Source organism: Pinus tabuliformis, chromosome 6 (genome assembly GCF_031772625.1).
Source record: "Pinus tabuliformis cultivar Carrire ecotype Pingquan chromosome 6, CPIR1, whole genome shotgun sequence".
Lineage (NCBI taxonomy): Eukaryota > Viridiplantae > Streptophyta > Pinopsida > Pinales > Pinaceae > Pinus > Pinus tabuliformis.
Window position 1 is genome coordinate 1379310229 of NC_142292.1, and position 72089 is coordinate 1379382317.

At 32.5% G+C, this 72089-nt stretch overlaps 1 protein-coding gene across 1 annotated transcript; it reads left to right on the forward strand.

Annotated features, from left to right (window-relative positions):
• Positions 1-27908: 27908 nt before the first annotated feature.
• Positions 27909-56214, forward strand: NAC007 (NAC family transcription factor). Its single transcript, XM_089388364.1, has 4 exons — positions 27909-28624; positions 51927-52105; positions 52232-52503; positions 54994-56214. Exons 2-4 carry the CDS (start codon positions 51946-51948, stop codon positions 55621-55623), a joined length of 1062 nt encoding a protein of 353 aa, XP_089244490.1. The 5' UTR covers positions 27909-28624; positions 51927-51945; the 3' UTR covers positions 55624-56214.
• Positions 56215-72089: the final 15875 nt, after the last annotated feature.

A 72089-nucleotide genomic window follows, 5' to 3' on the forward strand; every position in this document is an offset into this window, starting at 1 on the left:
TATTTTATTTTGGAGACAGTTGGTCCATGCTCATGTACATGTGTTGAATGTTCACATTTTGATATTTAAGTTATTTTAAATATATTAGTGTGTGAAAAGAGAAGCACCACCTCTATAAAAACACAAAGGGATCTTGAAAACAAGCCTTAGGAGGTTGACTGTTTTCCCTAATACGACAATACATTAATAATATTGTAGCTCCACTTGAAAAACATGCACATGTTACTACATATTCTTATAAACTATATTTTATCCATATCTTTAATACAATGAAATAAAGAACCCTATCTCTACCATATAAAATAATAAAACAATGCCACTTTGTATGGAAATCTAACGGGTCCATGGAAAGAAAGTACCTTGCTTTCCCTAGTATGTTGGAATCTTCGTTGAGATAAAAGAGTTGAATTATGTAATATGAGAGAGCATAAAAAGTCAATGGAAGGTCCCTTGAACAAGGAAACAAGCCTTCAAAGAAGAAGAAGAAGAAAAAAAAGGAAAAGATATACCTATAAAGGTGATAAACTTGATGGTAGAAAGCATCCCAACAACATTAGATGGTATAGAAAAGCTAGATTATGGTTTGGTGATTAACTGGTAGTGTTCCTATGAGAAAAATAAAGCACAAGAAATCAATAAAAGATACTTACAAAAAGGATAGGAGAAACATAAATAGGTAAAGAAATAAACTCAAGGTGCAAGTTATTGTTGAACTAGTCATTGGGTGAAGCATTCCATATAGAGAACGCAACAACCCTAGTGAAAATTCTATGTAAATAAAGTTAATAAAGGAAAAATAATAACCAGGGTTATGGGATAGTTATTCGAAGCTTAATGTTGGGCAAAACATCCTAGTGTGGGTGTTCATTTGGTTTATTATGGCTAAGGAAATTAGCAAAGGCAATGGAAAAGGATTTGGAAAGGCATGAGGCATTTATTGGCATTTTATTTATGAAAATAATGGAAATTAGGAGAAAAGGAAGGTGAAAGGTCATAGGTTTCATATGAGGAGGAAAATGAAGGAAAATAATGGAAAATTGAAGAAAATAGAGGCCTCATTAATGAAAAGTCTTATGAGGATCAGTTGGTACCTTTTGTTAGTTTAACCTTTTGTCGCTCTCTCTCTATTTTCTCTCTCTCTCACTCTTGGACACTTAGATTTTTCTTGGAGCACTTCAACATTGGATCAAGAAGAGAAAATAAGGCAAAGGGAAGAAAATATGAAGCAAGGAAGAGCAAGATCAAGCAGCTACAGCAGGATTATTTGCATGTATGATTTCCTTGCTAGTTTTTGCATGCATGTTTATGCATGTGTGTTCTTGGTTCTCTTGTTGTCATGGCATGGGTTTTTCCAAGTGTGAGAGTGTTCTTCATCCTTGCCTTGCAATGTTTGGATAGCCATGGTGTGATGGGTTCTCATGGTTTTGGTTGAGCTAGATTTCCGAATGGATTCAAATTTGAGTGAGGTGGATATCTAAAAGAAATAACACATGGCATAGTGATCCCTAAACCGCATAGTGGATTGTAGTAAATCAATGGCCTAGTGACCCTTGAAATGGATTGTGGGTTGTAGTAAAGATGGATTTTGTGTTGCCTCGATGGACCTAGGAATCCTCAGTAGGTGAATGGTGGGATATACGGTAAAACCTAGAGGTGGGTGCTCTCCATCAGGCCTATGAATCTTATGATGGGATATAAGCTAAAGTTTGGAGGGTGGAGTCTCAATTAGGGCATAGTGATCTGGTGTGGATTGTGGTAAAGCCCAGAGACTAGTTTCTCGATTAGGCCTAGGAATCCTCGATTGGTGATTGGAGAGATATATGGTAATTCCTAGAGACTAGGAGACAGGAAAATTCCTCACGGTGTAAGTGGAGAAATCTGGTGGCATCCATGCTTGTTTCGACCTAGTAATCCGATAAGGATTGCAGTAAAGTCTAGTTCTATTGATGAGGGTAAGGTGGTGAAGCCTCGGGAAGCCCTAGTTTATTTTTGTCTATGAGTCCCACATTCATGCTTAGAATATGGGATGGGGGTGATTGGTTGAAAGAAATATTTGTCTCATCCAATCTATGGTCGGGTGCTTCATGGAAGTCCCACACCCAGTTGGCTTTTGCATTCATTAATAAGAATTTATTTCTTTGGTATTCTATGAGGAAATGTATTGGTTCATATGTGGAATTTATGGTTGATGTATCCTGACTATTTTTTTGTTTATATGCTGGTTATGAGTATGTTTGATGACAGTAATGATATATGGATTCCACCACATTTTGATTTCTAAATGAATTAAAAATGAATATATGACCTAATAGATGATAATGCAACTAATTTGATAAGGCATAAATGCTTCTTGGCGATTCTTAGAATAGTATGAGACCCCTATGCTCAAATATGTTGTTATAACTTGTAGAATGCCTATTTGTGGCATGTTTGACAAAATTCCTGTCATGGCTAGTAGGGGTCCACTATAGTAATTGTTCAATTATTTTCATTCATATCATTATCTTGAAGTTACTTCTCATTCTTGAAGGTTTCATGGAGTTCTGGGAAATGGCCTGAGTCCCGGCCCTAAAACACAGAATCTGGGGTTGTAGGCTCAGAACTAGATGAAAAATACCCTAATCACTTGCATGTCCATGTTGTGAGAGTGACTAGAGGGTTCCCAGTTGCATGCACAGCCATGTCATGGGAGAGACTGAGGCTCTAGGGCAGTGAAGTGTCAATTTGTCTCGGGAGACTGATCACCTGGAAGGGTTGGTTGGCTCCTGTAGGTTTTGTGACATGTTTAGAAGGTCAAATTAGTTGTGTTGTGTTGGTCCCACTTCCTTCATTGTACATGGGGAGTTGAATAAGATTGTAGTAGCCTCTCATTACATGTTTACCCAAGCGGACCAATTAACTTGGGTAAATGTGGGAGGAGGGTGTTACAAAGTGGTATTAGAGTATGGTTCACCCCTTTGGACTGGATGGGAAGTGTGTTGGTCATGCATTCATGTCGGTTGTAGATGTGTTCCCTATACTTGTTGTCTATGTCCTTGTTGTGTATGCATGGTGTTGGTCATGGTTGTGTTTGCATCTCAATGTGAAAGTTGATGGTGTGTTTTTGGATGTGTCTATCATGAGTATAGGTCGGTTATGCATGCCCACGGTACGTATGTTGATTATGCATACATTGAAATTGTTGTAGTTTTCATCCATGATGTCATGATGTGTGGTTGATAGGCTCATGCATTAATGACTAGAATTTGGTTAGGCTGATATCTATATATTGTTAAGATTATGTATGTATTTTTCTAATCTGGTTGATCTTGCAAACAAGATATCTTCCTCAAGCTACACTGAGGTGTGTTGATTATGTTTATATTTTGGTTTAGCTGACATGGTATGTTTGGCAGGAAAGAGATCAAAGATTACTAGAAATATGGTAGACTAATGTTCACGAGACTCTCCCTATGCATCAAATGAGTAGCATGGTGTTGGGCACTCTTCTGACTTAGCAGACACATTGAAAAGATTGAAGGAAGAATTAAGAAGTTGAAAGTTAATAATGATGGAATCATGCAAGCATAGGAGAAGCAAGCAGAAGTCAATGCAGTAATCCTTCAGAGTTTGTCAAAATTGTAGAGACAAGGACCACTTTGGATCAGCCATGGACATGATGACAGAACTAATGGGGCATATGGAAGTAGATCTCATGGTGGGCATAGGTCAGATAGGGATGAAATAGTTAGAAATGGAAGGTTCTTGGACGCTCCAGATAGGAGAGGTGATGGACACAAGTACTATTTTAGTTCCAGTTTTGACGTGCACTATGATCGTCACCATTATCATCCTTATAGGAGGAGTGACAAGGGATATTTGCCGGATGATTTTAAGAAAGCTAAGCCACCTACATTTGATGGAGAGTTGAAGAAGTCAAAGGATGAAGAGGCTTGGTTACTTGGGATGAAGAAATTATTTGAGTTGCATGAGTACACAGAGAATATGAAGCCCATAATAGTTATCTTCAGCCTCAAAGGGAAAGTAGACATCTGGTGGCAAGATATGAAACAAGTTAGAGACATCAGGATGAAGGAGTTGAATTGGAATGAATTTTAAAGACTTTTTAGGAAGAAGTACTTGTCAGAAAGGTATCACGATAGTAAGGCCAAGGAATTTTACAAGCTAAAGATGGGATCGATGACAGATGAGGAATATATGACTAAGTTCCTGGAGCTATTAAGGTATGTACCATATATTAAAGATGAGAAGACTAAAGCTTAGAGATTTGTTAGTGGATTTCCATTAGCTTTTAAATATCGGATTGAATATGGAGAGCCTCAATCACTTAAGGAAGTTATTGGGAAATTAAATAATTGTTATGAGCAGTCAAAGTGTAAGAATGAATCTTAGCAAGGATGAAAATGGAAAGATAAAGGTAAAGGTAAATGGTAGTTGAAAAGAACAAGGCCGCAGAACGCAAAAGAGAAATAAAATGTTGCACCATACATGAAGTTCAACATACCTAGATAGGGACATGGATCACAACAACATAATATAGGTGATGGTACAGGATGGTTGGAGTGTTCAGTGTGTGGTAAGGAACATATTAAGAGAGATTATCTGCAAAATCAAGGTCATAGGACTCAAATCTATAGTGCACAAGAGGCACATGCTATTGGGTATGTTGGGAAGATAGTTCCTCAAATCTATGTAGTGCTAGATAAAAAGTAGGCAGAGCACTAGGCAACCATTATCAAGATAGACGATAAGCTTTGTGAGCAAGTTGTTTCCATTTTGATTGACCCTGGATCTAATTATAGTTATGTTAGTCTTGACCTAGCGAATAAGTGTGGTTTGAATAAAGAAGTGCATGCAGAATCCTGGTTAGTGCAGTTGGATACAAGTACGAAGAAGAGAGTATATCACTAGGTAAGAGCTTGTGAATTTGAGTTGAATGGTATATCTACATCAACACACTTCAATATATTTCCTTTGGGATCATACAATATTCTTTTGGGTATGGATTGGTTGTATCTTCACAGGACTAAGGTGGATTGTTATGACAAGGCTATTGAGTGCTTGGATGAAAATGGAGAATAGAGAACCTTGCAAGGTAAGAATAAGGAAACATCAGTTAGAATAGTTACACCTATGTAGGAAAATCGCAGTCGCAGAAAAGGGTGTATGTTATTTGCAATGCATATTTCTAGTGAAAAAGGTAAGGATGTTGAAGATGCAGAGGTGTTGAGCAAGTACTCGTTCTTGCAACAGTTTTAGGATGTGTTTCTAGCAGAGATTTTAGAGTTACCACCTCACAAGGAAGTATACTTTTCTATTGAGTTGGTACCAAGGGCAGCACCAACTGTGAAGGAACCATACAGGATGAGCACTCTAGAGTTGGTAGAGTTAAAGTTGCAATTCAAGGAAATTCTTGACAAGGGATACATTAGGCCAAGTGTATCACCTTGGGGTACACCAGTATTGTTCAGAAAGAAGAAGGATGGTACTCTTGGGTTATGCATTGATTACAATTAGTTGAACAAGGTGACAATCAAGAATAGGTATCTATTGCTGAGGATTGATGACTTGTTCGATCACCTAAAGGGAGGGGCAATGTTCCCAAAGATTGATTTGAGATCTGGATATCATCAGGTATGCATTGAGGAAGAGTACATATCCAAGACAACTTTATGGACCATGTATGAGCATTATGAGTTTATTTTCGTTCCATTTGGTTTGACTAATGCTCCATCCACCTTTATGTGCTTTATGAATAATGTGTTGCATCCTTATCTAGACAAGTTTTATATTGTGTTCATTGATGAAATATTCATATATTCTAATAATGAGGAAGAACATGTTGAGCATTTAGTAGCAGTGTTGAGATTGCTACGATAGCATCATTTGTATGCCAAGCTTAGAAAATGTAGTTTCTTTCAGATAGAGGTACATTAATTGGGTTATGTGGTCTCCAAGGAAGGTATACCAGTGGATCCAGAGAAGATAAGGGCTATCATGGAGTGGGAAGCTCCTAGAATTGTGGAAGAGGTAAGATCATTTATGAGGTTAGCAGGTTACTATAGGAGGTTCATCAGGAACTTCTCTCAGATTGCATATCCTATTATGTTATTACAGAGGCAAGGTAATAAATTTGAATGGACAGAGGAATGTGCAACAAGTTTTGAGAAGTTAACGAAGTTGTTGACAAATTCTCCGGATTTAAAGATTGTAGATCCAGACAAGGAGTTTATGGCATGCATGAATGCTTTCAAGAGAGGACTTGGTGGAGTTCTCATGCAGGAAGGATAGGTAGTGTGATATGAGTCATGGAAATTGAATGAGCACAAGGATAATTATTCAACACATGATCTTGAGCTGGCAGCGATAATCCACGTGTTGAAGCTGTGGAGGCATTATCTTCTTGGAAGGAGGTTTGTATTGATCAGTGACCACAGTGGGTTGAGATACTTGTTTGATCAGCAAAACTTGAATGTTAGGAAAGCTAGATGGTTGGCCATTATTAGTGAGTTTGACTTTGCTATCAGGTTCATCAAGGGTAAGGAGAACAAAGTTGCAGATGCTCTTAGCAGGCAAATACAGGTGAATCATATAGCAGCTATGAGTTCTTATGGGACGAACTTATAAGATCGGCTATTAAAGGAAGATCAGTGGGATGACATGTACATGGAACTTATGCACATGTTACAGCAGGGTACAGGTGATCAAGATGTGGACTATCATCTTATAGTACATGGCTTGATCAGATTTAGGGATAGGATATATGTGCCAGATAACAGTAAACTCAAGAAGCTCATCTTGAGGGGATTTCATGCAAAACCATATTTAGGTCACCCAGGGTATCAAAAGACATTGACAACAATGAATAAGTTTTATTATTGGAAAAATATTAAGAAGGAAATGGTATAGTTTGTGGCTAGATGTTTGGACTGCCAACAGGTAAAGTCAAAGTGTAAGCATCGAAGTGGACTACTATAGCCGATTGTGATTCCAAAGTGGAAATGGGAGGTCAATTCTATGGATTTCATCATAGGTTTCACGAGGACATATAGAAAACATGATTCCATCATGGTTGTGGTAGACATGTTGACAAAGGTAATGCACTTAATTCTAGTGAAGTCTACTTATTCAACTAGTGATGTAGCACAAGTATTCATAAGAGATGTGGTCAAATTACATGGTTTTCTGAAGAAGATTGTGTCAGACAGAGATGCTAAGTTCACTTCCAATTTTTGGAAGGAGTTGTTTGTAGGTTTAGGGACAAAGTTGGCCTTCAATACAACTTATCATCCGCAAACATATGGACACATAGAGAGGGTCAGTAGGATATTAGAGCATATGTTGAGGATGTATGTGATGCATCAACAACGAAAGTGGGAAGAGTATCTTCCACTGGTTGAGTTTGCTTACAACAATGGGTATCAAGAATCTCTGAGGATGAGTTTGTTTGAGTCCTTGTATGTGTGGAGTTGTAATACTCCCATCAGTTGGAGTGATCCAGTTAATAGGTTGTTGATTGGACTAGAAATTTTGGCAACTATGGAACAGGAAATGAAGGTAATAAAGAAGAATCTAAAGGCAACATAGCATAGGCAAAAAATTTATGCAGATCAGAACAGGTTGTTTAAGGAGTTTCGGGATGGGGAACATGTGTACTTGCGCATCAAGCCTAAGCAGAGCTCCCTATGGATTGGATCATGTGCCAAGATGGCACCTTGGTTTTGTGGACCTTTCAAGATTCTTGAAAGGATTGGGCCAGTAGCCTATCAAATTTCACTGCCTCCAACAATAAAAGTCCATGATGTTTTTCATGTGTCATTGCTTAAGAACTATGTTAAATATGTTGATCATGTGATTGACTGGTCTGTATTGCAGATGGAGCCAGATGGAGAATTCCAGCCGGAACCTTAGTGTCTATTGTAGAGAAGAATTCTCATGCTATGAAACTGAGGAATCAAGCTGGTTAAAGTGTAGTGGAAGCACTTTGGGCCTGATGAAGCTACATGGGAGATGGAAGATCAAATGCAAACTATGTATCCTTCTCTATTCGTTGGTTGAGAAAATGTTTTTGGTATATGTTTTGGTGTGATATTTTGGTATATATGCATATGTATGTAAATACCACCATGATTTTTTTTCTAAATCTCCAATAAGTGGTATGGGTGTCATGTCATTATGGTTGTCATGTTGCTATGCAATCATTTTGTTTTCTTTTCAGCAGGCTGATCATTGTAAATACTACAATAAGATAAGTTATAAATCTCCATGTGTAGTATGTTTTTCTTTCAGTAGTTTTGTTGGTTGTAGGTGTTGTTGAACACCAATGACGATGTTCCTCCAAGGGGGAGGGTTCTGTAACAGCCCTAGTGAAAATTCCTTGTAAATAAAGTTAATAAAGGAAAAATAATAACCACAGTTATGGGACACTTATTCCAAGTTGAATGTTGGGCAAAGCATCCTAGTGTGGGTGTTTGTTTAGTTTATGATGGCTAAGGAAATTGGAAAAGGAAATGGAAAAGGATTTGGAAATGCATGAGGCATTAACTGCCATTTTATTTATGAAAATAATGGAAATTAGGAGAAAAGGAAGGTGAAAGGTTGCATGCGAGATGGAAAATGAAGGAAAATAATGGAAAATTGAAGAAAATAGAGGCCTAATTAATGAAAAGGCTTCTGAAGATCAGTTGGTACCTTTTTTTAGTTTAACCTTTTGTCAATTTAGTTTTGGCGCTCTCTCTCTATTCTCTCACTCTTAGACACTTAGAGTTTTCTTGGAGAACTTCAGCATTGGATCAAGAAGAGAAAAGAAGGCAAAGGGAAGAAAATATCAAGCAAGGACGAGTAGGATCAAGAAACTACAAAAAAAATTGTTTTTAGGTATCGATTTGCATGTATGATTTCCTTGCTATTTTGGCATGCATTGTAATGCATGTGTGTTCTTGGTTCTCTTGCTGTCATGGGCATGTGTTTTTTCAAGTGTGAGAATGTTCTTCATCCTTGCCTTGTCATTTCCGGATAGCCATGGTGTGATGGGTTTTCATGTTTTTTGTTGAGATGGATTGTCGGATGGATTTGAAGTTGAGTGAACACATGGCCTAGTTATCCCTGAACCAGATTGTGGATTGTGGTAAAGTCGCGGCCTAATGACCCCTGAACCGAACTGTGTGTTGCAATAAAAATGGATTTTTTGTTGCCTCGGTGGGCCTAGGAGTCCTCAACAGGTGAATGGTGGGATATACCGTAAATCCTAGAGGTGGGTTCTCTCCATCAGGCCTAGGAATCCTGGGATGGGATATACGGTAAAGTCTGGAGGGTGGGGTATCAATTAGGGCCTAGTGATCCAATGTGGATTGCAGTAAATCCCAAATATTGGTGTCTCGATTAGGCCTAGGAATCCTCGACTAGTGATTGGTAAGATATATGGTAAATCCTAGAGACTAGGAGATAGGAAAATTCATCACGGTGTAAGTGGAGAAATATGGTGGTATCCATGCTTGTTTCGGCCTAGTAATCCGATGAGAATTGCAGTAAAGTCTGGTTCTATTGATGGGGGTGAGGTGGTTAAGCCTCGGGAACCCCTGGTTTATTTTTTTTATGAGTCCCACATTCATGCTTGGAATATGGCATGGGGGTGATTGGATGAAAGAAATATTTGGCTCATCCAATCTATGGTCAGGTGCTTCATGGAAGTCCCACACCCAGTTGGATTTTGCATTCATTAATAAGAATTTATTTCCTTGGTATTCTATGACCAAATGTATTGGTCCATATCTGGAATTTATGGCTAATGTATCCCAAGTATTTATGTTGTTTATATGTTGGTTATGAGTATGTTTTATGACCGTAATGATGTATGGCTTCCATCACTTTTTGATTTGTAAATGAGTGAACAATGAATATATGACCTAATAAATGATAATGCGACTAATGTGATAAGGCATCAATGCTTCTTGGTGATTCTTAGATAAGTATGAGACCCTTGTGCTTAGATCTGTTGTTATGACTTATAGAATGCCTATTTGTGACATGTTTGACGAAATGTTTGCATGGCTAGTAGAGATCCAATCAAGTATTTGTTCAAGTATTTGCATTTGTATCATTATATCGATGTTACTTCTCATTCCTAAAGGTTTCATGGAGATCTAGGTAGTGGCTTAAGTCACGGACTTGAAAAAGTGGCACAAAATCCAGGGTCGCAAGCTCAGAACTAGCTGAAAAATACCCTAGTCACTTGCATTTCCATGTTGTGAGAGTGACTGGAGGGCCCTAGTCGCATGCATGCCCATGCCATGGGAGCAACTAAGGCTCTATGGAAGTGAAGTGTCAAGTTGTCTCAGGGATTGATCATTTGGAAGGGTTGATTGGCTCATGTAGGTTCTGTGACTTGTGTAGGAAATCATATTGGTTGTGTCGTGTTGGTTCCACTTCCATAAACTGTACATGGGATTTGAATCAGATTGTAGTAGGATCTCGTCACATGTTTACCCCAGCGGACCGATTAACTTAGGTAAATGTGGGAGGAGGGTGTTACAGAGAAAGTGTATCACCAATGCAAAGGCTGATGCCATCACTTTCTCCTCAAGAAATGTACTATGTTCCATAGAAAGAAACATAGAAATGTGGTATAGCTAAGGAAAGTCATGGTATACTTGGCACCAAAAATTAGGAAGAATAAAGGGATGCTATAATTAGTGAACCCCCAATTATGCATTTCAAAATGGATTTGGGCCATTGAAAACCCATAAATGAAGAATCCTAGTCATCTATGAGCAGGATTGAGGACTTGAAGCTCAATTCAAAGCCTAAAAAGTAGGTGAGTTCCCTAACTAATCATCCCAAAGGCTCTAATAGGGTCAAACTAGTGGCCAAAGGCCAAAAACAAGAGGAAAGGTGGTAGTTAACCGTAATCAAGCATTAGAAATCGAAAGGAAATTACACATTTATGGTAGGGTGAGGTGAATCAACAGGGATAATCAATCACATAAAATGCTTCATAATAAAAGATGAGAGGTAACCAAGTCATCATTTGGTGGGTCATGTATGGAGACAAGATAAAAGTAGACCACATGATGATACCTCTAAGCAAGTAGGCATATGTGAATAGTCATAGTGTCAAGTGTGAAATTCATATTCTATAAGAAAAGCTATATTAACAATATAAATTGAATCAAACCCCCTAAATAAATAATACATTGATAACCAACAAGCAATAAAACTCATAATAATAATAGTCTTTGTATAACAACATTCCTAATAAAAATGAACAACTAAATTTAATAAAGAAAATATTAAATAAATATACTAATAATTAAAACTTATAAACCCTCTAACATAAAAATAAAAAATAGCAATAATAATTATTATTTTAATCATACTAAAACATACTTAAAAAAATCATGAAAATAAAATGAATCTTTTACATGAATACACTAAGAGAACACCATGCTCAACTTTGAAATTAATTTTGATTTCTTATCCGGGGTAATGTTGAAAGCCACTCTAATGACATAAATACGAACAAATTAATTTATTAAACTGCCTTTATTTAACTAGTTAATTTATTAAACTATCTTTATTTAAGGACTTAATTTATTAAACTATTTTTATTTTTTAAAAATAACAATAATAAATATTTTTGTTATATAATTTAATATCTATATTCATTATAAAAAAGATAATAACACTGGATTATACTAAAAGTTAATGATAAATATTTTGATGAGCATTTTATAATAATGATAATTAATATTTCACTGAAATCAAATTTAATTTTTTAAATTTTTAAATAATAATATTTATAACACTGGATTATACTAAAAGTTAATGATAAATATTTTGATGAGCATTTTATAATAATGGTAATTAATATTTCACTGAAATTAAATTTAATTTGTTAAATTTTTAAATAATAATACTTCTTTCATTTTATTTTAACTTTTTATACTGAAAAATAAAAATTTATTTTATAATAATAATAATTAATATTTCACTGCAATCAAATTTAATTTGTTAAATTTTTAAATAATAATACTTATTTCATTTTATTTTAATTTTTTATATTTAAAAATAAAAATTTAATATTTTACTGGGATGATAATTAAAAATATTTACACAATTAATATTTTGATAAATATTTTAGGAAAAAATATATTAGGAAAGATATTTCATATAAATTAACCTACCATATCTCTTGAATTGAAAAAAGAAAAAAACCAAAAAAACAAACATTCATTTATAAAGTAAACATTAATCATAATTTCATAATTTATTTAAGAATTGAACACCTCTCTTTCATGAGCATGTTTATCTACTCATATTATTAGTTCACTGAATTTATACAATGTTTTAGGAGTAGAAAATTTATGAAAGCTTGCCTTTTCAAACATTAAAAAATAAAAATAAACTTCCACTCATAATTTACTTCATGGTGACACAAGCTCGTTGAAGCGTGAAATTCAATGTTGTGTGTTTCTTAACGGTCGTAATATAAAACAAAAGTTCATAACATGTTTAATGTAGGTATTGGTTGTACCCTTTATGAACTTAAATAGTGAAAGGACAATCAACTCATGAATGGTAATTGAGTAATATTATTATTTCAGATCAAACTTATGGATGGTAATTGAGTATTATTCATATTATCTTTATTCATGAAAGATATTTTATATTTCGTTAAATATTATAATTTTTATTTTTATATTTATTTTTTTAATAATTAATTTTGATTTTTAATTCGATAATTATAAATATTTTATAGTGATTATATAATTTTAAATTTTAATTTAAAAATATGATTTAATAAATTATTATTTAAATATGGTATAAAATATATTAAATTTAGCTTAATTTAAATATTGTATTTTATTAATAATAATTAATTTAAAAATTAAAATTTATGAAAGTATTATTTTCTCGATTTTAGTAATTTAAGTTTTAATTATTTTATTTGAAAATCATATTTTTAAGAAGTTATGTCTTTTTAAATTTACGAACATATATATCAAACCACATTTTATTTTTCCTGCCATATTTTAATTAGTTGTATATGTATTTTTAATAATTCTTTTTAGTCCGAGTATCATGCTTTATGCGTGTATGGCTCTAGCCATAATGGCTAGGAATTCTCTAGCCATAATTACTATGAATTTTTTCCTAGTTGCACACCCTCAACTATAATCTAAGCCCATATGGACTCTCTCTCTTTTCTAGGCTTGGTTCTCTCTCCTTTCCCATGTTGGTTGTCATTCAATGTGAATCTAGTGGTTGTATTCTTTGCATGGAGGTGGTCATTTCCATTTCCTCAACACCCCCTTCTTTGGGTCACCCAATTTTCACTCAGAAGCACATCTTAGTGACTATGGGTAGTCCGAGGGAGCTTCTTCAAACATGTCTATTTTTTGGGGATCTAATATATTCAATGGTTGCAAATATAGTTCTCTTCCTAAGAATGGTAGCCCGAATAATGTTTATTTTAGCTAGATCATAAATAATATCCCTCATTCTTCCCACCTTCTCATTCAAAAAAGATCCAACAATTAGTATTCCCATAGTAAAAGGTGCTTCCATTCATGAGGCCTTCTATCATTCAAATGGGATTTTCTTTCATTTCAATGGCCTCTAGCCTCGTTTAGTGGATTTGCATGAATGGGTTTATGTCTCCTAGAAACTTCAGTTAAAAGATGAGGTCTTTATTTACCTTTATGCTAAGGGTCTTTAATTACCCTTATGCTAAGATGAGGTCTTTATTTGCCTAGTGGGTTGGAGCCAAGAAAGAACATTTGTTGATTTCCAAGGAAGATTCACCTAAACTAGACACCCCTATAAAGAGGTAAACTGGATTTGGAAAAAATTGGGGTACTTTAATGGAGTTTGAGCAATCAAGGGATACCGCCTCAAATCAAAAGTATCCATCTAAAAAAGAATCAACACAATAAGGCTCAATAAAATCTTAGAATGTAGAGTCTCTTACATTGAGTTGGTCATACCAAGATAAACTCCCATATCCAAACAAACTAGATAAAGAAGGAATAACAAGGTCTTCGTCAAAGGAAAAGGAAGTTTCAACAACAATAATGCATCTTTTCTTTCCTCTAGTGTGTGAATAATTTGATAGTATTTATTCATGTAGGAAATATCAAGAAAAACTTTTTGTGTACTTCAATATTTTATATTTTTTGCACATAAGGAAGTGGAAATCTTGGTTGAAATTAAAGTCGCGTACCTTTTCTAATGTGTTTTTGTTGTATATTTTTACCTAATAGACATATATCCCTTTTTCTATTCATATGTATGTTCAATACCTTTTAGATATTGATATTTTCTACATTCTAATATATCTCCAAAGTATTTTCAATTACTTTGAGTCATAATAAAATCATATAAAAATTTGAAATTTTTGATATATACAAATCACATAAAGGTGAAATAATATACATTATAGAAAAGATATAATCTAGAAATTATGGTTTAGCTAAAGGCATGGTCTAACTATTAGAAATTTTGGTTTTTTCATTAGATTTTAGTGATATAGTTTTTGGTGGGATTGTGATTTTTCATTATTTAAAAGGGCACTCATATTATGCAAATTACACAGATCAAATTTACTATTCCAAAGAATCCCTCCCAAATTTCTAGCAAAATTTAACAAAAAAACTATGTCCAAAAGAGGCCAAAATGTCTTTTAGTAAGTCCACACTTTAATGAAAAGACTAACTCAACTTATAAACAATAAAATCTCTTTCAAAGGGAAATTATTGAAATTTTTAATTATGAAAGTTATTTAATATTAATAAAAAACAATAATATACATGCATATTGTCTCACTCAAATAGCAATAAAGTTCACAATCACAAGTCTTTGAAGCTACAAATCAGGTTTCAATGTCAATACTAAAAAATGATGGTGGAATGAGAGAAATATTGAGAAAAATGTAAAATAATATTACATTTTCCCTAATATTCTCCCCTATTTAGTCCTCACCCCTACTTTCATGTATGGGAAAATATTGGGAAATGTAATGTTGATCTAATTCCCTTGTTGCTTTAAGAGTGTGTATATGAGTGTGGAAGTGGAGGGAAGTATTGGCAAAATATAATATTGATGGCATGTGATTGTTACTTTAAGGTTGAGAATCATTTGACTTCTCCATAATAAATGCCTCCTCTTTATAGTATATGCTTCCTAAAAAATACCAAAGAAAAGGAAAGAAATAAAATTTAAAAAATATTTAAGAAATTTAAAATAAAGGTAATTATGTATCAAAATCCATAAACAAGTCTTTTTAAACTTGATTCCTTTAAGAAAAAAAAATATTAATGGAGAATGAGAGTAGAGATGGAAGAAAATATTAGGAAAAATGTAATCTTCATCTGTATATTTTGACTTCTCCATAACAAATACTCTTTTTCTATAATATGTACTTGGTTAAATGGAAAATATTATTTTTTGAAAAAAATACTAAGAAATTAAAAAAATATATTGTGAAACAAAATCCATAAAATAGGTCTTTCAAACTTCATTCTATTGAGAAAAAGAAAAATATTAATGGGAAATAATGCTATGTTTTATGGGTATTTTCATTTTATTTTATATGGGTGAGAGAAATCCTTCATATATATATATATTTCAAATTTATTAAGAAATCATTGAAATTGTGTATTTAAATTATTGATTATATATAATTTTAGCGTTTCAAATCTTTTTTAGATGGTTGAATTTCTTTATATATTTAAAAATATAATTTAAATAATAAAAAGGTGGATCTAGGCAATAATTATATCTGATTTTGGTGTGAAAAATTAAAACTCTACCATCACATATATATAGATGTTTTCTAAATATTTGATGAATTAGATCCCTATACAACTAAAATGTATTTTAATTTTTTAAATGATATTTAGTCTTTAATAGATTTTTGGGTCCAAATTTTTTATGAAAAAAATAAAAATAAAAATGAATTATAATAATTATATTGTCAAAAAAATAAAAATAAAAATTAAATAATAACTCAAAAAAAAATTAATTGAAATTTTCAAATATCCAGATAATATCATCCCACACACATTTTTAATATTAATAAAAATAAAACAAAATTTAATATAAAAATAAATTATTATAAATTTATTTTAATCTATAATATAATAAAAAATTACATAACCATTTTAAATACTTACCTCATTTTATGATAACATATATTTAAAAAATCAACCATACATAAAACCTTTATATGTAATTATATTTAAAATAATAATTATATTTTGTAAAATAAATATAAACTATAAAAATATCTTTTTATTCATTAACAAAATAAATATTCAATTCATTTTGTTTTATTTTTTTTTTATAATATTATATAATATAATATCATTATTTGTGTTACTTTATGATATTGTACTTTATTCACATAATATTATTGTTTATCGGTGAAATTCATGGTTTTATGTTATATATGTAACTAATTCATTGGTTAATCAATTTCACTTTAATTAGGTTATATAATTCATATTTAATATATAATATTTTATTATTAAGTTTAGTTTTATATGATATGATGATAATGTATATTTCTATAGATATTTTAATAAATAAAATAATAAATTATATGATATTTTATTTTTTCCTCAAAATTAATTTATAATATAATTATTTATTATTAATTATAATGAATACTTGATTTCTACCCGCTACGTGGGTGGGCTTGTGATTGTTGATATATCGTTTTTATTACTATAAATACCATCACTTTATATGTTCCATACTTAACACCCTTCGTGTATTTCACCCTATTACTACTGTTATTATGCTTATAATTTCGCCAAATATACTATATAAGTTAGTGGATATTATTATGCTTATAATTTCACCAAATATACTATATAAGTTAGTGGAATGATAGTGATTGATCATCATAAAGTTGACTATGGAGAGACAACAAAAGGGGAAATACATGAGATATTAATAGCCATATTTAGAGAAAGGTTCGCTGGATTTGGATAAAGTCTCCCCACCTCTATCACTATAAAGCACAGCACACCGCTAATTTCTAGTTGACTTTTGCTCTAAACGAAAGTCAAATAATAAATGGGGTCAAATATAATATTAAGGCCTAATTTTATTTTTTTTTTGGGTAAAGTGTGATTTTGTATGTATATGTTATTTAATATTAAAATGCCAAAAGAGAATAGCATACCATCATTAATAAATTTGAAAGGGAAGTTTAACCACATTGGGCTACACATCACTTTGTCCATACATTACATTTTATTTTTTAAGTTGATGTAACACATTGCATGTGGTACCCAAGTGCATTCATGGTCTAATATGATGACCAACACACAGTTGACTACTTCCTACCTAATATATTGATGTCATAATGGTAAGAATAATAAAAATAATAATGCCCCCTCCACTTCCACTTCCTTGGACTGATTATTATTATTTGGAATAGGACTTGTAAACAGAAGGCAATCATTTAATATGGTTTGCCCTAATAAATCCAAATGATTAGATTTTGTTAAGTAAATAATCACTTGGGATAATGTGTAACATTTCTTTAATGAATTGAATGCAATTTATTGCGTGATGTGTGTGAAGCATATTTATATCATCTCTTTCAAATTATGTAATTAAATGCAATTTGTTGAGTTAGCCCATGTGTCTTTTTCATCCTTCATCCTTCCACGTATGCATATGCCTACCGTTAACCTTAGATTCATTGACATGTAATTCCTCCACTTCTTTTTATAATCACTATATTTATTTCCATAAATGGAAGTGATTTTGGGATCTAAAAGCTGGGCTCCTCTTTGGTTTAGTGCCAACTATACCAAAAAAATATATATAATTAGGCAGTGCTTATAGATACCCTGTCCCACTAAAAAAAATTCTTAGTACTTTAGATGGGATGTCAAATTAATTGTACGGATTCTCTATATTAAAATATAGAATTGTTGTCATAGCTTTTGAGAACATGGTCTTAAAAATTAGATGGAATGTGTATTTCTTCCCCTAGTTAGATGTGTGTCCTCCACTAGTAAGCATATACAACAGTGACATTGTTTCCTCACTATTTTAGTTTAGTGGAAGATTAGAATGGCTGATGTAATTAAAATTTAAATTAAATGATGGTAAGCATGGCTATCCAAAAAGAATAGACAACGAGCGATATACTAGTTGTCCCCTCTATAAAGCCACCCTCTTTTCGCATAAGGGTTAACATTTTGTTGAAAAGTTTAATTATATGTTAAATTTTACACCATTATAAAAATTCCAAGTAATATATAAAGATAATTAAGAAATTAATTCAAGATTATATTTAATTATATTAAAATAATAAATATTAAAAAATAAGTTGTTGCATATTATTTAAAAGCTTAATTATAATAATGTTGTAGCATAAATATTTTAAGTTTTTATTATTTGAATAATTATTATTGGAATTTGGTTATAATTATTGGTGGAAATATACATATTTTTAAGTAAATTACATTTTTGAATGTATAAATAGATTCACCATTCTAAAAAACAGATACAACATTAAGATTATATAAATTCAACAATTGAAATATGTAATTCTAATAATTTTTTACCAGATTTTAATATGCAATATAGTTAGTCTAATAAAAAAAATTATTTAGACTATTTCTATAAAATTATCTCATATTTCCAATTAAAAAAGAAAGTCAAGTCATCTCTCCAATAAACAAAGTTTTTCAAAAAAATAACTTTAGCTCATGTTTGAATTAAAGGTTATTGAGAAAATGAAATTTCAATAAAAAAAATACAAGATCGCATGGTTTCCTTGATGGCGTTGATGAACATTATTTCAATGGTCGCTATGGTTCATGTCGTTGTCGCTACAAGCAATACCCATGAAGGATGTGGCTAGCCATCTAAAAGTACACATTAATTCTTCACATGTAGGGATGTTTATTGCACCCCACCACTTCCCATTACTCCACAAGATGAGAAGGTGTACTCATCATTCAATTTGTTGGTTTTGATTCGCTCAACTCTCTGAGTTCTATGCTCCTTGTGTTTGTTTTGCCTTGTTGCTATCTTTTTCCATTTCTTGAGATGGCTTTGCTTAGAAAAATTTCCCTTTTTTAACCCTTCAATGTTGAGGACCTCTACTTGTTCTCCATGTTCCCATAATCATTCTTGGCTTGGGATTCCTTCTCGAACATTAAGCCTACAAGCTTATGGGATTTAGTTGCAAATAATAATTCTTTGTGTGGCTGCACATGATCATTCCCACAACAACTTAGTCTTTCCATCTAACATGTTGTTACTTCCCTATCCTACCACTACATAACAACACGCTCAATGTAGGTGAGGTGGTGAAGGTAATGGTTTCCAGGGCGACGTGTGTGCTCATTTTGTGTTGAGTCTTTGACCTAACTATAGCATGAACAAAGTATACATAAAGTTCAACGAGAGATCATGAAGGTTGTAAACAAGATAAAACTCGAATGTTGATAGCTTTTGAACACCAAAATATTGGGAGATTGTGTCACTTGGGTGTCGTACATTGGGAACATGTGGGGTCGTCAAAACCAATATTTTCATACTATTGACTTATATTGGCCTCTCAATGCTTTCCTTGGTTGCATCTTGTTGGATTGTCACACAACTCAAGTCAGGATTCTAGTGGTTGTCGAGAAAAATCAACTCTAGCTAATATCTCAATACTTTCCTTAGCTGGGTCCTATTGGATTGTTACAGAATTCAAGTCAAGATTCTAGTGGTTGTTGAGAAAACCCAACTCTAGTGGATAGACATGGAAGGAAGGCTTGCTCGCATCGAGTTAAGATTGACTCTTAGTTTGACCCCGATCTCTCTAATTAAAGAAGTAGCCAAGCCCATTAAGGTGGAGACCTCACCCTCTCACTAATTTATAGTCAAGGTTGTTTTTCATATTTTTTTATAATATTAGACTAACTCTTTATAGAAAAATTTGATTTAAAACTTAATTTTCCACAACTTTGGATCATATATCTAAATTAAAATAAACATTATCTTTTTTTAATTTGAAACCATATATTTTTTTAAGGATTCAGCCACTAATCTAATTTCTGTAATAATAAATTAGTAATAAATATCTTTCCATAAACTATATACTCTTCCTAATTTTAATAAAATTAACTCTTAAAAAATAAAAATTTATCAACCAAATAATATTTTTGAAAAAATATTTATGTAATCATATTTAAGGTGAAACTTGTATGGTGAAACATTATGATTAACAACTATGTTATAAATTGAAATGCTTATCCATCGAAAGAAAGGGGTGTTCCTTCCTCGCGTATATACCAATAGTAAAAACGCTGAGTGAAATTCTTTCCCATGAAGAAGGGGATGCTCCGGCACTATACCAGGAATAAAGTCCACAAAACAAAAAAGTGAAAGCTCCTTCCCATCTATCTATGTAATGGGTGCATTGCAATGAACCTTTATAAACAACTATGTAAATAAAGATGCCAAAGAAATTTATTATAGTATATTAGTTGTTGAAACTAGGAGTATATATTATGATTTTGCATCATTCACAAACCTATGTCAAGAAAGTTATTATGTAAAAAAATTGGAGAATATTACATTATTCATATCTAATAAAGCTTAAGATGCCATTTTTGAGATATGTGTTCCATATCACAAAAGTTATTGTTATCCCCCAAAATCTTATGGATAGTATTTTTAATGGCGTTACGCAATTTTTAAGCCACTTAATTTGGTCTGATAATATAATTGGGATAACAAATTTTGTGTTTTGTGTCTCTAGAATATAGAAAATAATATTGATATTGAAATAGATAATTCCTAACAGTGAAATAATTTTATTGGTAAAATTTAAAATTAATTAATAATATTTGATTAAAAATGTTTATATAATTATAATAAGATATTTATATATATCTATATATATATGGGGATAAAGAATTAAATTATTTTTAAAAGAAAATGAAGAGAGTTGAATTATATCATAAGTTTAGTCATTCAAGATAAGACAATTTATGAAACTCTATAATTTTAAATATACTCAAAATTTTACATAATTTAATGTTAGATACTTAAATCTTTGAATTGATACTTGTCTTTTCATCGTATATTGGAGGTCACTTAGAGGTAAGTATTTTAATGTATATATATGGTTTTTATTCATTAATAGGGAGTGATTTATTCATAAGGGGTGATGAATGATTGAACTTTGCATCTTTTACAAGTAATAATAATGCTTTTAAATTATTATAATAAAATAAATAGAAATATAGATAATATATTGTTAGAGTTTGTTTTTTTCAACACTTTTCTTTATGAGTTAGCTATAATGAGTTGTAAGTTTATCTAGGGATTTGTGCCTACCCAGTTGTCATTGTTATCATTAATTAACAATGGGCCTCTTCTATTGTTATATAATTGAGGTCTTCTATGTAATTTTATAGTTGCAATTAATATAAGTAGTTAATATTCTTGTTATTGTTATCATTAATTAATAATGGGCCTCTTCCATTGTTATATAATGGAGGTCTTCTATGTAATTTTATAGTTGTGATTAATACGAGTAGTTAATACTCTTGTATGATATAAGAGATTTTTTTTTCATTTTTGTTAATGGGGCTTTGCGATTTTTTGATTCCAAATCTTTAAATCTGCTTGAATGGTGTTATTTCAAATCTGATTCTATTTACCTCTGTGTAAAGGTAGTTGCTCCAATTTTTCTTAGGTTGTTTTCTTTATAGTTGTTTATTTGCAATTTTTATTACTTTATTGCTCAATATCCATGGACCTATTTGAGATGGTATCAAAGCAAGTTCTACAATCCTCTTCTCATATTTTTTAAAAGATGTAACTGTTAGCTTTATGAATTTTAAAATCTCTGATTTTGCTTTCATAAATCATATTCATTTAAAATATTTTTTAATATAGGTTTATTTGTTCACCAAACTTTAACATATATTCATTCGTATTAAAAAAATGAATTGCACTTTACCACCCAATAAAAAAAATATCATACATTTAAACTAAAAGAGAAAACATTTAAAATTGATAATGTGAAAAAATAAAATCTTTCGAAGAAAAAAAACAAAATACTTTCTAATATAACACTTCAAATTCAAACAAAATTGATAAAATCCATACATGCTTCAGTATAATGATGCATTTTTTTCCTTTACAAAAATGGATTTCTTTGGTAAGTCTACCTCTCTTTTTTTAACAATATATCTCTCCCTCTCTCTTTAACCATATATTTTCTAGGTAATTCAACTTCTATTCTCATTAACCATATATATTTCTTTTTTAAATATAAATATGTAAATTAATATAAATAATTTTTAAATATTAAAAAAAATCAAAATTAATATAAAGAAATAGTTATTTCTATTAAAATTATATATATATAATCTTTGTCAATTAAGGTTATTTTGAGTGGTTGAGTAAAATAGTTGTTATATCTCTTTTCCCTATTAAAATGACACGATGATAAGAAAAAATATTGTAATAACTATATACCTATCTCACCCAAAATATATATATATAGATATATATAATTCTTTTCATAATCATATCACCACAAATTTAATAGCTACTCCCAATTTAACTCAAATAATATTTTAGTGGGCCAACATTCAAAAACTAATGTTATCCATTAAACCATTCTTAACAGCTATAACTATATATCTATAATCAAAACCATATCTTACTATTAAATATATAATATTTAACTATATGCCCCCTGTAAGGTATGAGAGATGTGTACCGTCTTCTATTCAGAAAGGGAATTGCATCTTGTGAATCAATGTCGGAGGCACTGTTTCACTTTTATTTCTCAGCTTGCCATTGCGCATGCACACACCAAACCTGGAAACCATTTATTTCCCCAAGACGATAACATAAAATAATGTGTTGGTCACATTTCATGCTAATACAGTCTCAGGAAAAGAGTTTGTATTGTATTCTAATGTTTGTGTCTGCACACCTGTCATGTGCTTCTGCTTTTAGAACCCAACTGTCACGCCAACCCCCATGGCTCAATCACTTTAATATTAGGTTTGGCACTCCTGTCCCCTCCTTGAAGCTTCTATTTCCCCACGCTTTCATTATACATGCCACCTTCCGTCCAACCTACTGGAATACTACCCATAAAATACCCAGCTCTACAGAAAAAAGAAAAGAAAAAAAAAGAGAGAAATATCCCAACATCATCACACTCATGGTGGCCCCTGGGAGTATTACAGTATCCGCTTCCTTTTTTCTGTATTTTTTTAATTTACCTTTTTCTTTTGGCTCGCGGTAGATGCGCTTCAGGGGCCCCAAGCTACATGTCGCGGAGCGAGTTCGATCCTGCGACCTGAGATAATTATCGGACGGCAGGGAACCCCACAGCTATGATAAGAGTCAGCACGAGCAGCTTACTCCCACCACCACCTTTTCATTTTTTCACCGTCCCGGAGGCGTAAATACTCTCGGCGTCGTCCCACGTTGGCTCACGTGTGAAACTTTTCCTTCACTTTTCACCCTCTTCGCCACGCGCGCCGCCGGCGGCGCAGCCCCTTTCGCCGGCCGGTAAGTAATCGAATTGCGCTGACGGCAGCAGCCCGTTAGATCTCTCCCGGTCCAGACGCGCGGCGAGGAGGATGGCTTGAGTTCCCCGCCGTCTGTTTTGTCCGTCCGATCGAATGGCGGCCACAGTTGGGCCCTCCGGGCGGGGACTCACGGGCTTGAGCTCCTTTCATGTGACCGCGCCCGGGGACGTTTGACAGTGGCGTCGACGTCAAGCAAGCACGCGCTGTAAATTGTTCCCTACGTGTCAGTGCGCGATCGACGACAGCCTTTGGGAGTTAGCGTGCTGCCTGCGAGTGAGTGAGCGGTAAGAATTCCGGTCGTGGCGCCCAAGCACGGAATTGGGACTCGCAGATACAGTTCCCCCAAGTCCCTCTCGCCAGATTTGAACTTCTGAGATAGCTCCCACCTTAAATTTGTAGCACACTGAAACTCTCTGGGGAGCTACCAAGTCAAATTTGTAGCACAAGGAAACTCTTTTCGAGTTGGGAATTCGGTATTTTTAAGGAATAATTGGAAATCGGTAAGAATGTTCTTTGCAACCAATTAAGAAAAAAATAATATATAACTCATTAAGATTTTATGTGTTAAAAGGAACCATTAAATCTGAAGTTATTTGACAAGGACCCACAATTAATAACTGAACAATATTTGCGCCTCCATAGGAAAAGTACCCACAGGCTTCTAGTAAGCTTTTTGAGGAACTCAGTTCTCAAAAGTAACAGAGAGGCCCAGAATAGTGCCTACACAGTATTGAGATCTCTGCAGGAAAATAATGGAGAAGACTATTGCTTTGTTGCCCTTTATCACAAAAAGAAAGAGGGGGCAAGAGGGGCAAAAAATTAGAAGTAAAAGACAATCAACATTGTACATTTTGAGAAGAAAAAGAAATTTTAAAGTAAACACAGAACAACAATGTACCACTGTACTATATGGCAAATGTCACTGAATATGATGATCAGCAACTTGACATATTCCCACAATGACCACTAATTTGACATATTCACACAGGAATAATTTGTGAATGCTTTCAAGCTTCAGTACTTCATTAATGAACAGTCTTTTGTATCTTTTTACTGAATCTATGACAACAGTGATATTTTTATGATTTTATATTCTATCATTTTATATCTTATTTTAAGTTTAGTTTTATTGTTATAAATTAAATTCTATTATTATAGAGTTTTTTTTATATAGTCTAAAACCTTATTATAACTAAATAAGTAATAAGATAATTGTGGTTGATTGTTAAAATAATTTTTAAGTCATAAAAAAACATTTAAATTTACTCTTACAAACTCTTCAATTATTTTTGTGGGTTATTTGCCTAACTTTGTTTCTAGAGTAAACTGGACACCCATTAACAAAATGTGGGATTTGGTAGTCGAAAATTTAAAGGGAAATTGGTATAGAAACGAGGTTTCTGACCAGTTGTTACCCGGATCACTTAATGCAATGCTTCCGGGAATATATTATAATATTAAGAGGAACACGGTAGAATGTATATAATAAAATCTTATTCAAAATTCATTAAAATTTATTGTTATAATTTTTTCTTAATTAAAGAGTAGTTTGGTCAAAAATTTGTAGTCAGATTTTGATTTGTGATTTGTTTAAATTAGTTTTTGTTAAAAACTTTTGTTATGGAAAAGTTCTACAAGTGTACTTGGGATAAGGAGCTAGGAGGAAAGAAAAATTACTATATTGAAGTGTTTAAGAAATCTTGATTTGTGTTTGCTTAAATTGGTTTTTGTTAAAAACTTCTGTTATGGAAAAGTTCCACAAGTGTACTTGGGATAAGGAGCTAGAAAGAAAGAAAATCACTATATTGAAGTGTTTAATCCCACTCATAGTCATCAACCAAAAACATACATAGAGGCCAATATCTTTGGAGAGCCAAATTCTTATTGCTCAGTTAAGGACTAACTCTCATCAACTCCGTTGTGAATAGGGCGCTCGAAAAAGTCAAAAAAAGTGTGGGAGGAAAGAGTAAGCATTTTTTGTTCTTGGGGAAAAGTGGAAACAGAAAACATTTCATTTTAGAATGTGTGGCCTTCAAAGACAAATATGCTGATAGCTAGCTCTTGGAATAATCTATTTAGCTAGGGGTTTGTCGAGAAGTTTGGAGCATTTATTTTGAAGCTTCACAAAAAAAACTTGACAGGGAAATCGCTCAATACATCGAGCAGATGAAGAAGCAATCGCTCAATACATCGAGCAGATGAAGAAGCAATCTGTGCCATAGGCTATTTTTAGCCTCGTTAAAATAATTTCTTTTTTTCTTTCTATATATAAATTTAGCATTGGAAAAAACCTTTGTGGCACTTAGATTGTGAAGAGTTCCCTTATCAAACTTGATTTCAATGAATCTTTGCCAAATTCTAGACAAATTAGATCGAAAAAGATACCATAATTCTTTTTAAAAATCACACTTAAAAACTACTAGTTTAATTAATTTTGTTCACATGTTTATTTAAGTGGTTAATTGCATGCACGATGCCTAACTCTGAGTAAACCGAACACTTAATAAAACACGTTGTCTATGTACGCCACAAATTCGCCTGGAGTAAAAAAGGTTTTCAAAAAATTAGAATGCTAGAGTGTTTGCATAGTTTTTTGATGGTGGAAATTGATTTAACATTATCAAGAACCTTTGGGTCACCTAAAATCCTAAAGTTTGACCACTGTAACCTAGATTTTCAAAATTTTCCACAAGATTTTGACAGAATTTTTATTATTTTCTTAACTAATTTGTAACATTTTTTAAACTGCAATTTTAACAGAATTGGTAGTAGAAAAAATCCTCTGGAAACGGGCCACTCATTTAAAAAAGGGAAATTAGTATTTAAAATGTGTTTTCTACGGATGCCACAAATTCGCCCCTAGTAAAAAAGGTTTTCATGGTTTTTTGATGGTGGAAATGGATTTAACATTATCAAGAACTTTTGGGTCACCTAAAATCCTAAAGTTTGACCGCTGTAACTGAGATTTTCAAAATTTTCCACCAGATTTCACAGAATTTCCATTATTTTCTTAACTAATTTGTAACTTTTTTTACACTGCAATTTTATTAGAATTGGTAGTAGAAAAAATCTTCTGGAAATGGGCCACTCATTTAAAAAAGTGAAATTAGTACAAATTCGCCCCTAGTAAAAAAGGTTTTCAAAAAATTAGAATGCTGGAGTGTTTGCATAGTTTTTTTGATGGTGGCCATGGATTTAACATTATCAATTTAAGTAACTTAAAATCTTAAAATTTGACTACTATAACCCAGATTTTCAAAATTTTCTACCAAATTTTGACAAAATTTTCATTATTTTCTTAACTAATTTGTAAATTTTTTTAAACTGCAATTTTATTAGAATGGACCATTTTATTAGAATTGGTAGTAGAAAAGATCCTGGGCCACTCATTTTAAAAAGGGAAATTGGTAATTTATAGCCTTTTTTAAACTGCAATTTTATTAGAATTGGCAGGAGAAAAAATCCTCTGGAAACGGGCCACTCATTTAAAAAAGGGAAATTGGTATTAGAAATGAGGATTCGGACCAGTTGTTACCTGTGTCGCTTAATGCAATGGATCAGCATTTGACTAGAGAGAGCATAATATTATAATTTTAACTGGGTAGAATGTATATAAAAAATATATTCAAAATAAATTAAAACTATAACTTCCTGTACTACCAAATTTTAACTTTGACTACTTTCTTATTTATCATCCAATTTTAACCTGGACTACTTTCTTATTTTAGTGTTCCTTGTTCCGTCCCTTCAGGAACCGAAGAGCCACGGCCCAGCGGGACCCGAGATACAGCAGACGGTAATTTATTTTTCCCCCGGTTGTATAATACAGCAAAAGGCCACAAGGCTCCGTCGACCAACTCGCCACGTACTCGGGGCGACAACCCCACACCCATCATTCGCCAGGGGTCCGTCTACTCATCAGTCGGCGCACCCAGCCAGCCCACCCCCCTCGCAGCCGGAAAGCTGCCTGACCCGGCACTCCCGTCCGGCGAAACGGAGAAATATTTTCAACCCCCGATATATATATATAAAATATATTTTGTTTCTATTTGGAGAAAGGTCGCAGTCGTAATGTATAGCGTCGGTCGTGGGAGGTCCCCTCTGGTGGGCCACACATGAAATATTAAAACCCTAGTATCAACCAACCCCAGTCGCTCGATCTCCCGTCCGGCGGTCCCGCGCGCTGAACGATAGCCCTTTTCACAGAGACTGCTCCCTTACGTCAGCGGGTCCCCACCCACGCCCATCAGAATCCAGGAGCAACCATCCCTTCATTAATTGCATTCATTTATTCCTTCCTTCATTCCTTTGTCTCCTGATATCGACTCCTCCTCCCTTCAAAGCTCCCCACTCCCTCCATCTCTTTTCATCCATCTCTCTGTTTTCTGCTCTGCTCGCTTCGCTTCGGTTGGGTGCTCAACACTGTTACAACTGTTTTTCCTCTGACATTGAGGCCCCAATTCTCACTTCTTTTTTTCTCTCTTCTCCGCGTTGCTTCTCCTCCCCACTTACCATCCATTATCATAGCCCTCTCTGCACACTACCCCGCCAGTCCCCTTTGCAAGTTTTTTTCCCTTCTCGTATATTTCTTCTTTTTTCCGCTCCTCGATTCCTGTACGTATATTTTGCCCACCCTTTTATGCTAGTACATTTCCCGGATCTAGCGCCACACACACTTATGTTTTCTTGGCTCTGATCCCCATAGCATGTACTTACTGCTGGTGCGCAAATTAATGCACAAGGTTGCCTCCCTCCGTCGATATCAAATCTAACCGGAGCTGTTGCTGCTGCTGCTGAGTCCAAATCTAAGCCTGAAGTGGGCTGTAGATCCTTCTTTCTACAGCCCCCTGAGGTACTCATATGACCTTCTGATCATCACAGCGCACAACCTTCAACTTCTCGGCCACATGTTCGTTTCTCGGCTTCATCTTCCTCCTCGCAGACATTTCCAATTCTGAGATTCAAGAAAACAGCTGGAGTTGGTGCCTTGAGCTTCAAAAGTCGCAGGGAGGAGCGTTGCCTCGACCAACTACTTCTGCAAGGTCTGTTACTCTCTCATATATATATACACCATGCAATTTTTGGTTACTGTAAACAGTTTTAACAAATGTGTCCCATACTTGCACTTGCAGCTATAAGAAAACCTCTCTGCTACTTCGTGAAAGCAGATTAATGAATGACTGAATTTTTTTTTTAATGTAGACGAAAGAGTTGTGTAGGAAGAACAAAGGTAATTTAGACGTGCATTCTTGTATTATTTTGTTCGTTGGCTATCAGCTTAAAATTTTCAAACCTCGCCCCGACTTTATGAATCCTTTAAATATTGTCCGGCATTCACCCCAGACAACCTTGGTTGCCTATGATCCGCCTAGATCAGTCGCTAGAAAAGGCCCCATGATGGCATCACAGGCAATTTCTGGAAGAAAACCCAAAACTGGGGTCGGTGTCATAAATCATAAATTCAATTCTATTTATATGCCATCCAAGGCCTATACATGAATAAATCGTTCCATGCTTCTCTGAGAGAATCTTGGTACAGCTAATAGTCAAATTTTCGACCCAAGAGACCATTTTTCAAATATTCTATGCTTGGGTACAGTTACAAAACTTGCAGTATCTTTCCTATATATTGTCCTCTTGTGCAGGCCTACTCCATGAAAATTTAGCCACATGTTTGCTTTCATTAAAGAAATTGATATATTCAAGCCTGCCATTTAGAATATCTATATCCATTCGATCTACTCAATTCAATCGAATGGTTTACTGAGCTTTGAGATGTCTGCCATGAGTCCGTGGCATCTGTAATTTCTCATTAAACATGGATGAAAGGCCTTGGTGAAAAGGTGTTGGGCCAGTTTAGTGCATTGTGTTTAATATTTGTCATATTAAGTAAGGTAAACATTGATAAAAATACTTTGAACCATGTTTAATATTTGCTTTAAGTAAATAATGTAGACATTGATGAAAAGCCGTGAACCAGCTTAGTACATGGTGCTTAATATTTGGCTTGAGTAAACAATGTCCCTGATGTGCAGTTATCTTGTCAAATAATAGCACAGTTTTACTATCAGTTCACGGAGAAAACATTGAAGGACTAGAGCTAATAAATGCACGTGGAACCCACATTACTGTTAAACCAGTATGATCATGAACGTAATAACCAGTAAGTGTACTGCTAGATATAGGATGATTGTTTCCAGACTTAATCCGACCAGGCAAGCATGAGATTAGTCTTGATGGCATATGTGTCCTTTCAAACTGCAAGACTGGCAATCATTTTTCAGAGAACTATTGATGAATCTTATTCGATAAGATCATATCTCTTGCTGTCATGATAAGAAACGAGATACACAGCCCACTTTCACCGTACATACGACGTAGGTGCTCCAGGGCCATATGTTCCTCGGATAATCGAACATAGTACAGGCATCACAGCTGCATCTGATAAACTCTAGAGACATTAATACGAGATTCAATTCTATATTATTATGCAGCATCGAATCTCCATGTATTACTCTTCGAGTAAAGCTTTTTAGTACCTATTAACCTGTTCGAAGTCCCTTTTTACGTATAAATTTATGTAGCTACCCATCTGCTATTATTAGCAATTTATAATCATGAGGAATCATGAAATTTTAGATCTCACTCAACAACCTAAATTTTCAAACGCTTCTTTAATCCTTCATGACCGATGCCAACATATATTTTACCAGACTGAGAACATTAGGCATTATCCATGGGCTCCAGAGAAGAATTGAAAACTCTGACATGGTGCTGCCTATACTCGCTAGAGAAAGAAACAAAATTTTAAATGGATGGTCACTTTATAACCTGGATTTCAAGTGACATGCAAATTGCACTAAACTCTAGCTACAGCGCTTAGGGCAAGCTCAAGCTTCTTATGTTAGGAACTGGGCCAAATTTTTGGACAGGCAAAGAGAGAAATATTTTCTTCTAATACCTTAGTTTGAAGGTCCACCCAGTTATGTTGAGAAATAGTTCAAGGTCTGTAAACACAAAACAATTTACTTTCATGTGAAAAACAATTTATTTTCATGTGATATTTCGGATTAACTATGCTTGATCGAAAAAATATTGAACAAGCTCCTCATTACGGGCATACTTCTACGTAGGTAGGCATCCTTGATATTTTGGGTGCTTTTCTTTACGTGGGAAATCAGCACCGCATCGATTCCAGTGACATAAACTCCACCTTGGAGTGAAACTACTTGTTAAATCTGTCATCGTTAGGTCATTCTATAGATTTTAGAATATTTTGGAAATGTAGATTTGAATTATATTTATCATATTTCGGAAATATGGCAAAATCTACACCATAGTGACATTTATATTAATATGCAAGAGTATGTCAGTTTGTCTGAAATTAGAACTTTACCATTACAGATTTTATATTGTTTGTAAGTTTTGTTGATAATCAATTTAGATGTCGAAGTCTATGTTTATAACTTATATAGGCAGATGCAATACCATCGATCAGTAAATTGTGAACAGTTAGAACGATGAGTTAACTATGTGAGAGCATAGAGGCTGTGTAATATATTAACTTTGACTGTAGAATTCTGTCACTGAAAGGGAAGTGGTGGCTGTCTAGTAAACGAGGGAAATGACTAGACACTTCCATAGAAGTAACGCAGTCTAGAACACTAGGATAATGGAAAACTTCAGAGGAGAACGCTCCATATCTGTACAGTGGAAAGTGCAGAATAGGGAAGCGTATTTGATTGAGAAGGGCTAGTGAAGGAGTTCTTTAAAAAAAAGTATGGAAAGTGTAGAATATGGAAGAGTATTTGATTGAGAAGGGCCAGTGGAGGATTTCTTATAAAAAAACTAAGATTTCAGAAAAGGGATTGTAACGTTGAACATAGAAACTGAGTTATGAGATATTTGAAAGATTATGAAGTATTAGTTTTTAACGTAGTATGAGAATTGAGTTGTTACCTTCATTTTATTGTAATTGGAAACATAGCAAGGTAACGAATACCGAGGGTGATTAAAAAGGTCCATACGATAACAATTTTATACTTATATTAGTGAATATGAAATATTAGATGAATGTTAAAGGGCTTATGGCATAAAGCGTAGGACAAAGAAGTGAGGTTGATAGCCATTGATGCATGAGCAAATTAGGATTTCGGTGAAAGTTCCAGACCCAGACCTAGTGAAAAGGGTTTAAAACAAGGTGTTATACTGAGTGATGGACCAGCATATTAGGTCAGCAAACTCAAATGAAAAAAGATTAAAAAGCAAGCCTCCCTACACGAGATTTTTGCTGCATCAGGAGTATAGATCCTTCAGAGAACGCTTTTGTTTAAAAGACATCATAGATAGAGGGAGTGTTTATGTTAAGAATCAAAGAGTCGTTAATCTAGAGTAGGGATAATAATTTTTGGGAAAAGAAGTGCTTTGAATTATTTAGAACCTATTTTAAACTGCTCAACTCAATATAGGTTAGTGTATAATAGATCAGTGTATTAGTGTAAAATAAATATAATCCAAAAAGATGTGAGAGCACCATTGAAGGTTTAATCCATCATTATATATAATAATAATATTGTTGAACCTCGATATAATAGTATTGGATTTTCTCAATATAGGTTAGTGTATAATAGATCAGTGTATTAGTGTAAAATAAATATAATCCAAAAAGATGTGAGAGCACCATTGAAGGTTTAATCCATCATTATATATAATAATAATATTGTTGAACCTCGATATAATAGTATTGGATTTTAAATATAGTTAAATTTTGATATAATAGTATTAAATTTAATATTTAGTAAAATAAAATAATAATTAAAAAATTAAAAGGTTTATAATTATGATTAGCTATATAAGATGAATTAAAATAATAAAAAGATTATAATTATTAATTATTTAATAATTTGTTAAATAATTATAACGATGAAATGGAAAAAAATATAAAAATTTATAAATATAAAATTATTTAAAAAAATTAAAAATAAAAAAATAATAGAATGTTTAAGAGATTTATTTTAATATAAAATTATTAAATTTTATATAATTTATTAAAATTTAAGATATTATATGGTTTTATAAAAAGAATAATAATACATATATAAAAATAATATAATAATCAATATTATGTAAAATATTTTACATCAAAATCTTTAAAATAATATATATATATATATATATATATATATATATATATATATATATTTTATATAAGTATAAATTGTAATTATTATTATATATATTTTATATAAGTATAAATTGTAATTATTATTATATATATTTTATATAAGTATAAATTGTAATTATTATATTTTATATAAGTATAAATTGTAATTGATTTTATTACTGTAATTTATATAATTTATAATTTTTCTTCTTTTTCATAAATAAAAGAAGACGAAAAACTTTTTATAAATTGATTCTTCCATTTTAATGGTTGTTACATTTAAAAAAAAAACTTTTATAAATTTATTTTTCCATATTAATTGTTGTCAGATATTTTTAAAATTCACTTAGTATTTTAATTTATCACATTATTTTTATAATAAAATGATTTATTTAACTTATAATATTTATTTTAATTTATCAAATTGTTTTTATAATAAAATGATGTGTAAATATTTTTTTATATTTATAATAAAATGATGTGGAAATATTTTTTTGATATTAATAAATTAATGAGTTATGAAAAAATTATTATTAAATATATTAGAAATTAAATTTAATAATTTTTTTAAATGGTGGAATTGATTTCTAGAGATTTTTTTTTTTCTCAAAGGATCTATAGAATGTAAAATAAATTGATAAGATAATTTTATTTAAAATATAAAATTTATATGAATGATATTTTATTTGAAATGGTAATTTATTTTAATTTTATTTTTAACTTTTATATTTGTAAATGGATAATTTATGATGAGTGATTGTTTTAATATAGTTATATTTTTTTAGTATATTAATTTTATTTGTTTATTTAATTTTATAAATTTATGAAGCTAATATAAAACATTTTATTATGCAAGTTGCTAATGTTTTATTATATAAATTGTTGAGGGGTTTGGTTGCTTGGTAAAAACTAGGCATCAAAACTGAGATTTGATACTTTATTCATATGATTTATATTATTTTCTTTTCTATGATGTTTAGGGTCTAATTTTTACCTACCCTAAGCTTGACTGTTAAATTTATTCGAGTTTGTTTTGTTTTATCCATTTTTATTTTTGTTTCGAGTTTGTTTAGATTGGAAAATTAATTCATATTTTAAAGGGATTCATGATCTTTTTAGATAAATTTAGTTGTACTTGTATTTCAATGATATGAATATTTAGAACCCATCATTGGTATGTTAAGAAAGCTAGAAAAGAATAAAGTAACATGTTACTAGACATACATAGGTTATGTCTGTCATGAATGAACAAACATGGGGAAGAGATAGTTCATGAGGTAGAAGATACTTCATGCAATCATGGCTCCACCTTCATCCTCAATCCTTGATTTGAACCATCCCATCATAGGGTAAGCTTCAAACTAGACTATAATGCCAAAAAGGGGACATGCTATGGAGGTAATGATGAGGGATTATAATCATGTAATTAACATTCAGTAGTAAAGGTGAATTTAATTTTAGTAGAAGTATAAGTATTTGAATCTAAAGCTCCTTATCTCCTTATATGTTTATTGATCATATTGGTTGGAAGATCTAAGGTTAACATGGGTTTGCTTCTTTGGAATTTTACGCTCAATTCTAGTTCGTGGATTTGGTGTTTGGAAGTAAAGTAGACTAAAATGGTGAACAACAAGGAGTTTGGGTAGGGGTAGCCAATTAGAGGCCCCATCAGAGGAGACATAGAAAATGCATGGCAAGCTTAGAAACCAACCTAAGAATTTTAAAGTACATGCCTCAAATATTAATAATGGAAACTAATTGCTTACATCAATACTTTTCTAGAGATAAGGTGATAAGAAGGTAGAGAAGGGATTCATCATCTAGAGATAAGGTATATAAGGAGATGATTATTTTTCAATTAAAATAGGATTTTCAACAATTATACACAAGAAATTTATGTAGACTATTGATTTATATTGGCACATGAAATCTTTCATTATTTGAATATATACAAGTTAAAGGCACTCAACACTCCGAAATCATTCACATACTTCACATGTTAGAGTAGCTTGACAAGAAATATGAAATTTGGTTAATGATAAATGGGGGGTTGATGTAGAAAGTGAGGGAAGAGAAGAGAAGAAAAGAATTGCAACAAAAAAGGCAGAGGATTAGTGAAATACAATGATATAGGAGAGAGGCCCATAGAAAGACAATGATATGAACAAAACAAATAAAGGATGGACTCTATCATGACTAATTTAGGATAAGATAACTACCACACCCCCTCTCCCCAAACTATAATATTGACTTCAACTATGAATATGAGGATTGACTTCTATCAATCTAAGTTGGAATATTATCTTATTTTAAATTTTGTTACAATAACAACGTTGTTAAAAATGCTAAAAAAACTCTAAAACTACATAAATATATTCTCTTTTTAAATAGAAATACATTATTAAATGCCTAGATAAAAAAATATTAAACATAAAATATACCTATTATCACTAAACATAAATATATCCATCACTCTAGTTTAATTTACTTTGAAAGCATTTTTCAACTTAAATTGATTCTCTCATTCTTTATATATTATCAAAAACATATATATATAATATTTTTATTTATTTTCCAATAATTAAGTTAAGAATCCACATATTTAGTTATCTTTGACTTAAATATGGTATAATATTTATTAATATTTAAAACCATTTTAAAATGTATTTTTATTTTCTTTTATATTAATTAATTTATAGATGGAATATTTGGTTATGATTATATATATATATATATATATATATAATTAAAATTAAATTATATATATTAAAAAAACATTCCAAGATAGCTTAATGGGTGATCATTGTGATATGAAGTATTTTGTAAATTAAGAGATCCAAGGTTACAATATCCTAGTAAGAAGAGGAATGTTTGGTATAATGGTAGTGGCCAGAACATATCCAATATCATGCCAACCTAACCTAGTTGCTAATAAATTTTTAAATCTAGCTTACTTTCTTTTCATAAAATTAACACATATTATTGTCTTCATTATATAGTATCTATTAGCTTATGGATGTAGTGAAATAAGATGGAATGTTTTTTTCTGGGATAATTTGTTTCTTGTTCTTAGGGAGTAATTTTGGTTAAAATACCATTATCTCAAGGCATCTAAGCCATCAAATTCACCTATATGTGGTACCTGGCCTAGGTCACACCAACCTTTGGATGATTTTTTTTGTTATTTTTAGGGATTAATTTTGGCTAAAATACCATTATACAGAAGCATCTAAACCATCAAATTCACGTAGATGTGGTACCTAGCCTAGGTCACTCCAACTTTTAATATGGGCTAAATCTTTTCTACTTTCTAGATTTCAAACTAAAAACCTTATACAATTACCTTAAAAAAACACCTTCTTAAGAATTACCATTCATGAATAATAAAATAATTACTTCTATCCTTCACTAAATTTAAATATTATTTAATAAAATTTTATATATTAATTTATTTTTAAAATATTAATAATTAATTATAAAAAAGATTGATAATAAGAAATAAACTAAAATGAAAATATTTATATAATTTTTAATAACATTTAATATTTATATTTATATTTATGTAATTAATTATATATATATATATATATATATATATAATTATAATTATTTATATATATATATATATATATATATTTTGAATCATAAAATGTGTCTATGAGATATATTTTTAAATAAAATATTTTTTATTTTTTTATTTTCTTTAAGGAATGATGTTGAATTATGATACCTTTACAAAAATCCTCAATAGTAATTGGGTTAACTAAATTATCTGGACCATGTTCTTTTCTATGTATGAAAACATCCTCAATCCATGCCATGCAGTTGTTCATATATTTAAATTGTAATTAGAGCTCTTCACATCTTTCCTCTCTAGAAGGACCTTACCCACGAGAAATACATAATGTGCAAATATTGATTTTGATGCCATCTCTTATGGCTTGTTTTAGGCACGTAGTAAACCATATTTAATATAACCTCTAAAATTTGAATTATAATCTTGGTCTGTGATAATTTCCTCCCCCACCTACCTCAATTCTTGTTGGAATTTAGGTGGGTTCTATGAACAAAAGAGCCTAGTTGAGGCCTAATATTGATCTTGGGATTGCAAGCCTCCTACTGAACCCCTTTCACAGTCTCCACAATGAGGCTAGGCTCTTTGCCTTATCATCCTTCTCATCTACCTAGGCTAAACAAAAACCAATGAAGCTTATGACCACACACATAATAGAAAAAGCCAAAGTTAAAAGCAAATGTGAAGTAGAATAGGATGTCTACTTAACCCATATTCACGTAAAACTTGACACTACCCATGAATTTGCTACCTTTCAACAAGAATATAATCTTCTCCATCTCAGACCTTCGAACAACAAAGTGGAACCATATAAATCAAGCGTGGAGAAACTATTGAGTGGGGGGCCTAAGGTCTGACCAAGCCCCGCACCTAGGAATCCCTTGAGCGAAGCATACCACAACCAACAAACAAACCTACAGAGAGAAAGGAAAGCTTTTCAAACCAACTCAATGAAGTGTGGAGGCCAAGAATAAGTATGCATGATAAGATAATAATTAACATAACCCAATGAAAATGATATAAATTCCATCATAGACCTAAGCACTAGTACTTTAGGAAGCAACCCACAACAAATCACCAACCTACAAAATCTACTATTGTACCTACTACATATTAATTAACTTTGATACCTCTAACATTTTGTATGTCGTAGACATCATGTAAAATGGTGGGAATATCTCCCTTAATTATCCCTTAAGGTGACGATGACTACACTACGCTTACCCCATTCACATGCCCTATCACCCCATCTAGGGTTTTCAATTTTACTTTAGTGAAAATGAAATAATATATTTTTATTATTTTATAATACATAAATATTTAAAGCATAGGTTTTATTTTTTATTTTTTATTGTTAAATTAACAATGGTTAAAAGACTATTGTGAGTGTTTGTAAATTAGTTCATTTTTTATATTGAATACATGCTTCAATGTTTATTTTTCTTTTTTAATATGTATCTACCTTTTAATCTAATTTTGAATGGTTGTCATAACACCATACACCATACTTGCTTTAATGTGTTTTTTTTCTTTCACCTATTTCTTTTTCAAGATGTATCCACCTTTTAATCTAATTATTAGGTTTACTAGTTCATATAACACCAAATACTCACTTTAATGTTTTTTTTTTCTCCAATTGTTCTTACTAAATACTTGGTTTAATGTTTTTTTTTTCTTTCACCTATTGTTCTTAAATTGAAGATGTCTAAATCCATGCCGATTTTTTTTTAATTATTAGAAATTATTTTATGGATCGTGGAAATTTCACTTTCTTATGGTTATAGGGTTGAGATTTATCTCAAACCCTAATTTTGATCATTATGTTTGTTTTACTTTTCAATTGAAAATAAATTTGACTAAGTTATGTTTCCCACCAATTGTCTATTTATTAGTAGAAAATAACATTTATTCAACCATTTAATAACAGGTTACAAAGCTCCTTTTCGTCTATTATTTGGCATCTTTGCTTTATGGAAATTTTCATGTCAAGCAGGATCTCTTGATCATATGAGTTCCCTCATCCAATTAGAGGGCTTTATTGCCTTTCTTATCAACTTTAGAATCGGTACTTCTTAAGGTGTGGTAAAGTTTTATTTGGGTGAAGGCTTGGAAAGCCTTTCTTATTCTATGAATGATTACTTTGATACAGAGATATGAAGAAGAAAAACCTAGTTAAAAATATCCACTATTATTTTTTTAATCTTCAATGACAATTAAGATTTAAATTCTCCTGGAAATTGTGTGAGGGGAATACATTCCCATAGGACATAAGCTTATAGGACCTAATCTTCTACCCAATTATTTATTACAACTCTAATATTCAATAAGAATGAAAGCAACAAATTTCCTTGTGATTTATAAAGAACCCTTGACCAATTATTAATCTTATATACATATACACAAATGCATTAACATTTAAAAAAAATCATATTACTTATAAAATATAATTATTAACAACATTATAAAATATATTTATATTATTTTATAAATTACTTATAAATTTTGTTTATTAATAATATTATAAAATATATTTATTATTATTTTATAAATTGTGTATTTAGAAGTACTAGCCATAATTTTATAGAATCCAAATTCTTAACTATTATAATAACATAAAAGAAAGAATGATTGAAGATTCTAGAACATCAATAACAGTGGCCTTTCCGTATAGGATAGTAATTTCTGTATTCAAGTTTTTGTGATCCATAATTACTACCCTATACGAAAAGGTCACTGTTATTAAAATTCATCACTTTGAACGGTCTCGTGTAAGGGGTAAAAAATTTCTCTTATGTGATTTCTACTGAAATACTTTGCTTAATTCATTATGGATCACATAAACTTGAATACATAAATTACTACCCTATACGGAATGGCCACTGCTATTAAACTTCATCACTTTGAACAGTCTCGCTTAATGGGCCAAAAATTTGTCTTATGCGGTTTCTACCGAAAGACTTTGCTTAATTCATTATGGATCTCAGAAGCTTGAATATAGAAATTACTACACTATACGAAAGGGCCACTGCTATTAAAGTTCATCACTTTGAATGGTCTCGCCTAAAGGGCCAAAAATTTCTCTTATGTGATTTCTATTGAAAGACTTCCCTTAATTCATTATGGATCACAAAAACTTGAATACATAAATTATTACCCTATACGAAAGGACCACTGCTATTAAAGTTCATCACTTTGAACGGTCCGTAAGAGGCCAAAAATTTCTCTTATGTGATTTCTACCAAAAGACATCGCTTAATTTATTATGGATCATAGAAACTTTACTACCTATCAATGTTTTTAAAACCGGAACCGGTGACCGGACCGGTCCACCTAATGAACCGGTTTACCGACCGGAACCGGTCTAACCGGCACTGGTTTGGTCTAAACGAACCGGTTTTAAAAAAATACATTAAATAATTAATTTTTAATGAAACAAAACTATTTTTAAGATGTAAAACCATGATTCCAAGCCAATAGAGACAAAATATGCAAAGTTTGCTCATTTATATACCATGTAAAGGTGAATACATCAAAATGGCACCGAGTGCAATACATATCATCAACAAAATAGCAAAATACATAACAAATGAGGCTCTAAATGGCCTATAAAGTCCAAAAACATTGCTGCAAGCTATGAGGCCATTGGCCTACTACAAGTCTACAGTATACACATGATCAATCATCAAGTTCATTACCACTACTAGTAGTAGACACAAGATCATCATCAGGAGCTACATAGACATCATCTGGTTCAGAGTCTGAGGATGCCTCAGCCTGATTTGCAACCTCAGTATCAATGCCACCAATGACAATAGAAGTGGACCTAATGGAAGCACAAGTTTGCCGACCTGCATGACTAGTGCCTTCCATTGGTTCCTTGCCTTTCCTTGATGCCGCTATTGATCCTGGTTCTGATGCCACCACATAATCTGCTTCATCCCCCGCCAAAGCCATGTCGATATCAAAATCAGCCTCAAACACAGGTTCTTCAGTCTCCTCCACCCATTCTGATGTTGGATCAATATCGTCCAACACAATGGGATCTAGATCAGGAGTTTTTCTTATCATTTGGAGCTCTAATTGCATTTATTGTTTACCCCCAAACCATGAAATCCTGAAAACCATTAAGTCTGCTGAATTTTGAGTGAAATCTAAAATTCTAGTTTCTCCATATGAAATCCAATGAGGTCGAAACCACTCTCAAACATCCTGAGTCATTTCATGGTAATGTTAAAAATTTAAGTAAAAGGATGAAAATGAAAATTAAAGGAAATGTCACTTTTACTTTAAGAATTTAACATTACCATTAATTGCCAACATTGTTAGGGTTGAAACACCCTTAGTCCCCCCCCCCAAAACCCCTCAAACACAGTCAAAAACATGTTTCTTTAACTTTATGGTGGTTGTGCCTAAAACCGGCCAGTTTAGGACAAAACCGGCCGGTTTGTAACAAACCGGCCGGTTTTGTCCTAAACCGGCCGGTTTTCACCGGTTAGGGCCAAAAATCGGGCAAATGCATGGTCTGACCGGGTTTTTAGGCCGGTTCGGACCGGCCAGCTAGCTAACCGGCCGGTTTGACCGGTTACCGGTTTTTCTGAGCGGTTTTTAAAACTATGCTACCTATACAGAAAGACCATTACTATTATGTGATTTCTACTAGACTTTCCTTAATTTATTGTAGATCGCATAAGCTTGAATACATAAATTCTAGAACATGTTATAAAAACACATTTCCCAAATACAATGTATAATAAAAATGATTAATAAACACTCTATAATAAAATATTTAATTATTATGTATATATTAAAATATATAGAGTTTAATTTAAAGCACTAGAAAGGTATATATCCCCGCATATATAAGATTAAATACTTTACCGCAACATATATGGTTTATAAAAAGTGCATAGTTCAATAAATTCAATTCTGATTATTATAATTGATAGGTAGGAAAAAAATTGATATATTACAGAATTTAAATTTTTATAATACTTATATGGGAATGCTTACACAATCACCCTTTTCAAAATTTTAATGGTTTTATATTTAATTGTTTTAAATTTAAAAATATTAAAATATTATTATTAAAATAAATATTATCAAAAAAATATTATTAATACATTATAATAAATATATATATTTTAATGGTTTTTTAGGTTTTCGATAGATATTAATGGGTTGCTTTGTTAATGCATTCCTTTATATGAAGTTATTGTTCAATTTTCTGTGTTCATTGAGAAAATATATTGAACGTGATAAAAATATAGTTCCCGTGAAAAAATATTATATTTTATTATTATATATTATTTAATAAAATTATTAAATATAATCTAATACAAAATACTAATTAATACTATTGACATGTATCAAATAATTAATATTGTTATAATTTATTTAAATTTCCAATGAGTGGAATGAGGAATTACTCCAAGAAAATCTTATTTTTGTGGTCAATAAGATTTTGTTGAGATGGGGAATCATTCCAAGAAAATCTTATTCTTGTGATTTCCGCCAAAAAGATTTTATTGAGAATGTTTGGAAGGAGTTTGCAACTACATATCTTTAAGCCTATGATAGTAGGTTGAGAATGTTTGGAAGGATTTTGGAACTACATATCTTTAAGCCTATGATAGTAGGTTGAAGTGAAATTGTTTGGAAAGAGTTTGCAAGTACATATCTTTAAGCCTATGGCAGTATTCCTTTAGAGCCTTAGGATCCCTCCACCTCTTTTAAGTGCCCAAGTATCACATACCTCCTTACCAAACACTTGAAATTTCAGATATGGAAGACCACCTTCATGTTGAAATTTTCCTTCAAACATACCAATTGGTGCTTCAAGCCCCTAATTTCTTGATGTTCCAAGGTGATTGTTAGGGCCACCAAGACCTTCAACACTTCATACATCTCAACAAACTAGAACAACTTTATTTGAGAATTCTCAAATTCTCTAGATCCCTAACCCATCTTTCTACCTAAAAAACCACCTAATCCATTGTTATCTCCTTCTTCTTTATGTCACTACCATGTCCAAATCCTCTATAGCCACTTTACCCTTAGCTAGACATCCATAGAGGTATGTGCTCTTAACCTAAATTGCCCTTTCTTCCACAGAGAAACTATTGTATTCTTAACGCTCAAATTGAACCCCTACCTCAATTGATAATCACTCCGAAAAATATATATATATAATTAGTAACTCTACACTTTTAAACACTCCCTAGAAACACTACCTACGAAAATAAAAACGAGCACCCTTCGCCTTACCGAGCTTCAAGACCAATTGGTTGTGCAGCACCATCCTTTTATTAACGGCATTTCCCATTGTTAAAATCAGCCCACTTACTATCATCATCCATGATAAATAAGTGAGTTCTATTGTCCTAAATGGTCTACGTCAAACAGATGAGGCGATGATAAATGAGTTCTATAGTCCGTGCAATAAATGGTCTAGATCAAAAAAAAAAAAAAAAACAGAAGAGGACAGTCCTTGATCCACCACAATTCTTCCATAACTTATCGGTGCAATAAATGGTCGAGGTCAAAAAAACTAGGTCAAAAAAACTAAATGGTCTAGGTCAAAAAGACATCCTTTATCCACCACAATTCTTCCGTCGACAACACCCACTCTGATCATAACTTAGCGGTAACAATGGCGTTGGGTAGTGAAACTATAATGCTTCCGATCTTCCAATACAATACAATATATATAATAATTTCTACAATACATATATATTTAAAACACTTAAGAATAAAGTTAATTTAATTCAATGAGTCCAAGGTTTGCATATTTACACCGGCCGCACTCACCACAGATATTTAGTTCACTAAGTTCGAAGCAAAACCAGCTCTACACATTATTGCAATAGCTCTGAATTCAATGTAAAACACGCTCAATGGAGGCTCATCAAACTCTTTCTTGCTTTTATCCTATCTATAGGTAGTAGAACATTTTACGAGGAGATTGCATATGCTAGAGGCCTCACTGTGGCTCTATATTCTGCTTGCTGTTTCCCTGCAAGTGACCAGTGACTGTATAGGAACACTGCAGCTGACGTAGAATAACGCAGGATTTTCTAGATTTGAGAAACACTTCCGAGCAATTTGAGGACTTAGACGAGAAAAACAATTGTCAGATTAGAATCACATGAAAATAATGATTGTGTCTTGTTGTATTGCATGGAATTAAATAAACAAGGGTTCTTCGTTGAACTTGAGAGGGGACGTAGAAAAGAAATTGCACGCAATGTTTCTTTGTCAATGAATGCCAGAACATGGCACGATATTTCGAACGCAGAACTGATCTGAATTTTTCTCAGGTCAACATTAAAATAAACTTCTAACATTGACAAATCTGGTAAACTGGCAAGATCTTGAACTGATAACCTTGTTTGTAGTTGATTTTCTGTCAAGGTAGCTCGCTAGAACCCTTCGGGCCAGGCTATATTAGGTTGGCAAACCTGACATAGAGGTCAGGAGAGGGGTTTGATTCCACGAGCATTTGGATTTGGATATTGTCATCTTCGCTCGGGCAAACATTATCACACTGAGTAAATGAAATAATTAAATTGCTGCGTCAGAATGGGCGTAACAATGCTGCTGGGCTGGTTTCACTCGTCTCCAAGCAATCCTTACACTTCTGCGCAATGGCTAAGAATTGCATAGTAAGTTTACTGGTCCTTTGACTACGGCTGTCGGTAGGAAGATGCGCACGCCTGGGGATTACAAAAGAAGACACAGAAAAGTGAAAAAGTCAGTTGCAGTCGAACGTGAAACTGATTGGTTTTTGTATGTTTCTCTAGTGCTTGTCCCAGTCGTCCTGCTCTGCACTGCACCTGGTAAGAGATAATAAACATTAGATGTAAAAATAATAATATATATTAAATTAGGTTTAAATAATCCTAAAGAATTGACTTTAAAATTATCAAACTTCGAGCTACAAATTCACTAATCTAGCGAGCTGGACTTCGAGTTTTTCGATGATTTTCATGTTGTATGCATTTTAGTGCAGTTTTTGGAACGATAAATTTTATTAGAAAGGGAAAAGGAAAGTAACATGTAGAAAACAAAACTTCAAATCGACCAAACTGACAGATGAGGTATCTCTGTATTTGAAACTTTTGATTCATTTCTCATCTTTTTGCCTGCTAGTCATGTTGCAATCCATGAATACGTGACAAAGGGAGTGTTCAGGCCGGCAAAAAAACGTAATATAAGTTGGTTACTCAGCAAAAACTATGCGAATTTAGTTTGTTGCCAATCAGGCCGTATTTGCAATTAACGAGACATTACGAAATGACAATTCGTCGACTTCTGTGTGTTGATAAGGACCATTCACATCGCATTGTTTAAAAAGAGTCATTTAAAATCGAAACAAATATGTTTTCCCCTCTAATATATGGAGTTGTTTTTAGTAAGACTTTTTAAATTTTGAAATGTTGAATTTGGCAGAAAAAATTGAGGTTAAATTTTGATTTGTGTTGTTTAAACTAGTTTTTTTACTGTATGTATAGATTCAGCACCCTCAAAAATCTCTAAGGCGCTCAGATTGTGGAGGAGTTATCCATCAAACTTGTAATTTCAATAAATTTCTGCCGGATTTTAGAAAAATTAGACCAGAAAAACCCACCCGGACAGCTAAGTTATATATAAATAATAAATAATAAGTAAAGTTAAGCCAGATATTCTGGCGACTAGTTTTTGGGATAATCTATTTAGTAAAAAATTTGTCCAAAAACTAAAAATTTTTATTGTGAAACTTCACAAGAAAAGAACTAAATATATCAACCGGACTAACAAGCAATCTGTACCATAAAGTATTTTTAACTTTATAAATGTTGAAATAGGTTTTTTTTTTCTTTCTTTTTATATGACCAGATTTTTTTATTTTTTTTTTCTATATAACAATTGATATACAAGAGAAATATTTTTATAGAATTTGTTGTGATCCAATAATGATTCACAGCGTCATTTGTCAACATTAAATATAAATGGGAGTATTTAACAGTTATTTCTATATATTATCATAGACAAATTTAATTAATAAATTATAAATAAGTATACTACATTTTTTCAGGAGATATCATATCTATTTAGTATGGGATAAATAGTATTCCAGTAGTTACTTATTTTCTGATTTAAATTTGGTTAAAGTTTTAATTTCTAACTATTTGTTCATTTAAATGGGACAGGAAATTATGATGGTAATATATATATATATCTATATATATTAAAAATAATTTGAGAGGACATATACTTTTCTCTGGGTTTAAAATTTGAGAAGTGTTTGGATAGAAGTAAAATAATTTTAGTTTTTAAGAAGTTTTAATTTTTTTAATTAAAAATGAGGTTTATTTGATAGACAGAGAAAATAGGACTAATGATGGGTAATGTTTATATAATGGGACTAATGAGTGGGAATTTTATTTTATTCTGGATTATATGTTTATTATTAAAGTGAAGGATTTAGATTATTTTATTTTGGATTATATGTTTAGTATTAAAGTGAAGGATTTAGATTATATAAAAGCATTGGTTTTATTATAAAAATAAATTTATTTATTTTTTAAAATTTTTAAATTAATTAAATTATATAATATTAATAATTCAAATGCCAAATTTTAAATGATTTATTTCAAAGTTTATTCATTTATAAATAAATTCATATATATATATTTTTATGGTTCATATTATTATTTTTAATTTTTAATTTAATTTATTAATTTTAAAATGTATTTATTTTATAAAAATATACTTAGATCTTGGTGCTTTCTATAGAATCTCACTAAATATCGTATCTTATATATTACAGTAAGGAACATTCTTTGATATTACCTTTATTCCATGATATCATGAGAAACTAAGTCTGCACAAAACAGTATGAATAACTAAGTAAATAGAGTTAATAATGGAATTGTTTAACTGCTATTTTTTTGGGTCGCTGTTTTAATGTTTTAGTAGCATATTTACTGATTTTAATATAGTAATTTAATTAATTTTTAATTATATATATCAAAAGTTAAAATGTTTAAATTATTATTTTAATAGAGTTTAGGTTTTTAGATTTAAATTAATTCTTTATATATAAGAGTTATATTTTAAATAAGTTTCAATTTTATTTTTAAAATTATGGAAATTATAGTAAGATTTTGATAAGATATGGTAGAATTTTGTGTAAATTAAGTTACAGTTGTTAAATTTTAGGATTTGGGTGTTTTACGGGTTTTTGATGGTCCTGAACCAGTTTTCATCGTTAAAAACACTACTCAGACACTCCTACTGTTATATTTAAAAAAAAAAATGGCAAATTCTGATTTTTTGGTGGTCCAAGCAGAGTTGCAGCTCAGTAGATTGTAAGTTCGAGTTACACTTATTCAAAGAGAGTTTTGCTTATCAAATCTCGTTGAGTTGAGAGGCTCATTCTACAGCTCAGTATGATGTGCAACCCTCTCTGTCTATCAACAAAATTGAATTGAAATTTTACTCTCGTGCACAACAATAAAAATGATAAAAAATCTAAAAAAACAAACTATACAAAATAACATCCACTCATTCAAAAAAAATTACATGTAAAGAAATTGGATCTCTCTGAACTCATAATAAATCTGTACTGAAAATGAATCTATGAGGATTTTTATTAATTTTTAAAAAATAAATCAAAATAAATAAACCGGGAAAACAAATCTACGACCTAATCTGATGCCGCTCCTAGCGTCCAGAGAATTAGCGACAGCATGCTTGCTATACGTACAGACTCAGAAACGTATGTCTTCAATATGGGCAGGGACTCAGAAACGTATGCCTCCCATAGGGAGGCATTTCAAAAAGTATATTGGACTATCGAATATGCAGTCCTTCACGTTCAAGTGGGACGTGACTCGCGTGCCCCAGTACCATCTCATGTTATTCGTGGGAGTGGGCATTTGGGCGCTGTCTCTGTTATTTCAAACATACTTTTTCTGTTTACTTTAAGTCTGAATTCGGTAAAGCAATTCTACTGCGAGTAGGAAACTCCAGAGACGTATGAAACGAGGCAGTAGTGGAGTGCAAGAAAATGGTGGGGACTGCCGAGTGACAAAAGGATTCCAATCTGAAATTTTCGCCCAACCTGGATTGAGTTTTGTATGAACTTTTCGGCCTGCCATTAAGCTTCTCGTCTCTGGAAAGCTATAAACAGGGTGTGTATATTAAGCCTAGTTTAATTTTTTATTTTGCAACAAGTTATTTGATACTAGATGAATATAAACCTGAGAGTAACTGGATTGTCGATTTTGAAATAGTTCGAAAATAGATTTTCTAAATATTTCAAAAAAAATTATATATCGGAGTGATTCTGGTCTGTCTCATTTTTGAAATATTTAAAAATCTATAATATAGATAAAAATAATAATGTAGAAATGTGTAGATGTTTTATAAAGGTTTTTGCTTGGTTAAGAGCTCTTTTAGGAAACATATTAGTGATCCAAGTCTTATAGACTTCTGGCTAGAATGAAAGTCTGCTTTTTTATGAACCACCAACTAATAGTTACTAATGGTGTAGTTTTCTTTGAATAATAATTATAAATCAATCTACATTTATGGAAAACAATTAATGATGACTCTCACTACTATTAATTTAACCATTAAATTATAATACATTTTCAGACTATTTTTTAAAAAATATACAAATGTATAAACTTATAATGTAATTTTTACTATATCTCTCCCTCTTTTTTTTCTTTCATTACACAATTAGCTTTACTGTGATAAATTACTAGCCCAGTCTCCTTACACAAATCAATTAAAAAGTCGAGTGGGCTGCAGTTTAGTCAGTGAAAATTTACAACAACGTACAGGGAGGTTAGAGTTACTTGATCCAGAGAATTCGATTCTGCTTCGGTCAAAAAAGTTTAAATAATTAAGTTGAAAAAGGTCTGGCCACTTCGACTACACTAAACTGGTACAATTTTCCGGCTTTACAAGCAGTTCCGATCGCTTGGCCAACATTTGTGTGGTTTTGGTTTTTCTGCAGACCATAGGATAAGAAATAGTGAGGTCAGAAAAGAAAGATACCTTTTATGTGGCTGTGGAGCACTACCCAGAGACATATACATAGATTTATTGCCTTGGAAAGCGCCCTAAATGCACTAGACCTGCACATTCTCAGCCTTTTTGTGTTCCATGCAAAATGTAAGAAGAATATACGACTGCAAGGCTGACCAGTATGCATTCTTAAAGTATTTTCATGATAAGATGTAACAGTAAACTGATTTATTTACTTATTTTTGAACTTTATACATTTTTCTAAAATTTAGAATTGAAAACTTAACACTTCGCACTGAATCCAAAAGTAACTTGTAATTTCGAGTATCTTAAAGTGGGCATAAAATTAACTGGATTATTTTTTTTCCAAATTACACTGAGTTTAAGTTGGGGTGGATTGGAAAAAGTTGTTTTCAAATTAGACGGAGTGTGAGGTAACCATAATGTTGGATGAAGGGTTGGAATGAAATATTTTTTTATTAGTGCAATTTTATCATTAAAATTGAATATTTATTTATGGGATATTATTATTAAGATTGTGTTATGGGATATTATTATTAAGATTGTGTTAGATTCAAATAAATTTATGTTTTTTGTGAGACAATAATTTTATCTTATTCTCAACCCCTCCTTTAATCTTTAATATTGACATTAAATATATAATAAAAACTAAACCTCACATAAATGACCTAATCAACACCTCAGTAATAAACTACGACCAAAATTATTGAAATATATAAAAAATAATATTTACATTAAATATATGATAAAGACTAAGCCTCACATAAACAACCTAATCAACGCCTCATTAATAAACTACAACCGAAATTGTTTGGAAATATAAAAAATAAATGAAGTTATGTGCAGTGAATCTTTACCTACACTACAGTTCAAACCTCTTATGTCGGTGAAGTAGATAATATTATCTCATGTGAATGGAATAAATTAGTCTGTTTTAGTTAATAAATTTGATTGGAATTAATATTTAAAGCTGGTGTAAATTTAAAGGAGTTGTTTTTAGTGTGATTTTTTGGATTTTTCGTGGGAAAAGTTTAAGGTGAAATTATGATTTGTGTTATTTAAATTGGTTTTTGATTATATATATAGATTCAACACCCTGACAATTTTGTATTTGTGTTATTTAAATTGGTTTTTGATTGTATATATAGATTCTAACACCCTGAAAATTTTGTAAAACACTTCGATTGTGCATAAATTATCTATCAAACTTATGATTTCAATAAATTCCTAAAAGATTTTAGAAAAATTAAACTAAAAAAACCACAAAGAAACTTCCAAAAAATTTCAAAAAAAACTCGAATTCTAATCCTAAATCTCTCTCCTCTGAATAGTAAATTCATCCCTCTAAATTTCGAATCAACTTTTGTTATCCAAACAGCTCAGGAGAAATTTGATTCGTAATTAAGAGCTCATCTTATCGCGTTCCCATGAAAAGACAGATCTGGCGAAAATCCAATGTCACCACTGCTCATGAATAGCGGATGTGATTTGGTAGGAATGCAATAGGTTTCCCGTTTGGCCCATCTAGACCAAAAAAAAAAAGGCCACTTTCTTCAAACTGTTCGGCGCATGCAAATTCAAACAACTCACGGCTGCTATATTTGCAGGTTCAGAATTCTTTGTCATTGACTTTATGTTGAGGTGGTAGGGTTTCTGGTAGCCCCCATCTGCTCAGCTCCTTTCTCATGCAACGCACTTATCTACATTTTGTCTACCGTCTGCTTACACTATGACGGAAATCATCACCTCTCACCTTGAGCGCTACCACCAACTCGATCTCGAGAGGTGCTGAGGTCCACAAATACTCCTTATCACACACAGACTGTCCAACCACTTCCAGTCGACATAATAACCATTATAAAGCTCTGTCAATACCCAGAGCAGATCTCGTGACCCTTTATGACCTCCAGATAATAATAGCTCTCCTCCCAGCCAGTTATGATTTTTCCCATTCCACCCACCACAAATTCCGCGATCGGCCCTACTTTATCGTCATCTCGTAAAAACACAAAACACAACTTTTCCAGAGATCAACTTTTCGATCTACAGTGCTCGGTCTAGATCTCGAACATGGATGTTCTTTCAATTACAATATAATACGTCAAAGTGTGGTTGATATATCCATTTTCAACAATAGTAATCATTTGTTTAAGGTTTAGTTTTGTGTAATTAAAAACTAGTAATAAACATTCTAACACCTAGAATTAGTTTGCCCGATATGTACTGAGGTACTCTTCAATGTCAACATATCCGGCGTTCAAACAACTTTGTTGTGATTATAAAAGTTTACCTAAATTCATTTTCTTTGAGATGGCTTTTCTTTTCTTTTTGACCAGAGGAATTGGTCACTAGGCTGGTTTCAGGTAATAACCATTATAACACTCAGAATTAGTTTGCTCAGTGTATACTAAATACTCTTCATTGTCAACCTATTTTGCTGTGTATACTAATTACTCTTCAATGCCAACCTATAACACTCAGAATTAGTTTGCTCAGTGTATACTAATTACTCTTCATTGTCAACCTATTTTGCTGTGTATACTAATTACTCTTCAATGCCAACCTATTTGGCATTCAAACAACTTGCTGTGATTATAAAAGTTTATTTAAATTGATAAGTGGGTGGGTTTCATATTATCATGATAAGGGCTTTCTAATGACAATGGGTCAATCCTCAGTTGTAGCACTATAACTTTTATGTGTCTAATTTCTTAATACATAACATTTTATTTTTATGGGGATTACCAATTGAGCTGTTTAATCTTTTAATATATAATACTTCATTTTCATAGCGATTGTCAATTAAGTTACCATTAAGATTCTTTGAAATGACTTTTATGTATAAAGAAAATATGGTATGGTCTTTATTTATAAGGAAACATAACAGAAATTGGCTTGAATGTCCTTGATCAAATTTTGAAATAGTTATAAGTTTGTTTTAGTTATCTTTATCTTAATTATAAATTTGAATAATACTTTTGAATCTGTTTGAATGTTCTTGATCAGATTTTGAAATAGTTATAAATTTGTTTTAGTTATCTTTATCGTAAATGTAGATTTGAATACTATTTTTGAATCTAATAGACAATAGCTGTGGAGAACTGGGAAAAACAATTAAATTTACTTTTATTCCTCACAGTCCTAAAATCTACCATAAAATCAAATTCAATTCAACAATTTTGAATTCAGCTTTACCAATATATTTATAACTTTAAGATTTATGTATAATAAATTGCAACCTAAACCCATAGCAAATGGGCAAATGTCATATAAAACTGGCGTTTTTGTGATGAAAAATTAAGTGGCATTTGCTATTTGATTTCCCAGTTTCCAAGCATTTTCCTATGTTTCATTGTGACTATTAAACTACACAAGTTTCTGTTATTACTAAAAATATAGCCTGGGTTATCTAATGGAACACAATTTTGTCTCTGAGTTTTTCCTGAACAGGATTACTTCATCATGACTCAATTCACATATTTCATATAGTTATGCTTTCAACGTTATTAAATTCATTGGTAGTTGCTTTCTTTATCTTGCTCTAACTCCCAAAAATGCTTTTGCACAGTAAGAACTATCCTATTACAATGAACACGCTATCTCGCGTTCCTCCAGGTTTCAGATTCCATCCCACCGACGAAGAACTTGTAGATTATTATCTCAGAAAGAAGGTTGCTTCGAAAAGGATTGATTTGGACGTGATCAAGGACATTGACCTTTACAAGATTGAGCCTTGGGATCTCCAAGGTATTTCAGTGCCACGCACCATCTCTATTGAATTTGCTGTGTCCATATTTTAAACAATGAACAACAGTCCATTATACCATGTGTTTTCGATACATAAAATTTTCTTATTTTCGTCTGAATATATAGAGAAATGCAAGATAGGGTCCGAGGAACAGACGGAGTGGTATTTCTTCAGCCACAAGGACAAAAAATACCCTACAGGCACGCGCACAAACAGGGCCACAGCGGCGGGGTTCTGGAAAGCCACGGGCAGAGATAAGGCTATATACTGCAAGTTGAACCTCATTGGGATGAGGAAAACGTTGGTCTTCTACAAAGGCCGCGCTCCCAATGGACAGAAGTCAGACTGGATCATGCACGAATACAGGCTCGAGACCAATGAAAACGCTACACCTCAGGCAAGTATAATTAACTTTGAAGTTCCGGGATAGAATTAAATGCATCTAAAAACACATTTCTTTCCCCCTTTTATTTTGAATTATCTTCCAGCGATATCTCGGATAAGGAAGCCATCGACTGCAAAAGTAAAAATTATTGTCCTGTGAAAGAAAAAATAATAATCTGAGGTAAAGTACATGTAATGCACTTATTGGATAATATGAAGTAGAGTATTACTGAGTTGAAATTTAGAATCACTATAGATGTATTTGAAGTATAGATTTTTGTAAAGTTTTTTAGAAGGTAAAATATAATGGGTTAGTATATATAAAATTAATTAAAAATTTTAATCATAAAAATTTATTTTTTTTATATAGATATATATAAAGTTGATATTCATATAAATTAGTTAATATAGATCTTCAAATAGTTTATTTAAATATGTTGAAATATTTTTTAAAGTATAAGATTTATTCATCTAATTCATATTTTTTTATTTCAAATTATTTTACAACATATTCATTTTTTTAATTATAGCTTACATTATTTTTCTATTTAGAACACAATTTTTATTTTAAAAAAACAAGTAAAGACCGACAAATTTACACATCTTCTTATAATAAGCTGTAAATTTACACATCCTTTCGTACTAAACTATTAAATAAATGTTTAAAAAACTCAATAAATAAAATATATAAATAAATAATGTGGAAAATAACCCACCTTTGGGATTAAACTGAAGACTCCGCTAGTTCCAATCAAGCCCACAAGTCGAGTGTTTGCAGAAAGAGACATTGACTCGGCGCTTCTATCTTTCATATGATCCATACACAAATTACATTTGAGTCCATCTTTTCCCAATGAAAAAACCTTGTAAGCTGGAACGGCTATTACAAACAGAACTTGGTATAGCCAATTTACAAAACATAAATGACGTTTAATAAAAATTAGGTATTGTTTTATGAAGTATTTGTTTTAATTTTTAAAAGTAATGAGATTGTAAATATTATTTACTATGTTAAGTGTTATGATCAGAGAAGCTAGAAAAGTGGTGGTGGTGGTGTTTAAGTAGTTTAAATTTGTTTTAGTTTTGGATTTATAAAAATTAGGAATAAAATCTCTCAAGATGCAAATATATTTTGTATTTAGAGATATTTGACATTTCTTGATACTATAAATCTAGAATTAATTAAGACAGATCTATATATAACCAACCTTGATTCATGCTAATTAATTATGAGGGATTAAATCTCTCGAGGTGCAAATCTTTCCTCAACTTTTGCACTAAAAAAAGATGTTTACATCTTGAACGATTTGATCCCTTTGGATGCTTGATAGATCCAAAACTAGGCTAGTTAGACACCACCACTTCTCTTGATTTCTTGATTTTATATATATATATATATATATATATATATATATATATATATATATATATAATTTATTGTCAAAGGAGTTTTTGTGTCTTTAAATAGCTTATATTACATAAGAATACCATTGGAAAGACCATGGGTTGTGAAAACCTAGCACCCAAAAACCCCAAAGGGTATATTGACTCTATTACATAAACTCTTGTGATAATGTTTATAAACATTAGATAGTTATATTTTATTTTAAATGATTTACATCTTCAATTTTAATTTGACTGACTTAAAATGTTTACATAACCACATCTCTTTTGCACTTTAAATAAGCTATATTCCATATGAAAAACTATAAGCTCTCATAAACTTGAAGCTGTAACTTAACTCATAGACATTTTTATTTAGATTATAAATTTTGAGAATGTTCTTTAAAAAAAATTAACCTTATTCTAAAATATTAATAATTATCATAAACTCAATATAAGAATATGGATATTAATGATTATCATAAACTCAATATACTAAGATGTCATGAAATGGTGAATATTATGTACCATGTTATCCAGGATAACTTTAAAAAAAAAATGCATATTCATCGTTACCCAACATGGAATGTTACGGAGCAAGGTGGATATTGATCGTCATCATGAAATTATATATATCATATTTTTCCTTCATCCATATCCATCTTCATAACATGTTGCAATTTTTCAAACCCATTCCATACAATAAGAAAACCCCTGACCTTATTCCACAATCAATTAAAAAAGAAAAAAGAGATTTTAAAATGTCATGAGATAGGTTTATTTTGTTTCACACGTATCCATCTGCGCAGCATGTTCCAATTTGCCAAACACATTCCAAAGAATCGAAAAAAAGCCTGAAAAACAAAACGCCCTTAATCCATAACGAATTGAAAAATACTCATGTAAATGAAATGTTCAATTTTTATGATTTACCAACTTTCATAGAGGTGACGAATACTATGATTTTAGACTGCAATGCTATCATAATTATAGAATAGAAATAATTTTCTTTGTTAGGCCCCCAACTTCTCAGGATTTAGATTTATGGGGCGCAGGCAAAATGTGCAAAAACAGATTCTTTTCTTTCTCACAGAACCTTGCAAATTTTTGTTTTGTACAGGAGGAGGGATGGGTTGTTTGTCGCGTCTTCAAGAAACGCATCACAACACAGAGGAAAGGAAATGATGATAATGTCTGTTGGTACGAGGACCAGGTAGGTTTGCTGCCCGAGTTAGATTCACCCAAGAAACTTCCTCAAGGTGGGGATATGGGATACCAACTTCCATTCGCCTGCAAACAAGAGCTAGAGTTACACTACCATATGTCTCATGATCCGTTTCTTCAGCTTCCGCAGCTGGAGAGTCCAAAAGTACCCTGCAACGCATCCTCAAGCGCACCAGGAAAAAGGGCTGAATGTTCGATGCAATACAATGGATTTGAAACAGGTTGCAACATGGAAGGACACCATGGCAATGCCAATCCACAGTCAGCAGCTACCCAAGAAGATCAACAAGGTGTTAACACATACAATGAGGAGCAGGTTACTGACTGGAGAGTGCTGGATAAATTTGTTGCTTCACAGTTGAGCCAGGAGGACGTGTCAAAGGATGCTAGGTTTTCTAATGAAACAATGTACCCCATACCTGATATGACTGTGCTTCTGCGACAGTCTAATAAACATGAGCAGCAAGCAGATTATGCCTCAAATTCCAACTGTGATGTTGATCTCTGGAGCTTTGCAGGAAAATGAACAGCCCTCTACCATCCAACAATTACATGAACAAATGGTAACTTTAACTGGCTTTTCATGTACATAATAAATTACATCTAAAGGCATCAGATTTGATAGGCAGTTTATGGTCGATTTATTAACCCTCAGTCCTTGAGGGGGTGCTGAAGACAACTGGAAGAAATCAGACAACAGAGTTACATGGGAGCAATCAATAAATATGTGGTCAGATCATTAAGGAAGTCTTGCAGCCCTCTGTAAAATGTAGACAAATTTGTACACCAATAAGCTAGCTGGGTGAGCTATCATATTAACATGTAGAATTTCACAGTGAGTGGGATATACATAAGCTGGATACTTATAGCCCTGCAGCTACATTAATTGTGTTAAAACTTCTATTTATATCCCTTTAGTTCCATCATGCAACTCTTAGTAGACCAGTACATGAACTGGTCGTCTACTGTATGCTATGACCATAGTCAGAATGCAATGTTATTGGATTACCACTATATAATTCACTGCTAAATTTTAGGAAATAGACTTTTGTAAGCTGTACCGAATAACTTTGGATACCGTATTACCTGCAATACAAAATATAGAATGATTTAGTAAGCTGTACTCGTATTACCTGTACTGTAATTTGCAATTATATTGTTGATGTTGTAGTTCTGTAATTTCCTTACATTCTCCATTGTAAATCTCACTGTTTAATTATTTTTATGTTGTATGTTTTATTTTTTATGTTTTCCACTGTAAATCCTTCCGTTGCTGCATTTGCATATCAGTGAATGGAAACTAATTGAAGGTCAGCCCATGGGCATTGTTTTAGATAAATAGCCTTGCATATCAGTGAATGGAAACTAATTGAAGGTCAGCCCATGGGCATTGTTTTAGATAAATAGCCTTCAATTAGTCGCTGACAGTATTGAATGTAAAAGTATTATATGCTTTCAAATTAGTCGCGACTTTTAATGCATCGTAGTTCAAAAGAAACTTACCTGGGCAAAAAGCATTTTCATTAAATATATGCTTTCACAAAAGAAACAACTGAAGCATTTGCATGTCAGTGATTTTGGCTTCACTCTTATGCATTTCTCTGGGATGGAGAGAAAAATGTCCATAAAGAAGCACTCGTTCAATGGCCATGGAGAGTAAAGCAATTAAATAGTCTTTAAAATTGATAATGAGTATATATGCATGTGTATATTTGCTATAGAGAGATTTCAAACCATTAACAAGTTGTTATAAAATAAATTAAGGGAAAATTGTAAAAATATAAGTGAAGTTGCAGTCGTTGAATGGCCATGGAGAGTAAAGCAATTAAATAGTCTTTAAAATTGATAATGAGTATATATGCAGGTGTATATGTGCTATAGGGAGATTTCAAAACTATTAACAAGTGGTTATATAAAATAAATTAAGGGAAAATTGGAAAAATATAAGTGAAGTTATTGTAGAATTATAAATCATTTGCTTTTGGGTATAAAATAGATTGTGATAGTGTGTATTATTAGACATAGAATAGATTGTAATGGTGTGTATTGTTAAGTGACTATGTGATGTGAAAATCTAGTTATTTTAAGGACTTGTATTGCCCAATTACTTTAAAATTTTGATAAATAAACCAGATTTTATTTATATGATGATAGTGATGGGAATTACCATTTATGAAGATTTATATGGTTTGTTTAATTTTGAGAAGGTGAAAGACTTAGAATTTTTTAACATTTTATTTTTATGCTCTAAAAACATGAAGAATTGAACTGTTTCAAGCTCATCATAATTTCATTGACTTGGAAGTCAAAGAAAGTTGGGAGTGACAAATGTTTTGAAAATTAGGTCGATTAAGTCAAGAAGGTTGGGAGTGTGACAAATATTTTGAAAATGAGGTCAATTATAAGTATAAGATGGACAATTTAAGGTAAAATATTTTTCATTCTCAACCCTTTAGTGTGATAAAGGTGATAGACTTTTTCATCCAATATTGTTTTGGGAATTGACCAACATCTAATTTTATTTACTTGATGATGGTGATGGGAATTAACATTTATGAAGATAGATATGGTTTATTTAATTTTAAGAAGGTGAGAGACTTCCGTTTTTTTTTAACGTTTTATTTCTATGCTCTAAAAACATTAAGAGTGTAATTGTTTCAAGATCATCATAATTTCGTTGACTTGAAAGTCAAGAAAGTTGGGAGACTTGACAAATGTTTTGAAATTTAGGTCAAGTATATGTATAAGATGGACAATTTAAGATAAAATATTTTTCACCCTCAACCTTTTAGTGTCATAAAAGTGATAGACTTTTTCATCTAATAGTGTTTTGGGAATTCACCAACATCTAATTTTCACTATAAAACTTATGAAAAATTGTTTTTATTTTAATAATATTAAGATATTTTTTATTTTTGAGATTAAATTTAATCACCTCCTTATAATATTTTATTTTTTCTTATAAAATTAATTTAATAATTTCTTATATAAAATAATTTTATTTACCTAAAAAATATATATATTTTTATATTAATTTTTTTAAATAATATTAAAAATAACTATATTACATTATAACTTAATTCAAAAGAATAATATAAAAATAATATTCATTGAATAATTAAGTTAAAAAACACATTAAAATAATAATAAATTAAATTAAATTATAAATATTATTATCTTTTTATAATATAAAAAATGCGAATGTTTTTCCTATAAATACATTACTTTATATATAATAAAAATTGACTTTCAAAAATTTTCACTAACTTTGATTCATTTCGATGACCCACTGCCAAGAAAACATAATGGTGATTTTTCTCAACAACCCATTACTTTATATATAATAAAAATTGACTTTCAAAATTTCACTAACTTTGATTCATTTCAACGACCCACCACAAACTACACTATTAAGAAAACATAATGGTGATTTTTCTCAACAAGCCATGATGATAGACTACAATATTAAAAAAATACCAGCTATAATATGATTCAAATGAATACTGCCATGGTTTTTGAAAAAACAACATGACATAACTACAATATTAAGAAAACAGAATGCTGATTTTTCTCGACAACCCATGATGATAGACTACAATATTAAAAAAATACCTGCTCTAATATGATTCAAATGAATACTGCCATGGTTTTTGAAAAAGCAACAACATGACATAATAGTTAGTTGAAGGAACCTTCAGAAAAAGCCAGTGGAAATAAGTAATTAAAAATGCAAATAACTCAAAAAAAAAGTTCATGCAAAACGTTCACATTAATTCATTCCGTACGTTAATGGTTTTTACCAAATCCATAAACTGTTTGATCATGATATTGATGCCAGGAGGTGCATAACTAAACTGGCGATTCATAGATATATCAAAGCATATGATTAAGGTTGCTAATAACTTTTGCGCAGCGTGAAGGACTAACTTCTTGAATATGGGGCACTTCCGTTGGAAATGAGAGCTTAAAATCAGAGAACCCTCAAACGTTTTGGATTACCATGGATTAAGCCATGTATGATTTACAAGTTAAAATTGTCATTTGGAATTGGAATCATGTATAATGTACAGATTGGAGTTGTCTTTTATTTTCACGAAATCCCTAATCATGGTAAACTTCTCAGAACGGCTGCTTGGAAATGGAGGGAAGAACTTAAATTTTACAAATTAGAGTTTCTTTTGGCTGTTTATATGGAAATTATAAGTTAAGTGCTAAATTTCACTAAAACATTATATATATTATTGAGATTTTTTGCAAATCAATTCTAAATACCAAAATTTCAAAAACCTAAATTAATAATAAAACTTGCTCTTTATTACTATATCTTCGTACCCTACCAATAAATATTAAAAAATAAAATCAAATAAAAAGGATTCCCTATAATTAAGTCCGTTATGAAACTCCGTCAACTTATAACTACATCCATTGGGATGCAACGATCATAAAAAGTTGATATGATAGATGGATATGTTTGTTCATATGAAAATATAGATATTAACATCTAAAAAAACAGTGTCCATATTTATTTATATGAGAGAGGTATTCACAACGGCAACTTAAAGGATAAGGATGATGGAAATGGAAAAATTATTAAGCCAAATCTAACGTAATTAAGAATTTTGTTTTGAATCAAAACTGCATTTTCATTTACAAATTTAAGTATAGAATGTAATTTGATCCATTTGGAAGTAACAATCTTAAACAAATGATATGATGAGTATGCTTGTTTATAAGGAGACATATAAATTAGAAAACATATATAGAGTATTTTTAAAAATAAAAAGAAAATTGTAATTTGACTTATTTAGAGGTGATAATTTTAAACCAATAATATAATGGGTATGTTTATTTATATAAATATAAATATAAATCAATCAAAATATTCATAACAACAAACTCTAAAATCAAAGAGAAAAAAATAAATAAATAAAGCAATTTAAAAAAAAAAAAAAAAAAATTGAAATGACCATAGATTTGTTTGTTTAGATGAAAATTTAAATATGAAATGATGATAGGTATGTTTGATGAGGGAATTCTTTCTCTCCTTCGAGACTAAGTGTATATCCAGCCTGAGACTTGGAGGAGTTCTATTTGGGGAGGAGCCAATAGCTAGGGTTATAGATTTTAGCAAGTGTCGAGCTCAATGGAAGGGCGTAAAGGAGGGAGCTCTACTCCCTCCTATAAGCAGGCTGTGGCTAGTAGAGGTAAGAAACCATTAGAAAATGATAGAGGTCCTGCAGAAGATGGGAAAAGAAACACTGAAGGGGAGCAGGATAGCACCAAATCAAGGGAGAATAAAAGCACAAACGACAAGGAGGAAGAAGACAAGGAACAGGGAACAAGAAACAAAGCACTAAAGGGACCTTGCAAACCCAAAGCGGTAATCACACCGAGAGTGGTTTTAAATGATCCTGCTCTGCAGGCACACAGGGACCACATGCAGACATATGCAATCATTTGTAAATTCATGGGGTTATGGCCCACTGAAAAAGCCTTACAGACATGGATTAAATACCACTGGAAACCTAAAGGAAGTATAGACCTACATCTTGGGTCTAAGGGTTTTTTTACTGTGGTCTTTACAAATATTGAAGATAAAGACAGAGTGTTTGAAGGAGGGCCCTATTTCTATGTAGCAGTAGGCCTCTACATGCGGCCATGGATTATGAATTTTGTTCCTGAGCGTGAAACATTTACCTCGGTCCCGATTTGGGAAGACTATACTCTCAACCTCTGGATTATTGGCAAACAGAATCGTTATCTGTCATAAGAAATAAATTAGGACGTTTTGTTAAAGCTTCGGAGGCAACCAGAAAGAGAAAATACACATCCTTTGCTAGAATATGTGTGGAGATGGATCTCTCTGGAGCTTTACCAGATGGGGTAATCTTGGAAGTTTTTGATGAAGAGTGGGTGCAAACAGTAGATTATGAACATATTCCTTTCATATGCGGTATATGCCATGAGCATGGGCACCTTTTAAGAGATTGTTCTCTCAGTAAACTAGAGAACAGGAACAAAACTACTGCTACAAAAGATAATGAAAGCTTTCACAAAGTGGTACACAGAAGAAAAGGGGAAAAAAGGGGGCCTAAGTCACATCAAACAGAAGGGCAACAGATTAATTAGAACAGGTTCCAAGTACTTGAAGAAGAAGATGAGACAGCAAAAGCAGATCAGACAATGGAAGAGAATCCAGAGGAGAAAGAAAAAGAAGAAGAACAAGATCAAACACAGGGCAGTAATAAACAGAAAAAGGCTATAATGAATGACCCAGAACTGGAAATGGATCAGGAAATGACACAGAGTGAGGTGGAAATAGAGGACCATGAACTACAGGAGATTCTTGACAGAGAACACTTAGATCTGGAAGGGTTCTTGAAACAGGGAATGATGGGAGGGGTAGATTCGTTACCTCAAGAGGAGTTTAATAGAGTTCAACAACTGTTCTTATGGAAGACTCAGGCTAAAGGGCTGGAGAAGAAAAGAAGCAACGAAGAACAAGGTAACAGTGTGAAAACTATGAAAAACACACCAGGATTAGCACCTATAAATCTAGATAAGAAAAGAGGCAAGAAAAAGCAACATGAGCTATTGATGGAACGTGGAAAGCTAATGATTGATTCAGGTAAGATGAAAAATCTATCCAGCTACTCCTTTATTAATCTTTAATGATGAAGTTTACATCTTGTAACATCAGGGGTCTAGGTAGTAAAAGAAAGCAAAGATTACTCAGTAATAGAATGAAAGAAGCAGTTCCAGATATAATCTTTATCCAGGAAACTAAATGTTCCATTCAAAAAATAAAAGAAATACATAGAAAATGGCTCAATCGATTTGAGTTTCTAGAAGTCAAAGAAGAGAACACAATAGGAGGTTTACTCACTTTATGGAATCCCCAAAAGATTGATATTATAGATGCTGAGGCATTGAGGAATTACTTATCAGTGGTAATTCAGCCTGTGGGAGACAGGGAAACATATCTGGTCACGAATGTATATGGGCCCCAGAAAATGGATGATAAACTTAGGTTTATAGATTCTCTTATGGATCTCAGAGACAGACATGTAGGAACACCATGGATCATGGGGGGGGACTTCAATATGATTAAATTACTTTCGGAGAAAAAAGGAGGAACCAGAACTCTTAGCAAAGACTCTTTAGCATTTCAAATTTTTATAGATAATCTGAAGCTAGTTGACACAGATACAAGTAATGGTCTCTTTACTTGGAACAATAAAAGAGGAGGAGAGTCTCAAGTAGCCTCAAAGCTAGACAGATTCTTAATCTCAGAGGACCTTATGCTCTCAGGTAAGGAAATCACAGCAATTATACTCCCCTTTGGAGGATCAGACCACTGGCCGGTTCAACTGGAGGTGCAAGGTATTGGTACTCCTAGGAATAGACCTTTTAGATTTGAGAATATATGGATTTCACACCCAGATTTCATAAGCAACATTGCAAATTGGTGGTCTGAAGAATTGCATATTCAAGGTACAAGAATGTTCCTTCTGCACAAAAGACTAAAGCATATCAAGCTCAGGCTCAAAGAATGGAACAGGAATGAATTTGGTAATATTTTTGAAGCAAAAAAATCTACTGAAGTCAAAATGCAAGAACTCAACCAAGCCCTTATCAAGGATGGCTATGATAAAGTCAAAAGCGATCAAGTTTCCAAACACCAGCAAGACTGGGAAAACTTATGTAAACAAGAGGAAATATTTTGGAAACAAAAATCTAGAGTTCAATGGCTAAAAGAAGGAGAGCGAAATACTAGATTTTTCCATAGATCCACCATGGCGAACAGAGCTTACAACAGGATCTCAATGATCAAGGATGAGGAAGGGAATCTTCATCATACCCATGAATAAATAGAAGCGATGTTAGTCCAGCATTTTCGAGGCATAGCAGAGGAAACCATTTTAGATAGAGAGCAATCCATCAGGGACTTAACAAGACATATACCAAGGATGGTGTCTAGAGAGGATAATTTCAACCTCAATAAGCCAGTGATTGAAGAGGAGGTTAATGAGGTCCTAAAAGAAATGCAAAATGTCAAAGTGCCTGGACCTGATGGATTCAACATGGATTTCTTCAAAGCTTGCTGGAATATTGTCAAACATGATATTTTGAATGTAGTGGAAGATTCAAGAAGGAATAAAACTATTTTGAAGGTGCTCAATACCTCCTTCATATCCCTGATACCTAAACAGGAAATGCTCAAACTCCAAACAGGTATAGACCCATAGCTTTGTGCAATGTGGTTTACAAGATAATTTCCAAGGTTGTGGCCAATAGAATCAAGCCTCTTCTTCCTACACTAGTTTATGTAGAACAATCTGGTTATGTGAAAGGCAAAAAAATACTAGACAACATCATTCAAGCACATGAGGTGGTGCACACATTGACTAGCAATATAAAAGCTGGAATTATCATGCAATTGGACCTTTCCAAAGCTTATGATAAGTTGAACTAGACCTATATCAAGAAAGTTCTTATTGCTTCTGGGTTTGACCATAATTGGGTTAGATGGATTATGGCCCTCGTGACCTCTTCTAGCTTTTCAATATTGGTTAATGGCTCTCCCTCTGAGACTTTTATCCCTTCAAGAGGTCTCAGGCAGGGAGACCCGCTCTCACCCTTTCTTTTCATTCTCATGATGGAAGGACTTGGCCGATCTATCAAGCATGCTAAGGAAGTGAGCAAGATTAAGGGTCTCCAACTTGTTGAGAATGGACAGGCCTTGACTCATCAACAATTTGTTGATGATATAATGTTGCAGGGAATCCCCACAGTCAAGGAAGCTCTTGGGTATAAACAGACCCTAAATGATTTTGCCATGGCTACAGGTATGGATGTTAACCTCTCCAAATCTAAGATTTTTTTCTTTAATACAAATATTTCTATTCAGAGGAATATAGCCATAATTTTGTGCTTTCAAAGGGATATCCTCCCTTCAAAGTATTTGGGAGTTCCTCTTACCGCTAAACCTTTACTCAAAAGTGTTTGGGAGCCGGTGATTAACAAGTTGCAAGATAAAATCAGAAAATGGACTATTAGATCCTTAAACTTGGCTGGTAGGTTGGTGCTTACAAAGGTTGTTCTGCAATCAATCCTAGTCTTTATGCTATCAGCTCTCCCAGCGCCAAAAGGGGTCTTGCAACAAATCAGAACCATCCAAAGAGACTTTCTTTGGGGCAAGGGGGAAGAAAGAAAGAAATGGGCCTTAGTAGCCTGGGAGAAAATCTTCAAACCTAAAAATTATGGGGGTCTTGGATTGGATGATCCAGAGATTCTTAGTAAGGTTCTAGGGGCAAAATTATGGTGGCGCTGGGTAAAAGACCCAAAGGCTCAGTGGGCCATTATTTGGAAAGAAAAATATGCCAAATCTTGGCAAAGTCATGATCATATAAGGATGTCAGGAAATATAAAGGGTTCACAAATTTGGAACAAGGCTTGGGAGAACAGGGGTTTGGTTCAAAAAAACAGTTTCTGGGAAATCAGAGATGGAGATTTAACTTTATTTTGGGAGGATAAATGGAAACAAGAACCTATACTGTTAACAGAAGACTCAGTGGACCTCAAGAAAGAAACAGACAACAAAGGGTTATCCAAGGTAAAGGATTTTTGGGACTAAGCTAATGGTAGAGGGAAATGGAGAACCTGGAGAAACTTGGATTTCAGAGATGACAGCCCCTTGAAAGCTAAAGTAGAGGCACTCATGAAAATGTTAGAGCAAAAGAAGATTTTAGTGTTTGGGGAGCATGATCAATTGAGATGGGGCTACAATAATGAAGGTAACTTTAATCTTAAGGAGGTTAAACTAATTCTACTTGAGCTAGATTCCCAGGTTCTGGATAGGATTTGGTAGAAACTATGGAGGCATCAAGGTTGGATGAAGATTAAACTCTTTATGTGGCTAGTTCAGCACAAGAGGATAACATTTGGAAAAGGGGTGTTCTGGGTCCTTCTAGATGCCAGCTCTGTGAAACTCAGGAGGAAACTATGGAGCACCTTCTCAATACTTGCATTTTCACATCCAGGTTGTGGGATACTTTTGCCACCATTTTCCAACAGACTGATAGGGATAGAGGGAGTATTACCAATACCCTCAACAATTGGAGAAGAAATTATTCAGATCATGAATTTCTTAACTCAGCTTGGGCTATCACGCCAGGGTTCATTATTTAGAATGTCTGGAAAGAAAGGAATAATAGAATCTTCAATAATGTCAAGAAGCCATCATATTTCTTGTATGACCAGATCTTAAAGCAGCTTAAGGAGTCGATTGGCACTATTGTGAGAAATCCCCCTAAGAACCAGCCTTCAGAAGCGGATTTGAGGATCCTCAGTTAACTAGGTTTGCAGGGTCTTATTCTACAAGGACTGGACAGGAGGGTTTTAGTAGTGGATTCTGAGCAGCACTTTTGGCATCCTCCCATTAAAGGCTTTTTGAAATTCAATATTGAGGGGGCTTCAAAAGGAAACCCAGGTACTATTGTTTATGTTTGGGTGATAAGGGATGAAAATGGAAGTATTCTTTCTATCTACCATTGCCATCTAGGAAGAGCCACCAATAATATGGCAGAATTAATGGCCACAGAGCAATCTTTAGATCTTCTGGAGCAGGATAACTGCCAAAATGTGATTGTGGAAGCAGATTCTGAGTTAATCATTAACTCGGTTAAGAGGATCAACTAGGGCATGTTGCCGGAAAAAATCTCAAAAAACTGGAGGCTGATCTAGGTCTTTCAATGGATTCAACTTCACCTCCAAGGCCTGCAAACAGTTAGTTTTATCCATGTGTGCAGAACGGCCAATAAATTGGCAGATATTCTGGCCAATCAAGGGGTCTGCTGCATAGCTAATAAGCTTAAGATGAGTTGGCAAGAGATGCCACAGAACAGACTTAAGGCGAACTGTCAAAACCAGGCGGAGGAAGACTGTATGGTGTTTCGGAATAGGGCCATGGAGGCAAGGTCCTGTTGACTTAGTTTCCTTATGGGTAGCTATTTTTTTCAATGTCTAGTATTTTGTGGGTCATTGACAATTTTCGGCCTTCGTAACACTGGTAAGTACATGCCCAGAGGTCCCAGGGGAAAGCAAATCGGGAGACTCTGTTTTTTGGATGAATGGTTGGTTGGCAGACGCCATATCTTACAGTGGTTCAGGCACAGGCATAGAGGGGATGATGCGAATGGCCGGATTCCGGGATCTTTCGGCAGCCTCAAAACCCTCGGTTTCCCATCGGTGAACGACTTACCGTGGTGAGGGCAGTTTTTTAATGATCGCACGTATTGCAAGCAAGAAGTTGTTTTTGCGATTTTGGAGTGATTCCATTCATCGGGCAACATGTGGCAAGGGGGTCAGTTGGAATACCACCCTCATCGCGTGCTATTGTTCGGTGATGTAGACCCGTGCGATATGATCCTCAGCCGTCGGATCAGGAAAGGCGGATCTACGGTCAGGAATGAGTGAGCAGGTTTGTGGGACCTTCTGGGTAAGGGTCGTGCTTCTTCGCAGCGTGAAATCCTCCACAACCGTTGGATCAGGCGGGGTGATCTGACGGTTGAGATATAAGTTGCCTGTCCGGCGAACATGAGTAAGTGTGGGTGGTATTATGTGCTTGGCGACAATAAGGGTTAGTGAGTCTTTTGGACCCGAAATCCATCTTGCTTGGTTCTTTGTCTTATCTTTGGGTACGACTCTCCTGACTAGTTAGCCTGCTTTTGGGGATTTGACCGTTTGGAGCCAGTTTTGTATTCCCATTAAGGCTTAGAAGTTTTGTGAGTAGGGGGCGGGGCTTTTGCGTTGGGCCTGATGACATTTAGAAATGGGTTTTTTACTAAGTTTATAGTTCCTAGTGAACTGGTGTATTTTATGTAATGTATATTACATTTTAATGAAATAGAAGGTACAACTCTTGCTTCAGCAAAAAAAAAAAAATGATAGGTATGTTTAAATAGTTATGTTTGTTTATATGAAATTATTTAATTTAATCTAATAGAAAAAAATTGTTTATTTATGAATTATTTATAACAAAAATTGAAGATAACATAGAAATGACCCAAAAAAATAAAAAATAAAATCTAAATTTAATATAAATAATTTTTTTAACAAAATAAAATACATTATTATTTAAGAATCTATGATATGATGATGATGATTAACATCTACTAAGAACAATATGGTCTATTGGACCTTAAGAAAGAAGTGGTTAATTGAGATTATTTAAGATTTTATTTATGTGATCAAAAAGGAGGGAAATAAGCATTTCATGTAGTTTTCCTCATCGAACAAGTCAAGGAGGTTGGTAGTGGGGAAAATGTTATGGAAATGAGAAATGATGTGAGTAAGGACCAAGGAGGTTGGTAGTGGGGAAAATGTTATGGAAATGAGAAATGATGTGAGTAAGGACCAGACCATCCAAGAGAAAGTGTTTTTCATCTTCCACCGTCTTAGTATGGCAAATGAGACATATTCTTTTCCTAAGGAATCTTGGGAATAGACAACTCCCTAGAATCAGTTCTAATGCTTGCAATATTCATTAGCTTCTTAGCACTGGTTAATAAGCTAATTTTGGTTACCAAGAGTGGGGTTGATTACCTCCTTATAGTATCTTAATTTTCTTTTCCCCTCTAACTCCTTATCACTCCACAAATTACCTTTAAATTTGGAAGTAATGGTAGTTTTTATATTATCCTTATTCCCCAAGAGGATCTCCTTGATTACCTCCTTATAGTATCTTAATTTTCTTTTCCCCTCTAACTCCTTATCACTCCACAACTTACCTTTAAATTTGGAAGTAATGGTAGTTTTTATATTATCCTTATTCCCCAAGAGGATCTCCTCCCTCATCTCCCAAAAGTCTAGCCAGGACTTTGGCATCATTTTGCCACCCTGGCTTGAGCTAAAGGTGCTTTTGACTAGAGTTAGAAGAAATTTTTGGGAGCATCTTGGCTTCCATGTTGTACAACTTCTTCTTATACATCAGATAACTAAGCATAGCCATTACCTTTAATCTTGAGGTTGTAGGTTATGAATTTCTTTTGGATCATTTTAATATTTTTCCAAGAATCCCTAGATAGACTACAACCCCGCACCTCACATCCATATAAAATAACATGGATGAGGAGAGTCTTTACTCCAAACCCAAAGTAAGCTTTCCAACCTCCTAAAATCCCTTTCTCAATGCTATAGTTCTCGCTGATGGTGAATGTTAATACCTAAATATTTTTAAGAGGAAATATGGGAATAGCGGTCTATTCAAGGTAATGTTATCAATGTCATGAGTTTGGAAGTTTATTGAGACCTAGTGGTGGTGTAATGTTAATTTCAATGGTTAGAAAAGATGTTGGACTAACAGGCCATTTTTGAAAAATTATTAATATAAATTAATTATAAGTTTGCATTTTTGAAAATTTATTAATATGAATTAATTATAAGTTTGGAAGTTTATATATATCTTTAGTATGATAACAAATCTCTAGAGTTAAAACTAAGTGTATTAATGGCAAAAGTCAAACAGCTAAAACTAAGTTTATTAATGTTAGATTTATATTTTTGTGATCTATATTGCAAATGAAAATGTCTTTCCAATTAATCACATTATTAAGATTTTGTTAAAATTTTAAACCAACTAATACGATTCATCCTCACGACAAAGATTTATTATATTTACTAATTATAATATAATGAGAAACCACAATGGGAAAAACTATATACAAAGTAATCAATAAAATTTTGAGTATCAAAAACAAAAACAACAAAAGCTATGTACAAACTCATCAGTACAATTTCCTTTTAGTCAAATAAAATAAGAAGCTCGAAAAGTCTCTGAAGTTCCTAGTTATGATGATGAGAATACTCTCACTGGGCATATGATGGACCCTTGTTTTTTTACTATGTATAAACTCGGCCGATTTAGACCTCTTTGAACAATTTCCCACATAACCATGTACCCTTTTGCCAATTGTCTGACAAAATGGACTCAGACTAGTTTAACAAGAATCTGAATTGCATTTTATAAAGTTAAATGCTAATTATTTTCCTAATATTCCAGGACAAGTTTTGAACATGACATTTATCTTAAAAGTTTGATTAGCAAAACTGTTGACAATAAACAAGAGATCAGAAAAACTAAGTTATATAATACTTAACTAAAAGTAATTAGTTGATTTGCACTAAAAGCAAAGATAATTTTTCAAATAGAAGAACCACTGGATATTACGCTTTATAATCATCTACTCTCCAAGAAAAATAAAGAGAACATTGCCATCATTACTGAATAAAGAAAATCCTGCCATGAATATTAAAGTTACTTTGTTAATTAGAAAAGACAGTAATAATTTGCGCATATTAAAGTAACCACCAATTTACAATAAAAACCATGGCAACATTCCTATCATTATCAATTCCAAAAAAGTGAACACAATATCAGTGACTATCTGCAACATTCAAAACGGAGTTTCTGATTTTTTTTGTATGCTCTTACTGTTAGCCATGAAATAACTCAAACAATCCTAGAAGATCCTAAAATTGACTCTCAGAAGACCAAGCAAATACCATATAGCAAGCTATACTCTTTCAAATGATACTCCAGCTAGAAATAAACATTTGCAGCCCAATAAACATTTGCAGCCCAACGCCCAAAATAACATCAAAATCGAAATATTCACTGCTTGAATCGGTGAAAAAAAGACCTGTCCTCCCAAACCATTGGTCTGACTAGCTAAGGGAGAGGGATGACAGTGCATTTGCTTTGTAGAGGCCATGAGAAAAACCCAAAAAAAACACAAGCACAGAAGTTCGAGATAAAGAAGAAAAATAACTTTCACAAAGAAGACAATTGCAGGAAGAAACCTATTAAAGCTGACAGTTCAATGTAAAAGACATCTGCATGCTGAAGGTTGTTATAATTTATGTCCATGACAAGCCTGGGAGAAGAAGAAATAAAATGACTGAAATAAGCAGGCAATATAGAATTTCACAAAATGCATGGTAATAAAATGTATCTTGTGCTCTACCTGAGCTCTCTGGGATAAAACAAGGTTGCGTAGTTACCTGTTACCCATACTGGAATTTAGCCTCCGCCATCTTGATTTTCTAATATCCAGCTCTTTTGAAGTTAACTACAGATCGTCCTTCACGCGGTCCCTCTTATCGCAAATGGCTGCCAAATGTCTCCATAAAACTGTTTACTGTTCCATCAGAAAGAGTGCTTTTATGTCCATATCCACTGATGGGGATCAACTCTAGGCTTTCTCCAGTGGGAATTTAACACAGGCCAACCGAGATCCTAGCTTTGTTTTCAGTGCCTATTTGTAGAATCCCCGCTTTAGTGTCCTTTCATTTACCATCGCTATCCATATTCCTACCTGGTCTCTTTGAAAGGTATCGAAAAATTCCAGCACAAAAATGGAATCCTAGGCCAAGGCAATTAACTCCATGATTTCGTCCCATGTCCGCACCTTATTATTATAACAAGCGCCTCAATTGAAATAGTTTGACTTGATTCAACCTCCAAACATGGACCCCCTCGCCGGCCCCCATTGCGTATCAACGTCAATTTTGACTTTGTGCAGGGAATCGAATCTAGATACTTACTCGTATACTTTCTCGCCCTGCCCCACGCCCACCAAAAACTGCAGATCTAACAAACCCATTTAGAATGTTTTGATTGAGTTAGGTGGAATCTTAGAGGTTGAAGTTTGAAATTTAGCTAATTTTTTTGGCGTGTTTGTGGGTAGAGGTTGAAGTTTGAAATTTAGCTAATTTTTTTGGCGTGTTTGTGGGTAGTTGCGTTGGTCTAAAGAATATCAAAATAGTGTTTTTGACTAGATTTTTGGTTTAATTAAATTAAATAAAAATTTGAATATCTAAATTCAATTATTCTACATAAACAATTATATTAACTTTAAAATATAATTTTTTTTAGATAATTGTATTAAACTCAAGAATATGGGAGCAGTCCCTCTGACCCTACTCACTGCCTGATTAGATTAATTTGAAACTTGAATATCCATATTTGAAATTCAATTAATCCACAGAAAGAGTTTATTCAAAAATATAATATACAAACTTGATTGTAGACAAGTGTAGTAAACTCAAAAATATAAGAGCAGTCCCTCTGACTTGAGTTTAATTTTGAATTTCATAATTTAAAATTCAGTTAATCCACTAAACGATCTTGTGAAAAATTATATTATACTCAAGAATATAGAGACAGTCCTTCTGACTCGTAATGACAAACAACAAATCTACCAATTTTTAATAACTGATTAAGACAAAAGTAAAGCCATTCACAATTTTCCTGTTCAGCTCTCTTCCATCAAATCCAAGTCCAAGAAAAACAAAATCATGCGGGAATTCCGCCAAAGCTAGTTAAACCATATCACCCCTAGAGGCTGTCTGAAAAATGCAAAGTTTCAGCTTTCTTGTCTGGAATTAGCAGATAAAAATCATGGTTCTTATTGGTCCAATGTGTGTCGGAATTTTTTTTTGAGATTTTGGTTCAATTTGGAGACCCGCAGAAACCCTTGAAATATGGTTGAACCATGAACAAAACTTCCATCGATGTTAAAAACAATACCCAGCCATACTTTCGGTCAAGAATTGTCATTAAAAGTTTCCAAGTTTTGAATAAATTCTAGTGTGTAGGACAAAGGAATAACAAATTATCGATGTTAAAAACAAAACCCAGCCATACTTTCGGTCAAGAATTGTCATTAAAAATTTCCAAGTTTTGAATAAATTTTAGTGCGTAGGATAAAGGAATAACAAATTATGAAGATTTATTTTTGAGTAGTTATTTGAGTATTAAAATTTATAGAGATATATATATTTTACCTCAATTTTATAAATAATTGTAAATCTAATATAGAGAACGTAATCAAATCAAGAAAACAATATAATAATATAGAGAATATAATCAAATCAGGAAAACAATATAATAAAATCAAGAAACAATGCAAAGAGAACAATTTCTTAATA

Excerpts from the sequence above, each read along its gene's own strand:
- NAC007 (XM_089388364.1), top strand. The coding sequence starts at position 51,946 with ATGAACACGCTATCTCGCGTTCCTCCAGGTTTCAGATTCCATCCCACC. Across the intron at positions 52,106-52,231 it reads TGAGCCTTGGGATCTCCAAG|AGAAATGCAAGATAGGGTCC; the intron begins GTATTTCAGTGC and ends CTGAATATATAG. Across the intron at positions 52,504-54,993 it reads ATGAAAACGCTACACCTCAG|GAGGAGGGATGGGTTGTTTG; the intron begins GCAAGTATAATT and ends TGTTTTGTACAG.